Source organism: Mesoplodon mirus (assembly GCF_964341445.2).
Source record: "Mesoplodon mirus genome assembly, chromosome: 1".
NCBI classification, from domain to species: domain Eukaryota; kingdom Metazoa; phylum Chordata; class Mammalia; order Artiodactyla; family Ziphiidae; genus Mesoplodon; species Mesoplodon mirus.
This window is the reverse complement of record NC_138976.1, coordinates 62,853,336-62,925,424: the sequence shown is the minus strand read 5'-3', so window position 1 is coordinate 62,925,424 and position 72,089 is coordinate 62,853,336. Positions and strand designations below refer to the sequence as shown.

General features: G+C 39.1%; 2 protein-coding genes across 2 annotated transcripts in view; both read right to left on the bottom strand.

Annotated features, from left to right (window-relative positions):
- CER1 (cerberus 1, DAN family BMP antagonist) overlaps positions 1-1,525 on the bottom strand; it is a gene marked incomplete at both ends in the record, with an annotated part of 2,843 nt that extends 1,318 nt beyond the window's left edge. The window contains one exon of the mRNA XM_082619022.1: positions 863-1,525. Within this exon, the coding sequence (XP_082475148.1) occupies positions 863-1,525 (663 nt within the window). The remainder of the gene's footprint in view (positions 1-862) is intronic.
- Positions 1,526-20,772: 19,247 nt separating this feature from the next.
- On the bottom strand, positions 20,773-68,598 carry FREM1 (FRAS1 related extracellular matrix 1; the record flags this gene model as incomplete). Its single annotated transcript, XM_082619015.1, has 14 exons — positions 68,551-68,598; positions 60,557-61,021; positions 54,713-54,914; positions 53,852-53,996; positions 45,024-45,153; positions 42,400-42,472; positions 35,208-35,357; positions 33,501-33,739; positions 32,762-32,809; positions 32,321-32,488; positions 32,013-32,141; positions 31,463-31,575; positions 22,788-22,873; positions 20,773-20,972 (listed from the first exon to the last, which is right to left on the bottom strand). Exons 2-14 carry the CDS (start codon positions 61,019-61,021, stop codon positions 20,773-20,775), a joined length of 2,148 nt encoding a protein of 715 aa, XP_082475141.1. The 5' UTR covers positions 68,551-68,598.
- Between the last annotated feature and the right edge of the window lie 3,491 nt (positions 68,599-72,089).

Sequence of the window (72,089 nt, the reverse complement as noted above, 5' to 3'; positions counted from 1 at the left end):
TGCACTGCTTTTGGTTAAGTATCTTTGTGTTTAAGGACCTGATGCAATTTCTCAGTTTTAATTTAACGTTTGGAGTGTGGGCTTTGCCAGGACTGACTGGAGGCAGTAGATAGTAGAACGCTCCTTTGTCTTAATAGTGTGGAATCAATCATAATAACTGCAAATCAGCCAACACAACGTGAACTGGGAAACAGGCGTTTCTAAGAGGAGGAAATGTGATTTCACATCAAGATTACTTTTTGAAAGCTTACGAGAAAATACATTAAATTAAATCATTTTTGTGATAGTAATGCTAGAAGTAATATGGCAACTTCTGCCTGACAACCTCAACATATTTTATAGACCTATGAAGTAGTTAGGTGTGAAATATAGGGGTTAAGACCATCATACATGCATGTTTGGGGAGGGGTCCAACGTATCCCATCTTACCTACAGATGGAATCCACCTGCTCATCCATATCCTAATAGAGTGTAGAGATGTAGCTAGAGAGAAGTTCTAGTGATTGCTCTAAATTCCCAATTTCCTAACTGGGGGTACAGTCAATTATCTCTCCAGATAAGACCACCCCGATGTAAAAATAAGTAAATAAAACCCCATAAAACAAAGCTCTATGCCATCAATATGAATGATTACTATTATTAGCAGTACCATCATACCATTCTTGTAGCATTTCCAAGGTTGGAAGGAAATTTAGGGAGTATGATCATACTTTTCAAAATCCACTGATGAAGGCCCAAGGACCAAATCTGGGAATGAGGTGAGACTCAGGCTCCTGGCACATTCGTCCCCTACTTTCCACCTGTCCCAGCTGTCCACCCCCTCCTGAAAACCTGGATCCCCTTCCCCACCCAGAGCAAATACCTGGCTGAAGGGCACTGTCCTACAGGTCTCCCGATGCACTTCATGGCTTTTGATGGGCAGGATGATCCCCTGAGAAGCTGGACTCATTCTGAACATGAAATGGTGCCAGAATTTCTTGGCTTCTTCCCGAAGAGGAGATTTCTCCATTGGCATCCCCTCCTTTGGCTGAGTGAGACCCTGGGTCCCAGGGAAGAATTGCTCACTGACTGAGCCCTGGGGTGGGTGCAGCTCTCTCTCAGGCTTCTTCCAGAATCTCCCAAACCTGGACAGCATCTTTTCTCTCTGCCTCTGGCCTTCCCCTGCAGTGCTGTCACCTATTAAGTGTGGCACTGCCACAAACAGATCTGGCTTCTCCTCAGCTTCCTCATGGTTGCCCAAGGAGAGCTCTCTGCGATGCCTTTCTAGGAGCAAGAGAGAAACAGAATTCTGACTCTGGCAGCCATCCCCATGCCTTGCAGCTTTCCCTAGAGTCAGGAGCAACAGCAGCTGAAGGAAGAGAAGATGCATGTTGTCCGGGCCGAAGCTTCTTGCAGATTCACAGATGGTGAGGCCCCAAAAGAGGTTCACTCTCTGCAGGACTGTGAACAAGGAGATGCTATATATAGATACCTGCCTTGTGGGATGGGAAGGCAGGTGGTCAGTAGCCAGGCAGAGTAAACACATTCCTTGTTTGCTTGAATTATGTAGTGCTAATGGTGTCCTGCCTTCATTTTGGTTTTGTGTATTTTAGAAGGCCTCAGTGAAAGCCAAGGACCCAGGGGGTAATTAGCTGACACTTTATCGTCTGAGATTTAAAGAGCAGTATTAGTGAAAACAACACATTCTTTGCCCGGATTTCCCATCACTGTTGTTAGAAGGACCAGAGTAAGGTGACATTTGTGGTGCATCTGCTTTGTGCTGGGATAGAACAGACATGTTTTAAAGAGAGAAGTATATCAGATAAAAATTCACGTATACATTTAGCCAAAGATCAGGCTGTTAGGCTCTACACACACACACACACACACACACACACACACACACACAGAGAGAGAGAGAGAGAGAGAGAGAGAGAGAGAGAGAGAGAAGCAGCCAAAGAAGTATATAAAAGTTGTAAGAAAGGGAAAGGAAGAAGTAGAGGGATGTGGAGTTCGTGAAGCAGAGGACACGCCCTGTTACTGAGATGTGGTTAGGGTTGTTGATTTTTTGCATGGTAACAGTAAAGGGAGTATATTCTCCTTTTCCACACATGGAAACTCACAATTCCCAAGTAATCCCCTCACCTTAAGAATCAAATACTTGGTGCTAAATTTCACAACTGGTCAATCATCAGATAAGCTTTTTCAATTGTTCACAAATTTCTCAACAGGATCCTAAGTAATAGACTGACAGCTCATTAGCCCTCACTGAGGATGGGGAAGTATCTTTCCCTCAAGTCACCGTATTGACTTTTTTTTTTTTTTTTAATTTCTCTAAACAAAGAGCCAGACTTGAGAACGTGGATTCTAAGAACCAGGTTTGATAGCTCTAGGCATGAAGCTGGCTGGTCCATTCTTTACCTTACAGAATCCACATCGTCTTTATTCTGCAGTAATTGATGACCAGGTTAAATAAAGATGAAGGCAAACATGACTCTTCAGGGATCAAAGGAAAATTTGTTAGATGACTATCATTCAAAAATATTATAAATCAGATGAGGGTATGAGAAAGGAACATATCCACAAAAATGGAACCCCAGAATTGAGTTCAATCTACCCTCTACACTAACAGTATTTCCATTGGGAATTGACTCAGTACTTGCTTGTATTTCTCCCCTTTTAATTTAATCATCATATTGTTTGCTTTCAGTAACACACATAAGCCTGGAACATGCCCCTCTCTTTTTCAGTACCAATTAATCTTTCTTTCCAAGAAGTGATCCATTTGAATATTTTTTTCAGACACTAGTGTTCTTCTTAATAGTCAGGCATGATTTCTGTGAGACAAAGCATCAAGTCCTTTTACCTACAATAATGAATTATTTTTAAATGAACCATCATTTTTCCAGAAATCTATCAGAAGAGATATATTTTACTTGTACCAAGTACCCATAGAACCTGTGCTAGTTTTACTTAAGGTACAGTTGATTCATACTAAATGAACATTAGTATTTGCCATTTCTCTTAAAGTGTTTTTTAAAAATTGCCTGCTGTTTGAGTTTCTTAATTTCCCTCAGCCATCCAATGCAATAGGCCTTCCAGAGCTAGCCACTCTAAATATAAATTACATAATTTATATTAGCTGACCACTTAATTATAAATATGGTGTGGGAGCTAACTATGATATGTTTCCTGATTCCTTTTAGACTTTACTTTTTCATGCCTGAAGTTCCATTGTCATCAATCACAGTTTTTCCCCCGACTGAAAACTATTCCAGAAATTCTACTTGGGGTCTCAGGTTGCTTGTCTCTGAACATAGGGTACAATTCAAATAATTTCTTTTGAATTAAAATTGGTAGAAGACTTACTTTGTGAGCCAAGCATCATATTAGATACTAGAATATGATAGAAAATGATGAAAACTTACTTCCTGCCCTCAACTAGCCTAGTGGTATCACACATTTTATAACTTTATTAAATTAGCTGCAGGGATGTCAGTTATGCATATTTATCCTTTCCTTAGTCCTAAAACCCTCTTCTTCTGTTACTAATTTTGGTCTTTATAAATGTCATTTAAAAATTACTCATGGAGCATTTCCTTTTGCTGTTCTGTCATTCCTGTTGAGAAAATGTGCAAATATCTTGAAGGGTAAATCTAGCAAAGTAAAGCCTTCTGTGATGAGTACTATGGTACAGAAGTCTATCTTCAACCCCTGCCTTTTACAGTTAAGGGCAGACGACATTCTCCTTTCACCACTGTGTCCTTACATCAGTTCTAAAGCTGTGTATGTGGTACATTATAGTTTACTCTTAAAAACATAAACATTTTGGTGTGGGTCTTCAGTCATACAAGCATACCGTGACCTCCCAATTTGGATGAAGCCAAATGGAGATATAGGTGTGGAGGGGGTCTCCAGACACAGCAGGGAGCTGCTGTGTGGAGAGAGCACCACAAATTGCTGGTGTCCTTAGTACCAAATGCCATAGCGGAAGGCAGGCCTGAGCTTTCATGAGCCCAAGCCTGCCTAAATCTGCTTTCTGGGACCATCTCAAGCCTTCGTGCGAGCCAGAGGGTCCAATCTCATCCTTCATTCTTTCCGATTTACAACTCATGCTCAGCATGATCTAAACTCTGAGTTCAACTTGACCTGGCTTCCTAGGCACTAGGATGTCTTCAGGACTGGGTGGAGCTCCCAGTGTGCCTGTGAGAGAACAGTAACAGCTATGTTTTCCTGTCCCTCTTACAGACTCTCAGAAAGGAGCTAAAAGCAGTCCAGTGCTCTCTAAGGGGAAATGGAGAAGCTCAATTCTTTTGTAAAAACCCCAGACCTAAATCAACAAAAGGTGAGAGGCAGCGTTGGGGTAGGAGATAGGCATTAGAGTTAAAACTGAGAGACAGAAAGGGGAATTTGGGCTATGGCTTTGTGGAAGAAATCTGTCTAGGGTACATGCCATTGCCTCAAAACTCTCTCTCTTTTCAAAATAGAGAATAGCCACAGGACCATGGGAGTTTAGATTATTTAAAAAGAACTCAAAAGAAGGCAAAATCTTTCTCTTCTTTTCCAAAGGACAAGGAAGACAGCAAATTAGGGTACGCGCTTTCCCCTTAAACCCTTTATCATGATTTAGTTTAGTAATTATTTAAAACATAGTTCTCTCTCCCTCTCCACTCCCCTCCTTTCCACTTTCTATGGAAAGAAAACATTAGGAAGGCCTCCTTCCCCAAAGCTACTTAACTTATTGAACTCATGGATACACTCACTCATACAGCATATATTTGAGTGCCAACTCTGTGCTAGGTCCTGAGGATAAAATAGTGAGGGTGTCCTTGTCCAGGCCTAATGAAGTTTGCGATCTAGAGGGAGAGTATAGTTTATTCAAAATGAGTTACACAAGGAAAACCTAGGCACACAATATTCCTAGTACTAATCAGGGACTTTCAGGTAGATCCAAATCCCAAAGGCATGGTGGACTGTCACACTGTGTTTCTGCTAATTTTATTCAATAAACATTTGCAAATAAATATTGCACCAGGTAGTGCAATAGATGTCATGCAAAATTTTTCTTTTATTTTTGATTAGGTAATAAATAGGTGTAGCAACAAAATTGAGATTATACAAAAAAATTGTATGGTAAAAAGTAAGTCTTCCTCTGAACTCCCAGGCTTCTTGTCCTGCTGTGGAGGCCATCAGTATTGTCAACTTATTTATATTCAATTGTTTAAAATTGTTACCGCTTATGGGCTGAATTGTGTCTTCCCCCTAATTTACATGTTGATGTCATAACCCCCAGTACCTCAGGATGTGACTGTATTTGAAGATAAGGCCTTTAGAGAGGTAATTAAATTTAAATGAGGCCGTTAGGGTGGGGCTTCATCCAATAAGGTTGATGTCCTCATAAGAAAAAGAGATTGAGGGCTTCCCTGGTGGCGCAGTGGTTGGGAGTCCGCCTGCTGGTGCAGGGGACACGAGTTCGAGCTCTGGTCCAGGAGGATCCCGCATGTCGCGGAGCGGCTGGGCCCGTGAGCCGTGTCCAGAGCCTGTGCTCCGCAGCGGGAGAGGACACAAAGGTGGGAGCCCCGCGTACCACAAAAAAAAAAAAAAAAGAAAAGAAAAAGAGATTGAGACAAAGACACACACAGAGGAAAGACCATGTAAAGACATAAGGGGAAGACGGCTGTCTACATTCCCAGAAGAGAGCCCTCAGAAGGAAACAACCTTACCAACACCTTAACTTTGGACTTCCAGCCTCTAGAACTGTGAAAAAATAAATTTCTATTGTTTAAGCCACCAAGTCTGTAGTACTTTGTTATGGCAGCCGTAACAAACTAATACATCACTCAAAGAGAAAAAATATGTAGACAATAGAAAAGGACAAATACCAAATGGTGTACCATATTATAAAATTTCCCCATTTCCACTCTTCGGCACTGATCTCAGCATTACATTTTAAGGTCAGATTATTCTGTTAGCAGTTTCAGTGATCTTACTGCTCTCTGTCCAAAACACTCCCACACTGTAAAGAAGCATTTTACTTTTTGCACCTGGGGATGTATCTATTACTATGCACAAGTCATGGACAATACCTAAATTTGACAAATAAGCTACTTACCAAGATTGCATAGAGGGCTCCTACAAATCTGAGAAGTAGGCCAAGGCAGCCAAGGCGACTTCACTATGTGCCCCACCATCCACCATCCATCCATCCCCCACTGCCTACAGCCTCTATTTATAGCTAGTCCAGGATGCCTTCATTGATGCTAAGCATCTGTCATGCTCCTTCTTCCTAATCATTAAAATTTACCTGGATCATTTTTCATTATGCAGAAAGCTGCTCTCAGAAAGAGTAATGTAAGTGGAAGTAACTCCAGATTTGAAGCCAGAAAAACTTTATCTGGCCCGGCCTTACAGTTTATGAAGCCACATGATCTTAGGCACTTAACTTCATGTCCCTAAACCTTGCCAGAAAAAATACCACCTGCCATGCTTTCCTCATCTGGCTCATTGCCTTTCTTTTCACCCCAGATCCTGTTATTACCCTGGGAAATTTCAGGATCCACATGGATGGGTCTGACCAATAACATGCCATCAGTATTACATGATGTCCTATTCAGTACCCTGGCTGAAATCTGATGATTCCACTCCACCTGGCCTCTCCATCACCTTTACATTCTGACCCCTGTTACTCCCAGGAATTTCTCCACCTCTAAACTGTAAATTTCACATTCCGCTCTCTCAGGACAACCTTCTGTTGTTTCCGTTCTCTCAGTTGTTTCCACAGCATCTGTTTTCTGCTTTATCCTTATAATAGCGCTACCACAATTGCAGTTAAATAATTACTTATATGAACATTTGTTTAACATTTGTCTCCACTTTAGATTTTAAAGTCCATGACAGTAGGGGCTCTGCCTTTCTTAGTCACCATCTCAGGCCCTAAAATAGTTCCTTCTGTGTAATAGATGCTAAAAATATTTGTGAATGAATGAATATAAATCCTCCGGTCTTCACTTCCTTCCCTATCCAGCTCGTATCCATGGCCCATCACTTCAAATTTTTGCAATATTCCCAACTTCCTTGTCCCTTTTTCTTTCTCTTGCATGATCTAGTAAAATTCCAACCCTGGAAACACCCAGCTGTCCCTCTTTCCTGGACCACTTCTGGGCTATGGAATGCTGCAGAGACAATTACAAAATGGCGAAAATTCATTCCATATAAATTATTTCCCATCTTAACTGAACGCTCATTTCTGCCCAGCAGTCTTTTGTATGACTCTAGTCAACTCTCTCTTCATTTTCCAGGTAGATTATTGAAAAATCTTCTCTGATAATCTCAAACCTTTGACTGCTCTGCCTCTTTCAACATTTTCAGCAAATGAACCCACCCCTTCTTCCACAGAGGATAGAAGCCATCAGATGGGAGCGTTTCCTTTGACTTGATCGTCAAACCACAACAATTCATTCCTCTTTTCCACTCTGCTCTTGAAACCCACCCTTTCCAACCTACTTTATTAATAGTCTCGTCCCATATCATCAAACTCCCTTCACTCCACTGGCTGCCTCTTATTAGCATTTATATAGTGTGTGCTTGTTTTCAAGTTTTTAAAATGTCTCTTTGATTTCATAAAGGTTTCCAGGTTCTTTTCTTCAGTATTGTCTTCTGCCTTCCCAGGCAAACTTTGGAAAGAATTGTCCAAACCCAAACTCTACTTTCTGACCTCCACTGACGTATCAACCCACCGAAGTCTAGCTTTTTGCTGCAGCCCTTCTTTAAATCTTTCTTCCCAGGACCACCCATGCCTCTGTGTAGCTATTGGAACTCTCTTCAACATTAAACTCACTTCTCATGAATTTGGTCCTAAATACAATGGAGAAAGATAGGGAGGTCAGAGTAGGCAAAAGAGCTATGAGAAACCTGAAATTTTAACCTCCAAGAGCAGACCTGCCATCCAGCCAGCTTTCTGGGGAGTAGAGGATTTACAGGGAGTCACCTCTCCCATAACACCAGGATTTATTTGGGGCTCCAGAAGCCAAGTCCCTTCTTTACTCTGCCATTTAGCAATTCCTCAGCATTGACTTAATTTGGATGCATGTGTGTCTTCCCAACCGGGGGAGAAGGCTCCTTGGAGGCAAGGTCTGTGTTTGCTGGAGACTGCATTGACAGCAGTCTGACACAGACTTTGAGAACAGGGATTTTGCTTAATGTATTTTTGTTTCTTTCCTGTTCCTGGCTCCTTGCTCTACACTTAAGTTAATGAATGTTTGCTTTTTTTTTTTTTAATGAATGTTTGCTTTAACATACCAAATCCAGTAAAAATTTTGGACAGCAACTTCTGACATGGGTCCTTGTTGTGCTTTACTTTCTAAGAGGTATCTCTTTGTCCTGGAGAACTTATCTTTAATTCTCTGTGTTTAGACCCTATTTTAAAATCAAATTTCCACTGAATCTCGGAAGACTCAGAATAAAACTTTATTTCCCAGCCTGGCCACAGTCTCAGAGTAGGTCTTTGAACTTTGTCATACCAGCCACGGTTCCCAGGCAAATCTCTTCTGAAAGATAATTATACTTTGAACAAAGGCAGCTCAGGCCAATGGACTCTGTGTTAGTTAACTTTATGCAGCTTGTAAATTGTTTCCCTCCAGTTGGAAGATGGGGATGGTGTATCACCAACAGAAATGAATGTAGGGGGCAACTTCTGAAAACTGTTCCCCCACTGGCCACCTTGCCAGTTTCTGCTTATACAATGCAGGCAGATTGGGGGAAACATATTGTCCCTATAAGCTCATAACACATGGACAAATGATTAAAAACACATGGAAAACAGTTCCACGGCTAAGCTAAAATTCAGATGGGAATGGAAAATCAACTTGCAAAGCTTTCAACTGTCTCGGGGCCAAATGTAGGACAGAATGTGAGGAGAAGTTGCCAAAAGAGAGGGAAGTTGGGGAAAAAAGCAAGTCGTGGATAGGAAACCTAAAACAATGGCACACTGTATTGACAACTCTTCTCTAAGCCTCTCCAAGAGTAGGCACCAAAATCAACTCTGGAAATATTAAGACCTTTATTTCACGAAAGATTTTAGACAGATTTATATTTTCTACCCTCTATAAATAAAGGTTGGCTTTGCTATCTTGGCAACACCTATGCAGAAACATAATGCTAAGTATCTGTAACATAAATATTAAAATATTACACATTTTCCCCTCCAAGGTGTGGGAATTAAGTAACAAGGTGGTATAAGACAAACTGAAAAATTATGACAATAAAATGCAAAAGCAAAGCAGAACCTTCCAGTAAGTCTTGCCTTCTATTGTGTACCTGACCCTGGGTCCAAGTTTGCTATAAAATTGGGCACACCTTAGTCACATTTGCAAAAGTTCAAATGTGACTCTTGATTCTAATCTGAAACTCTTAGAAGCCTGTTATTCACAGCTAGTCACCAAAATGACCTAAGGATTCTGCTGGGTGGGAAATCTGTAGGCAAGGTGATTTACTGGGAGCCAGTCTCAGCTGGCTTTCTCTGTCCTTCAGCTTCCAGTCTGAATCTTCCCTGACTCCTGTACACCCCAAACCACCTTCTTCTCCATCTAGCACCATTTACATGTTCATTTGGAGGCCTGATGAACACTCAGTATATGCAGCAAGTTTGTTACTTCTGTATGTAAAAGGGAATTTTGAAAATATGGGCGCACTGCAGAGCCATTCTTAGAAAATAACTATCATCCAAGTCCTTAGCAACAAACAATCCTTTAGCAAAATAAACAATCCTTTCTGTCAGGGGAAAAACTATCCCCTAACTTGTCTCTCTTTACAAGGAGATTAGTGTATCATAAATCATGCCTGAAAGCAAAGCATATTGAGGTTTTAAAAATAAAGAAATCAGTCTTCTGGATTTTTCCAACAAATGGAAACATTTCTACATTCAACAAAATATCCTAATACATGGGAAAGTTCTTACCGGTAATATGCAACATTAAAACCCCAACTGTCTTACTCCCCAGCTCCTCCTTCCCTGCTTACTGGTGAGGACAAAACTGCTTGAAGTTGTCACTCTCTTCCAAGTGCTGTGCATTACCCACACACACACACACCCTTTATAGAGATTTGTCTATGTCTCCTTACACCTCTATTTTTAAATTTTGTTATTACCTGCATGGCTATTTAGGATTATTATGTTTTGTTGATGTACTGGCTCCTTTAAATTATAAAATAACCTTATTTATCCTTGGTAAATACTCTTTGCTCTAAAATTTTCTGATAACATAGCCACTGCAGCTTCCTTTTTGACTAGTTTTAGGACAGTGTATCGTTTTCCATTTTTCTTCTGTAGGATAAGTTGGCAGTGGTTACCTGTAGGAAGCAAAAATACAGATGGGGATAGAAGTGAAAGGTGAACTCATACTTCATTGCTTGGAAAAAGTATTGCAGGTTACCATAAGGTCTTTAATGGAAGTGTTGGTTGATTTTTGTTCCTTTCTGTCTTAGGATAAACTAAATTTTATTGCCTAGCAGAATATAAGACCCATAAAAACTGTTCAAAATGAACAGTTGTATGTGTAGGTTATGAGGATAGTCTATTCATTTCCTGCACAATCCTTTCTGAAGACTTATAAAATTAATTTTAAGAAAATCATGGCATTCTGGATATTACAGACATCCAGACACACTCCGCCATCAGTAACTGTTGTCCCATGATTAATAGCGGGAAAGAGGAGGAAGATCAATAAAGCAGTACCTTAAATTTTAAAATATGTCAAATCAGTATCTTCTTTCCCTTAACCAACTGTATTAGCAAATAAAAAACCTGAGAGAGACTTGGGACAAAGACTGGAAGAAGTATCTTGGATGAATTAGGTAAACACACAGCTATAATACATCAACACACTTATAGCTTTCTAAAATACATTTTTATGTGGTGATTTTTACTAGCGTTTTTTATTCAGAAATATTTCCTATAACATACAACTTACCGTTTTTTAAACATCTTTATTGGAGTATAACTGCTTTACAATGGTGGGTTACTTTCTGTTGTATAACAAAGTGAATCAGGTATATGTATACATATATCCCGATATTCCCTCCCTGTTGCGTCTCCCTCCCACCCTCCGAATCCCACCCCTCTAGGTGGTCAAAAAGCACCGAGCTGATCTCCCTGTGTGATGCAGCTGCTTCCCACTAGCTATCTATTTTACATTTGGTAGTGTATATATGTCAGTGCCATTCCCTCACCTCGTCCCAGCTTACCCTTCCCCCTCCCCGTGTCCTCAAGTCCATTCTCTGCGTCTGCGTCTTTATTCCTGTCCTGCTGCTAGGGTTGTCAGAACCTTTTTTTTTTTTTAGATTCCATATATATGTGTTAGCATACGGTATTTGTTTTAATCTTTCTGACTTGCTTCACTCTGTATGACAGACTCTAGGTCCATTCACCTCACTACAAATAACTCAATTTCGTTTCCTTTTATGGCTGAGTAATATTCCATTGTATATATGTGCCACATCTTCTTTACTCATTCATCTATTAATGGACACTAAGGTTGCTTCCATGTCCTGGCTATTGTAAATAGTGGTGCAATGAACATTGTGGTACATGACTTTTTCTGAATTATGGTTTTCTCAGGGTATATGCCTAGTAGTGGGATTGCTGGGTCGTATGGTAGCTCTATTTTTAGGGTTTTTTTTGTTTTTTTGTTTTTTTTTTGCGGTACACGGGCCTCTCACTGTTGTGGCCTCTCCCATTGCGGAGCACAGGCTCCGGACACGCAGGCTCAGCGGCCATGGCTCACGCGCCCAGGCGCTCTGCGGCATGTGGGATCCTCCCAGACCGGGGCACGAACCCATATCCCCTGCATCAGCAGGCAGACTCTCAACCACTGTGCCACCAGGGAAGCCCTATTTTTAGTTTTTTAAGGAACCTCTATACTGTTCTCCATAGTGGTTGTATCAAATTACATTCCCACCAACAGTGCAAGAGGGTTCCCTTTTCTCCACACCCTCTCCACCATTTATTGTTTGTACATTTTTGGATCATGGCCATTCTGACTGGTGTGAGGTGATATCTCATTGTAGTTTTGATTTGCATTTCTCTAATGATTAGTGATGTTGAGCATTCTTTCATGTGTTTGTTAGTCATCTGTATATTTTCTTTGGAGAAATGTCTAGATCTTCTACTCATTTTTGGATTGGGTTGTTTGTTTTTTGATATTGAGCTGCATGAGCTGCTTGTATATTTTGGAGATTAACCCTTTGTCAGTTGCTTCATTTGCAAATATTTTCTCCCATTCTGAGGGTTGTCTTTTCGTCTTGCTTGTGGTTTTCTTTGTTATGCAAAAGCTTTGAAGTTTCATTAGGTCCCATTTGTTTTTTGTTTTTATTTCCATTTCTCTAGGAGGTGTGTCAAAAAGGATGTTGCTGTGATTTATGTAAAAGAGTGTTCCTCCTATGTTTCCCTCTAAGAGTCTTAGAGTGTCTGACCTTACATTTAGGTCTTTAACCCATTTTGAGTTTATTTTTGTGTATGGTGTTAGGGAATGTTCTAATTTCATTCTTTTACATGTAGCTGTCCAGTTTTCCCAGCACCACTTATTGAAGAGGCTGTTTTCTCTCCATTGTATATTCTTGCCTCCTTTATCAAAGATAAGGTGACCATATGTGTGTGTGGGTTTACCTCTGGGCTTTCTATCCTGTTCCATTGATCTATATTTCTGTTTCTGTGCCAGTACCGTACTGTCTTGATTACTGTAGCTTTGTAGTATAGTCTGAAGTCAGGAAGCCTGATTCCTCCAGCTCCGTTTTTCTTTCTCAAGATTGCTTTGGCTATTCAGGGTCTTTTGTATTTCCATACAAATAGTGAATTTTTTTGTTCTAGTTCTGTGGAAAATGCCACTGGTAGTTTGATAGGGAATACATTGAATCTGTAGACTGCTTTGGGTTATAGTCATTTTCACAATGTTGTTTCTTCCAATCTAAGAACATGGTATATCTCTCCATCTGTTGGTATAATCTTTCTTCCACCAGTGTCTTATAGTTTTCTGCATTCAGGTCTTTTTTCTCCTTAGATAGGTTTATTCCTAGGTATTTTATTCTTTTTGTTGCAGTGGTAAAGGGGAGTGATTCCTAATTTCCCTTTCAGATTTTTCATCATTAGTTTATAGGAATGCAAGAGATTTCTGTGCATTAATTTTGTATCCTGCTACTTTACCAAATTCATTGATTAGCTCTAGTAGTTTTCTGGTAGCATCTTTAGGATCCTATATATATAGTATCATGTCATCTGCAAACAGTGACAGCTTTACTTCTTTTCCAATTTGTATTCCTTTTATTTCTTTTTCTTCTCTGATTGCTGTGGCTAAAACTTCCAAAACTGTGTTGAAAAACAGAGGTGAGAGTGGGCATCCTGGACTTGTTCCTGATTTTAGAGGAAATGGTTTCAGTTTTTCACCATTGAGAAGGATGTTGGCTGTGGGTTTGTCATATATAGCCTTTATTATGTTGAGGTAAGTTCCCTCTATGCCTACTTTCTGGAGAATTTTTTATCATAAATTGGTGTTGAATTTTGTTAAAAGCTTTTTCTGCATCTATTGAGATGATCATATGGTTTTTATCCTTCAATTTGTTAATATGGTATATCACATTGATTGATTTGCATATGCTGAAGAATCCTTGCATTCCTGGGATAAACCCCACTTGATCATGGTGTATGATCTTTTTAATGTGCTGTTGGGTTCTGTTTGCTAGTATTTTGTTGAGAAATTTTGCATCTATGTTCATCAGTGATATTGGTCTGTAGTTTTCTTTGTGACATCTTTGTCTGGTTTTGGTATCAGCATCATGGTGGCCTCAGAGAATGAGTTTGGGAGTGTTCCTCCCTCTGCTATATTTTGGAAGAGTTTGAGAAGGATAGGTGTTAGCTCTTCTCTAAATGTTTGATAGAATTCGCCTGTGAAGCCATCTGGTCCTGGGCTTTTGTTGGAAGATTTTTAATCACAGTTTCAATTTCAGTGCTTGTGGTTGGTCTGTTTATATTTTATATTTCTTCCTGGTTCGGTCTTGGGAACATTGTGCTTTTCTAAGAATTTGTCCATTTCTTCCAGGTTGTCCATTTTATTGGCATATAGTTGCTTGTAGTAATCCCTCATGATTCTTTGTACTTCTGCAGTGTCAGTTGTCACTTCTCCTTTTTCATTTCTAATTCTGTTGTCTTTTCCCTTTTTTTCCTTGATGAGTCTGGCTAGTGGTTTATCTATTTTGTTTATCTTCTCAAAGAACCAGCTTTTAGTTTTACTGTTCTTTGCTACTGTTTCTTTCATTTCTTTTTCATTTATTTTTGATCTGATCTTTATGATTTCTTTCCTTCTGCTAACTTTCAGGTTTTTTTGTTCTTCTTTCTCCAATTGCCCTAAGTGTAAGGTTAGGTTGTTTATTTGAGATGTTTCTTGTGTTTTGAGGTAGGATTGTACTGCTATAAACTTCCCTCTTAGAACTGCTGATATCATTTCAATTTTCTTAAATTTACCAAGGCTTGATTTGTGACCCAAGATATGATCTATCCTGGAGAATGTTCCATGAGCACTTGAGAAGAAAGTTTATTCTGTTGTTTTTGGATGGAATGTCCTATAAATATCAATTAAGTCCACCTTGTTTAATGTATCATTTAAAGCTTGTGTTTCCTTATTTATTTTCATTTTGGATAATCTGTCCATTGGTAAACTGGGGTGTTAAAGTCCCCTACTATGATTTTGTTAGTGTCGATTTCCCCTTTTATGGCTGTTAGCATATGCTTTATGTATTGAGGTGCTCCTATGTTGGGTGCATAAATATTTACGATTGTTATATCTTCTTCTTGGATTGATCCCTTGACATTATGTAGTGTCCTTCTTTGTGTCTTGTAAGAGTCTTTAAAGTCTATTTTGTCTGATATGAAAATTGCTATTCCAGCTTTCTTTTGATTTCCATTTGAATGGGATATACTTTTCCACCCCCTCACTTTCAGTCTTTCTGTGTCCCTAGGTCTGAAGTGGGTACCTTGTAGACAGCATATATGTGGGTCTTGTTTTTGTATCCATTCAGCTAATCTATGTCTTTTGGTTGGAGCATTTAATCCATTTACATTTAAGGTATTTATCGATATGTATGTTCCTATTGTCATTTTCTTAATCGTTTTGGGTTTGTTATTGTGGGTCTTTTCCTTCTCTTGTGTTTCCTGTCTAGAGAAGTTCCTTTAGCATTTGCTGTAAAGCTGGTTTGGTGGTGCTGAATTCTCTTAGCTTTTGCTTGTCTGTAAAGGTTTTAATTTCTCCATCAAATCTGAATGAGATCCTTGCTGGGTAATCTTGGTTGTTGGTTTTTCCCTTTCATCACTTTAAATATGTCCTGTCACTCCCTTCTGGCTTGCAGAATTTCTGCTGAAAGATCAGCTGTTAACCTTATGGGGATTCCCTTGTATGTTATTTGTTGCTTCTCCCTTGCTGCTTTTAATATTTTTCCTTTGTATTTAATTTTTGATAGTTTGATTAATATGTATCTTGGCATATTTATCCTTGGATTTATGCTGTATGGGACTCTCTGTGCTTCCTGGACTTGACTGTTTTCTTTCCCATATTAGGGAAGTCTTCAACTATAATCTGTTCAAATATTTTCTCAGACCCTTTCTTTTTCTATTCTTCTTCTGGGACCCCTATAATTCGAATGTTGGTGCATTTAGTGTTGTCCCAGAGGTCTCTGAGACTGCCCTCAATTCTTTTCATTCTTTTTCCTTTATTCTGCTCTGCAGTAGTTGTTTCCACTATTTTATCTTCCAGGTCACTTATCCGTTCTTCTGCCTCAGTTATTCTGCTTTTGATTCCTTCTAGAGAATTTTTAAGTTCATTTATTGTGTTGTTCATCATTGTTTGTTTGCTCTTTCGTTCTTCTAGGTTCTCATTAAATGTTTCTTGTATTTTTTCCATTCTACTTCCAAGATTTTGGACCTTTACTATCATTACTCTGAATTCTTTTTCATGTAGACTGCCTATTTCCTCTTCATTTGTTTGGTCTGGTGGATTTTTACCTTGCTCCTTCATCTGCTGTGTGTTTCTCTGTCTTCTCATTTTGCTTAACTTACTGTGTTTGGGATCTCCATTTTGTAGGCTGCAGGTGCGTAGTTTCCATTGTTTTTGGTGTCTGTTTCCAGTGGGTAGGGTTGCTTCAGTGGTTGTGTAGGCTTCCTGGTGGAGAAGACTGGTGCCTGTGTTCTAGTGGGTGGGGCTGGATCTTGTTTTTGTGGTGGGCAGGGCCACGTCCAATGGTGTGTTTTGAGGTATCTGTGAACTTAGTATGATTTTAGGCAGCCTCCCTGCTAATGTGTGGTGCTGTGTTCCTGTCTTGCTAGTTGTTTGGCATGGGGCATCCAACACTGGAGCTTGCTGGCTGTTGGGTGGAGCTGGGTCTTAGTGTTGAGATAGAGATCTCTGGGAGAGCTTTCACTATTTGATATTACGTGGGGATGGGAGGTCTCTGGTGGTCCAACATCCTGAACTCAGCTCTCCCACCTCAGAGGGACACCAGGCCAGAGCACCAAGACCCTGTCAGCCACATGTCTTTTGGGAAGTCTGAAGTCTTCTGCCAGCATTCAGTAGGTGTTCTGTAGGAGTTGTTCCACATGTAGATGTATTTCTGATGTATTTGTGGTAAGGAAGATGATCTCCACGTCTTAGTTCTCTGCCATCTTGAAGGTCCACCTACTGTGATAATGGGCTGATAACATGGTTTCTCCAATTCCAAGAGAGAGGCATACTGTACAGTACTGTAATTCTTTGAAAGTGACAAATAGGTGGTAGTGACGGTAGTTCCTGCAGTTGCTGTGAGCTGCGGGTGGCTCTGCGGACAGCAAGGGCATCTCTGGATGTGTGGCTCACACAGTGGTCACCCTTTGGATACAGCCCAGCTGTGCAGTGGCCTAGACCTTGGTGTGGCTGAGGGCTCTGTGCGAGCCTTTACTATTTTAAAGTGTGCACTTCAGTGATGGTTGTGCAACCATCACCACTATTTAATTCCAGAACATTTCCATTCCCTCAAAAAGGAACCCTGTACCTATAAGCAGTTAGTTCCAATTTCCCCTTCCACTAACTGTCTGGCAACCACTAATCTACTTTCTGACTTTATATATTTGCCTAATGTGGACATTTCATATAAGCAGAATCACTCTGTATGCAGCCTTGTGTCCATCTTCTTTCACTTACAATAATGTTTTCAAGTATATGGTGGACTTCATCATAATCATCATTGAAAGATATCTTACTTGAATATAATAAAACCATTTGCTCAGAGTGGTAATAAATACATGGAAAAATTAGAAGAGATCCAGCCTACGATTTGGAAGACTGTAGCTTTAGTGCTGATCTCTTCCTACTTTAACTTCTGAGGACTTCAGTCTCCTCTGCTATACAAAAGGGATATTAGATGAGATGACATCAAAGGTCTCTCATTTTTATTCCTGATACTCCAGGAATCTCAAAGACACACAGACACACACTGCTTGTCTTCTTGGAAAAAATAATTGTTACAAAATTAATTACCTAGATTTGAAAACTTTAGTTCCTAACTTGATCTGGAGACAGAAAATCTGAGACAGCTGCTATCAATAACACTTTGACCTGATTATATATTCAGGAAGTTAATACCAGCTTCTTAATCAGTTGAGAAATAAAACAAAAGACAGCCTGAGCTGTTTGTATCAGTGTGGCTTTCCCTCCAGTTCTGAAAAGGGATAGTGTAATCAATGATTTCCATCATGACTTCCTCCCTGATTAAGAAAAAAAGCTCCATGCTTTAAAAAACTATTAGAAATTTGCATATTTTCACTATGCTTTTATACTTTTACCTTCCTATCTCATTCACTCCACATCTCCAGTATCTAGAACACTATCAGGTACAGGGTTAGCACTTCATATTCAATATTTGTTGAATGGATGGTGGATGGATGGATGGATGGATGGATGGATGGATGGATGGATGGATGGAAGCTGTATAATGAAAGGCTGATCCAAACAGTAAGGATGAAAAATACATGTTGACTTTTCTTCTCCGTTTCTTCTTACAATGGGTAGAATAAATAAAAAATGTTAAACACTAAAGGGACAGTGATTCAGAACTAGAAATAAGTTTGTTTTATTAATTTTTATACAACACTAGATACAGTATATTTAGTATGCTGCTTTGTCGCAGAAATTAATCAGCACCAGCTTATGGTTTAAATTACACAGAACCACAGTGTTAATGAAAATATGTGCATATTCTTTTTGGCTGTCTTAAAAATAAACACAAACAAAAATGTAAGTAAATGTCACCTAGTTCATTTTTACCACTCCTTGGAAGGAGATGAAGTGATTGTCATATGTTTTTTAAGTTTATGCTTAGCAAATATATACTATATATATATGTATGTTTTTGTTGAAGACCAATGGTACAAGATTCTGAAAAGCTACACGCTATTGAGCTGAGTTAATGCCCTTGGATTAACTGGGACTTTTCCTGAGTCGGTATTCAAGTCTGGGGAGAAGAGTTGGGTGGCATTCAGGTCTTTCTTTCTGATGCTCTCTTTCACAGCTACACATCAACCCTCATCTCTTCCTCCACTCTCCCCTTTCTTCCCCTTTCCTATAACCTCCCATCGCCATTCTACCATCACTCTATTTCCTTCCTTCCCATTCCCACCAGAACCTAAAGGATGACAGTAACCAATCAAGGTGGAAAGAACCATGACCGTCATTTACTTCTATTCCCCCATCAGTCAAAGCCCAATCATGAGAAGGAGATGAAGGTCTTGATGAATATTGCCCAGCACCTACACTTGCCTGAATTAATGTTTTCATGATCAAGAATATTTTAAATATTCTTCTAGTATTTCTAGTTGCTATAAAAATCAAAGCAGTCTCTCTTTGTACTAACATTTGCAATTACATTTAAATATCACTGTCATGGCAGGAATGTAAAATAAAATCTACCATGCTGATCAGGTTCTACACAGTTGCCATGGTTCTGGATTTCCAGTTTTAAATAGTTAATATAGTTCTATAGTTCTAATATATTCCTCATTCCTTGAACTTTTACTTTCCCTCCTAGGATATAGCCCTTTAGGTAAACAACTCTTCATTTCTTTATTCGGCATCCCACCTTTCCACATTGCGGAAGCCAGTGGATCAGAAGGGATTTGAACTGATACAGAGAATGGGTTTTACATCTTTTGGTTAAACACCAGAAACTACTTGTGTCATACAGAAAACCTGTGTATCACAGCAGTCCAGAGCCTACTTGTGATATCTAAGGTAAGGAGCCTCCCAACTCCACAAAGATGCTGGAATTTAATAAGATGTAGAATGTCTAAATCTTATTCCAACCTCTTTTTGTAAATATTTCTATTAACCAAAATCTTGATAAATGAGCACAAATAAAACAAGCTTGTCATGTTTTATAACCAGAAACGGGACTGAATTTCTTCAGTCACTTTTAGTTCCTCTCGGGGTATTTTTATAATAAAACCTGCACCAAAACTTTGGTCCACTTAATAACTCCATTTTGATTCTGAAGTGACCCTGGTGCTCATATAGCAAGTCACATGTGGCGTAACCATATTTTTCAGGGATTATGAAAAGAGGAAAATTTTGAGTAAATGGTTTAGAAATTAATTTTTAATTTCCTGTAATTAAACCTTGATTTCAGAATGGAGTCCTTGAAAGGCTGCAACATGCATCACTGCTACAAAATGTTTCACTCAGCAGCCATTATAAATTAATAAGGTACCTTTTCATTAGAGAATCAGGTTAACATGGCATTTCTACAAATATTAAATATTTAAGGGCTCAAAATTGTATCAAAATCCTTTCTGAGAAGATAGGCTTTCAAGAGCTCTGTTTTCAGTATTACTTTTCTTTGTTCATCAGCATAGTTCATTGGGACACTTTTGAGAGTCATATTTTTCTTCCATATGTTAATCATCATTCATATATGCTTTTTATTCCAAATGTCCTTGAGAAATGCCTGTCAGTACTATAAACATGAATGAAGAGAAAGGCTCATGTTACTTCAAATTTATCATGACCCTGTAAAGCTGGGGAAACCCAATCATTTGCTTTGGAATGGTGCACCATTCTTATTGGAAAAGGAGATCTGTCTTGTGAGTAGTGATGGGTAGACCTCTGACGGACAGGTAGACCCTGAATTCTTACCTGAACTAGAGCTTTGCAGATGAGTTTCCATCTGCCAGATTCTTCCATCTAAAGCCTTCCTTTTTCACCACAGGGAAGTCTCCTTTTTATCCACAGCCTCTCAGCTTTCACATTTGAAAGGGCTCCAAAGGGACAAAGCAACCCTTTGCAGTTCAACCTTGATTTAATGAACTGGCAGGGTGAGCTTCCCTCAGATTGAAGTGGTAGAAGCACCTGCAATATAGATTTCAGAATGGACTCATTTGAGGTATTGGGACCAAAAACATCCAAGGACCATGAAATTCATGTTGACTGAAATATGGGGTGAGGTCTCCAGAATAATCAAATCTTGTGCCATATAATACTTGGGGTTTTATTTTGGAAGGTATTGAGATGCAAAAATTTTATCTATTCCTATAAGAAACATTCATTTATCAATCTTCCTGGAACTATTTAACTGTGTTTCTTCTTTACTAGATAGAATCCTTCAAACATTATGATAAAAAAAAACATACCAGTCAGTCATGACACCCTGTTTTCTATTGAGCCATGTGCACAAATCCTGGAAATAAATAGGTAAGAAATCCCAAGTGGGCACCTGTAGGGCCAGTTACATTTAGAGTTTCCTGGAGCACATATAATTGTGAGATTTGCCCTTCTTACAGTTCTTTGTTTGCCATTTTCCTTGTCTTTGAACCAAAACACAGTTCTTGCCAGGCTTTGAACGTTGAGGAGGCCCTCTCCTCCAGTTGGTGAAGGTCACAGGTTCACCGCCGATCCACTCCCAGTGGCCAGCATGCACTTGGTCATTCAAACCTAATGTGAACCAAAGAAGTGTGCCATAGGATTTTATTCCATTTACAATTGGACATCATATCAACCTGTTATTCAAAGTTACGTAATCACATATAAATGTAGGCCTACGTTCTAAAACAAGGACTAGGACCTGGGAATCCTGTAAGACACAAGTGAGAACATAAGGCTTTGGGGTCAGGCAGATTGGAATCCAAATCCTAGCTCCACCACTTGCTAGTTGAACATCCTTGGGCAGGTTATTTAACCTCCCTGAGTTCTCTGAGTTTTAGTTTTCTCATCTCAGAAGTGTATATCTAAATATATCTAAGCCTGTTTTGAGGATTAAAACGATAACACATATAAAGCTCAGACATATAAGTGTTTAATAAATGGCAATTATTATTCATAGTATCCTATAGGCAGAACTCCTATCACACTCTTGTCTATTCTTCTTCCTCACGATTTAAATGTCTCGGTTTTCATATTTGAAAGTAGCTTACTAAGTATTATTTTTAGTCTGGAGCTTAAGGTTTTTTCAATCTGCTACAGTTCTAATAAAAAGCAGCTTTTCTCAACTTGTCTCTCTACTCCCACTGGCAGTTTTTTGAAAATTACACTTCAATGTTGTAAAGCTCTTGTAATTTTTCTTAAAGAAGCATTCCTCCTCCTGTCTTTCAGAATAGAAATAAAAATAATAGAATGAGAAAAGAATCCTCTGCAATAGGATGGCCTGGCAGCTCCCAAACCAAATTTGACCATGAAAACAGTCTTTGTTACATAGCATGTAACCCTCTCCCCGCTGGTTCTCATTCTATATTTTGGGGTAGAATAAAATGAAGTATTTTTGGTTGGGAATGACTGTCTCCTCTGGACTGTTTGTTTGAATTATTGATCAGATGATGCTATGCCCAAGAACTTTTTGGGGATAGAGCCTTGACATCAGTCATTGTGGACATAGAGAAAATTTATCTTCCAGCCTTAATTTAATACTCTCAGATGATTTCAGAATTAGACACTCACTGAGTATTACAGAGATTTTGAGAAGCCAAGAGTGTATTTATTATAATTCCCTGAAATACAATACCTTTAAGGAGAGATGGTGAGAATAGTGACTTCAGTGCACCCTAAGAATTCTATTTCTAAACTGGCTTGAAAAGATTTGTATTACTGTCAAAACTGTAGAAAATATTAAAACTTCAGAAAACAAAGGATAAAATTAAGATCATCTATAATTCTTAACTGGAGATACAAAAAAATTTCTAACTTTTTGGCTTATTTCTTTTTATGTCTATACATATAAGTATATATGTATGTATATCACACATATATACACTTCTTTTTTATTCTAAATTATTTCATGCTTCATATGGCTGTAGACAGTGCTTTTTCACTTAGCACCTTGCCACAAATGCAGTGCATTACATATTTTATATACAATATGCATTCAACATTGAATGAACTCATAAATATAAGGCATTTTGTCATGTCTTTAATATTTGATGCCTTACAAAAGCATTCAATATTAAATACTCTTTCATATGGCTATACTATAATTTATTTCACCATCCCCTATTTACAACTGTTTCTAATTTTTTACCTTTAGAAATAACATTTTAAAAATTCTCTTACTTATAAATTGAATCACATTCCACATTATTTCTTGGAGATAGATGCCTATAAATGAAAGTATTATGTAATTAAGATGAGTTTTAAAAGACAGGCTGTCCAACTGTCTAACCATTGCTTATTATTGTAAACCACAATTATTTGGACTATGGAAGGCAGATGTTCTCTTCGCGTTCTTGCCTTCCCCCTCAGGGCAGTGCGGATACTTGCCTATCCAAAAGGGCTTTCTTCCACTGATGTCCCAAAGCCATTGCATATGCTGCCTGGAGAGGACAGTTACAAGGCTGCCCAGGTGACTAGGTGCAAACACACGAAAATGAGAGTGTCAGTGACAAGGAGTTCAACATTTCTGCTGATGTGAAATGCATAATGGAAATCAAAGATAGTTTAAAATAGAAAAAAAGCTATGTATGTAGAAAGAACTTTCTAAGATTTTAATACTCTATTTTTTTATATTAATGAGTATCTGCAGGGTGGGGTAGGTGACAGAAAAGAAAGTGATATTGTATTATAATATCTGGGCTTTAAAGCACAAATTCAATGGGTTTTAAACATCTTCTGAGAAAATCAGCAACTGCTTACTTATATAGATTAATTACTTAATGCCAAAAAATGACTCTTCTCATGGGAAGTTTATCTCTAAATGGCATAAATTTGGCAATTTCCCAGTTAATTTGACCAGTAAGGTAACCCAAACTATTTGGATAAAATTACTTGAAGCCGACATTTTGAGCTTTGTGTGTCTAGTCAAATACCCCAATATTTGTGACTCTTTCTTCCCACCCAGAGAAACAGGCTCAGCCGCACTGTCAAACCTTCGTATGTTGTGCAAAAGTTAAAGCACCTGTTCTTACAAATATATATAAACATTTTCCCCAAAATATAATTCTATTTTTTAATACGTTTAAGGTATACAGCATAATGACTTGACTTACATATATAGTGAACTTTGATTACCACGATATGTTAACACCCATCATTTCATACAGTTACAAAAAAGAAAATAAAAGAAAAAAAATGCTTTTCTCCTTGTGATGAGAACTCTTGGAATTCACTCTCTAAACAACTTTCAAATCTACCACACAGCAGTGTTAACAATAGTCATCATGTTATACATTACATCCCCTGTATTTACTTATAACTGGAAGTTTATGTCTTTTGATTACCGTCATCTAACTCTCCTACCTCACATCCCTCACCTCTGGTAACCACAAATCTGATCTCTTTTTCTGACTTTTTGTTTTTAGATTCCACATGTAAGTGAGATCATATATTATTTGTCTTTCTCTGTCTGACTTATTTCACTTAGCATAATGCCCTCAAGGTCCACTCGTGTTGTCCCAATTGGCAGGATTTCCTTATTTTTATGGCTGAATAATATTCCTGTGTGTGTGTGTGTGTGTGCGCGCGTGTGTACCACAATTTCTTTATCTGTTCATCTGTTGATGGACACCTGGGTCATTTCCATGTCTTGGCTGTTGTAAAAAATGCTGTTATAAACATGGGGGTGCAGATACATTTTGACATAGTATTTTCATTCCCTTCAGACATATTCCCAGAAGAGGAATTGCTGGGTCATATGGCAGTTCAATTTTTAACTTCTGAGGGGCCTCAATACTGTTTTCCATAGTGGCTGCACCATTTTACAATCCTACCAACAGTTTACACAGGTTTCCTTTTCTCCACATCCTTGCCAGTGTTTGTTATCTCTTGTCTTTTTGATGACAGACACTCTTAACAGGCATAAGAATTCCTTATGAATTGTTTTCGCAGCTAGCTGAATTATTCCTATAAGCAATATTTGATTCTATCTAATTCCCCAACAGTGTTCATTAAAAGCTCTTTAAAATGCTTTAAGTAAAAAGCCAATAAATAATTTTTTTTTCTTTTCTTCTTTTTCTAATACAGAAAGTCTCAAAAAAAAAAAAAAAAGAAACAAACAAAATCACCTTGATCTTCTTGCCTGGTTAATATTACTGATATTTTAAAAAGCAGGAAACATCATTAGTAATACATACTTGTCACAAGTTTAGACTGTTTAATTTTTTTTCATTTTGCCTGTATCTTTCCAAACTTTAGATTCATTTCTCTGCTTTTCCAGATCACGTAGAGTGAACATAATCTAACCTGTCTCTTAATGATTTTTTTCCTACTAATACAGTAGTTTAGTTTTGTATGATGCAGTGGTGACTTCTGGGCCTTCTGAGATATGTAGGCTCTTTCCCACTTCTCTGAATGTCCTTGGGCTGCCGGATTTGGGTTGTGTGACTTGGTTCTGACTTTACTACTTACTGTCAGCTCCTGTCTGACAGTTACAGCAGATATGATAGCCAATTTTTCTCCCCTCTCTCTCACATCCAATATGGTAATTCTGATGTGCTGCGGGTTTAGAACATGGAATATGAAATGTGTATAAAATATAGACTGAGGGAGGGCTTGAGGGGCTGCTTCAGTCAATGTGGTGTATTAGACAGAATGTGGGACACTTGGGTTCCACTTCCTGCTCTGTCCCCAATTTCCTTATGGATGTAATTTCCGCCTCAATGTCTTTATCAGGAAGGAACAGGTTTTATTCAAGGATATTTAACATCTCCTCCTGCTTTAAGATCCTTGAAACTATCTTTAAAAGATACTTTGTAAAATCCATTTTAGCTGGTCAAGTACAAGTTTGATTTCCTTTTTGATGCTATGAGAAGCAAAAAGTCCCAAAAGAGCAAAGAGGGGAAAACAGCTGTGTTTAGGCTAGGTAAAATGTTAGACCATAGTTATTTACAAAAAGAAATATTTAGGCATTTGTATGATGATTATTTTATAAAAATACCATTCATTTTCTTTTATACCCATATACAAATAAAATAGAGAATATTAACTATATAGATATGTATATATTATAGAGATATAAAAATAAAATATAGAGACACACACAAATAAAAATCTTTTGACAGCTCTGAAAGTTGAAGGCATTCAAAGTGTAGTATTAAGAACAGAAACCTTAATTTTTTCAGCTACAGAAATAAACATCTACTTCTTTGAAACTTTTTGATTAAATATAGATGTATTTTAGACTAAATCTTTAAGGAGAGGTCAGCAGGGGTTCCAGACACTCCTGTGGGAAAGCAAAATGGTTTCATAGATAATGATCTATAATAATAGAATTACCAAATGTACAATGACTGCCTAAGGAAATGAGCAGATGAGATTACAGTATGTAAATTCAAGAAATACCTAATCTAGGAGTCTGGCTCCTCTGGGCTAGAAAAATAATAAAACACCAATGGGGAGCAAAGGAGATTGGAGATAAAGATTGAGTTGAGTTAGCAATCTGATTAAGGACAAAGGATAGAGTAAAATTTGCTGTTCTTCTTGAAACACGGGTGTTGTAAATGACCATATGTAAAGGACCATCAGGTAGCAAGGGAGCCTGAGGAAACATAACCTAGAAATGAAAAATGGTCCCTGAGACGAAATAAAAACACTCTAGATGCATATTAATTCTAATTATAGAATCTAAAACCATCTCCTAAAAATATTCATGAGAAGGTAAATAGCCAGATTACAAAATGTTGAAACTATTAATTTTACATCACAGAAGGAATCGATAATTCCCAGAGGAATATTTATTTTTCAAGGGAAAGAGGTTGGAGAAGAGGACTAAATGAACCTGAAAAGTAATGGGTGAAGGGAAGCAGAGAGGCCCATAGAATGAATGAAAACATGTTGAATGACAGGGGAGGTCTTGGGGTTCAGAGAAAAATTATACTGAGGAGGTGGCCTTGTCATCCAAAAGTGTTTCTCTTAAAATGACTGATCCAAAAGAATGTGCAGATCTTTTATTTTTGTTTTAGTTTGCTTTTAATCTGCTGCTAGGCATTTGCTGGAATGCCTGTAACTAGTATTAACTGTTCTTGGGATAATCATTCTTATTGTCCTTTTGAAATAAAATGCATATTGAAGTATCATACAAAAGCCATCAGGTCAAATATTCATAGCCTTTTTTCACCTAAAATTTGAAAATTAGAAGCTTTTTATGATATTTTTAAAATCTCGGGCTTCCCTGGTGGCGCAGTGGTTGAGAATCTGCCTGCCAATGCAGGGGACACGGGTTCGAGCCCTGGTCTGGGAAGATCTCACATGCCGTGGAGCAACTGGGCCCGTGAGCCACAACTACTGAGCCTGCACGTCTGGAGCCTGTGCTCCGCAACAAGAGAGGCCGCAACAGTGAGAGGCCCGCGTACCACAATGAAGAGTGGCCCCCGCACCACGATGAAGAGTAGTCCACGCTTGCCACAACTAGAGAAAGCCCTCGCACAGAAACGAAGACCCAACACAGCCAAAAATAAATAAATAAATTTATTTTAAAAAAAAATAGAACAATCTGCCTAACAATAAACTGATTAATTTAGAAAAAAAAATCTCACACCAAATATATTTTACCTCTTAAACACCCTGGAATACCGTCAGAAATGGTGTTTGATAAATGCTTTAATTTCTGGATCAATATGGTAAATACATAACATGTAAGTCAAAATAGTTTATATTACTGATAGATACATAATATCACTCTCTAAAATATGATGGAAAAACTCCAGTTGCCCCCTGAAAACTTTCTCTTGTTCTGAAAGCTTTCTCAGTTTTACATCTAAAAAAACGTCTCAGTACTACAGTTAAAACAATTCCCTGAAACCAGAGGTTTATAAAATTAACTTCACAATGATACGAAAAAATTAGTTCTGAAGCTGCTTATAACATAATGTTTGATCTGCTATATATGATCACTAATCCTCTTGAATTAATAGGGGAGATAGAAAATTTCCATCACTATTATACTGGATTTTATAATAGTTTACTGCAGAACAAAATACCTATTTATGTATTTCTTAATACCATTATTCTGAGATTATGATCTTCTAGGTTTTTGGTGTCAAAAAACATTTCTTATGAAATAATGGCAATTTAAGGTAATATTGTTGATGTCTTCATTTTGACAACCCTGTATTAGTCGCCCAATATCTTTTTTTTTTTTTTTTTTTTGTGGTACGTGGGCCTCTCACTGTTGTGGCCTCTCCCGTTGCGGAGCGCAGGCTCAGCGGCCATGGCTCACGGACCCAGCTGCTCTGCGGCATGTGGGATCTTCCTGGACCGGGGCACGAACCCGTGTCCCCTGCATTGGCAGGCGGACTCTCAACCACTGCGCCACCAGGGAAGCCCCCAATATCTTTTTTATTTTACTGATCCATCTAATTACCCAAATCTGTTGTATTTCTATACACTAACAACAAAATAACAGAAAGAGAAACTAAGGCAATAATCCCATTTATTATTGCATCAAAAAGAATAAAATACTTAGGAATACCTAATGAGGCAAAAGACCTGTACTTAGAGAACTATGAGATGGTGATGAAAGAAACTGAAGATGACAAACAGATGGAAACTTATACTGTGTTCTTGGATTGGAAGAATCAATATTGTTAAAATGACCATACTACCCAAGACAATCTACAGATTCAGTGCAATCCCTATCAAATTACCGATGGTATCTTTCACAGAACTGGAACAACAACAACAAAATTTAATTTGTATGGAAACAAAAAACACTCTGAATAGCCAAAACAATCTTGAGAAAGAAGAATGGAGCTCGAGGAATCACGATCCCTAACTTCAGACTATACTGCAAAGCTATAGTAATCAAAAGACTATGGTACTGGCACAAAAACAGACACATAGATCAATGCAACAGGATAGAAAGCCCAGAAATAAACCCACGCACTTATGGTCAATTAATCTATGACAAATGAGACAAGAATATACAGTGGAGAAAAGACAGTCTCTTCAATAAGTGGTGCTGGGAAAATCAGACAGCTACCTGTAAAAGAATGAAATTAGAACATTCTCTAACACCATATACAAAAATAAACTCAAAATGGATTAAATATCTAAATGTAAGACTGGATACTATAAAACTCCTAGAGAAAAACATAGGCAGAACACTCTTTCACATAAATCGCAGCAATATATTTGGATTTGTCTCCTAGAATAATGGAAACAAAAGCAAAAATAAACAAATGGGACCTAATTAAACTTAAAAGCTTTTGCATGGCAAAGGAAACCATAACAAAATGAAAAGACAACCTACAGAATGGGAGAAAATATTTGCAAATAATGCTACTGACAGGGATTAATTCCCAAAATATATAAAGAGCTTATACAGATCAGTATCAAAAAAAGCCAAACAACCCAATTGAAAAATGGGCAGAAACCTAAATAGACATTTCTCCAAAGAAGACATACAGATGGCCAACAGACACATGAAAAGATGCTCAAGATTGCTAATTATTAGAGAAATGCAAATCAAAACTACAATAAGGTATCACCTCACACTGGTTAGAATGACCATCACCAAAAAGCTCACAAATAATAAATGCTGGAGAGGGTGGGGAAAAAAGGAACCCTCTTATACTGTTAATGGAAATGTAAATTGGTGCAGCCACTATGGAGGTTCCTTAAAAAACTAAAAATAGAGTTACCATATAACCCAGCAGTCCCATTACTGGGCATATATCTGGAAAAGACGAAAACTCTAAGGTGAAAAGATTCATGAACCATGGTGTTCATAGCAGCACTATTTACAATAGCAAAGACATGGAAGCATCCTAAATGTGCATCAATAGATGAATGGATAAAGAAGAAATGGTATATATATACAATGGAATATTACTCAGCCACATGGTATATATATACAATGGAATATTACTCAGCCATAAAAAGGAATGAAATAGTGCCATTTGTAGCAACATGGATGCAACTAGAGATTATCATACTAAGTGAAGTAAGACAAAGACAAATATCATATGATATCACTTATGTACAGAATCTGAAAAAAATGATACAAATGAACTTATTTACAAAACAGAAATAGACTCACAGACATAGAAAACAAACTCATGGTTACCAAAGGGGAAAAGAGGGGGGGAGGGATAAATCAGGAATTTGGGATTAACAGCTACACACTATTATATATAAAACTGATAAACAATAAGAACCTACTGTATAGCACAGGGAACTATATTCAATATTTTATAATAACGGATAATGGACAAGAATCTGAAAAAAGAATATAAATATATATACATATATATATGTAACTTGCTGTATACCTGAAACATTGTAAATCAACTATACTTCCATAAAAAATAAATTTGTAAAATAATGTTTCTATATTCTAAAGAAAAAATTAATTTATCAAGAAAATTTGTCTATTCCCTTTTTGATGGAGAGAATATACGCAATTCCTATAAATGACCCAAATGACCCAAACTACTGTTATTAAAAAGGTTACTAATGAAATTCTTGTAAGTGCTTTTTTTTAAACATATATTATTATTTCTCTTGGGTAAATACCTAGGAGTAGAATTGCTAGGTCACAGGGCAGATGCATGTAACTTTATAGGAAACTGCAAGACAGTTCTACAAAGGGGTTGTACCATTTTACAATTCCACCAACAATAAATGAGAATTCCATTTGCTCTACAACATAGTCTTTGTGATTTTAACTATTCTAGTGGGTGTGAAGTGGTATTTTATTGTGGTTTTAATTTGCATTTCTCTGACATCTAATGGTGGTGGGCACCTTTTCATGTCTTTATTGACCAGCTGTCTCTCTTTACTTGTGAAATCTCTAAGTCAATTGTTATTTTTTTAAACATCTTTATTGGAGTATAATTGCTTTACAATGGTGTGTTAGTTTCTGCTTTATAACAAAGTGAATCAGCTATACATATACATATATCCCCATATCTCTTCCCTCTTGCGTCTCCCTCCCTTCCACCCTCCCTATCCCACCCCTCTAGGTGGTCACAAAGCACGGAGCTGATCTCCCTGTGCTATGTGGCTGCTTCCCACTAGCTATCGGTTTTACATTTGGTAGTGTATATGCTATTTTTTTAAAATCTGGTTGTCTTTTTGTCATTGATTTGTAGGAGATGTTTATATTTTCTGGATTTGACACCTTTATCAGATACATGATTTGAGATGAGCTTTTCCCAAATGTGGTCTAACCTTTCATTTTCTTAATAGTGTCTTTAGGTGAACATAACTTTCAAAATTTGATGAAGTGCAAAATCTGACTGATATCCACCAGCGATTTACCTAGTCTCAATTTCTAGCCGTGGAACATATTAGTCTAATTGCATTGCTTTGGATAATATCCAGGGAGGCAAAAAGGAGGGTCAGGGATAGTTACATATGCATTTTTAAAGTCCGCCTCAGCTAGATAAATTTTGTTGTCATTATCTGACCACGAGTCATCTTTCATTGAGTGTTCTGTTATCCAATCACCCTTTGTCCAACTCGTCTGGTTTCATAATCATCAATGCCTCTTACATTGTTATAGGCCTGATGCTGTAAGACTTTTCATTGCTATGTATTTTCAAATCAGTGGGCAGGAATTACTATTTAATAAATATAGAATCTGCAACACTGCTGACTCAGAGAATCTCCTTCTGACTTTCCCCAAAAGTTTAAGATAGAGAGTCTAAAAAATAGAACTGTGATATGCGGATATATGTATACATATAGCTGATTCATTTTGTTATACAGCAGAAACTAACACAACATTGAAAAGCAATTATACTCCAATAAAGATGTTAAAAAATATAGAACTGTGGCAATGGCACAGTTTTATCATAAAAGAGCTAAGTCAAAATACATTATTAAGGTCAGCCCAAATCCATTCTGAACTACAGAGCTCCCTCCAAGCTCCTAAAACAAAGCCAGGTAGACATCAGACACTCAACACTTGAATGAATGAAGCAACATTACAGTTCCATGAGAAAACAGAGAAACATCAGCAAAGAAACATCAATCAAATGTGAAACAGGGTTTCTTACTGTTCCCTGCAAGCTTGGGCGGCTATGATCCAGGTGCCCTTCTGCTCTGTGATCAAGGAGTGGCAGTAGCCTAAGTGATGGTGCCACCCAGCTGGGCATGATTTATCTTCCACCTGAAAAATAGTTGTCCATGTTCACATTATAATGGTCTTTACAATCTAGAGTCTGTTCTCAGCATAGAGAGTCCTATGAGTCCCCTAATGTGAGTAATTTTGTCACCAGAAAGGAGGTCAGCCTTAATCCCAATCCTCCACTTTGAGAAATGCAATGGCTTTTTATGGAACACACTGGTAAAGTCAGCAGTGTTTTAATTTTACACTTTGACATTATGATAATTGAATAAAATAAGTAAACATCTTTTCAAATTGTATTGCTTAACTAATGTGTTTTGTGATTTTTAAAACACCAACTGGCCATCTTTTCCTCTTCACCTTCGAAGTGTAACAGAGCAGGCCGAGGTAGCAGGAGTGGACAGGGCACTCCCTCTCTCTCAGCTTATTATGGGACATGCTGCAAGTAAAGGTACTTGGCTGCTCGGCCTGTGTCCCACCTTGGTGTGAGGGCTCCAAGATTTCCAGGCAATTCCATTGCACTTATACAGCTTTTGGAGGCTTTCTTCAAAGTGGAAGAGTCCCTTTAATTCCAGTGTGCAGTTCTTTGGAAATGAGGGCAAACGGTCCTATGGCAAGGAAAGGTGATTTAGACTTGATGTAAGTTGATCACACTTGTACCTCTTTTAGGTCATCATTTGTTGAGTAGCATTTGTGTTGTGTCAACTATCCCCAAGCTTGAAGGCTGTTTTATGACCCAGAACACAGCTTGTTGTAAAGTGAATAGGAAGTGAAGAGATTTTCATACCTGTTGGGGGAAGTGTGAGCCAGTTGTGGATTCCTCCTTATCTGCTTGAGGCAGTTCTGCCACTTTGATTGTCTTCTGTGGCTGACTAACAATGGATAATACTTTGGCCTTACTTTTGTGAGTTGAGGAACTGTCATCCTCCAGTTTCAGGGAAATCATTCCATGATACTTGAGGAAATCAACAAACAACAATAAAGAAAAAATAAACACCAAGAGAGCAAACAGAAACATTTGTTGCAAAAATGAGCAATCCAAAAATTGGATCAAAACAAAAACATAAAAGGTGTATTTTTTTTTCTGACCACCCAAGCCTCTAAAACAAATTTCAAAACATGTTTTTAAGAGAAATACATAAATATAATAGTTATGAAAGGTAGTTTCACTGAATATTTTGTATCCATAAATATAAGAAATTTAGCAATTCTCTCAGACTATGCTTACATTGTAGATGATGTCTGTTCCATTTCTATAAACAGAGGATGGATGGACCTGAAATCAAGAGAGAACAAAATATGAAAAAAATTGACTTGAATAATAATTAGCAGTAGGGTAAAACCCTTCCAATAAGATATTTTTAATGATTGAAAAATTTTAAAACATATGTTTTTCTTAAGATTTTCCATGCCTAAATCATTGGAATTTTTATAAAATCACTGGACCAAATGGCACTTTATCAATATTGACTCATCTATTCTTAGTCCCAGTTAGAGAGAAAAAACACCCTTATTTTCTTGGTACATCTACAGTACACAGAGGTCCAAGAAAACACACACACACACACACGCACACCCATGAGTGTGTGCCTGGTTAGAAAACTATGCTGATAATGTCAAAGCCATTGTTTCCACACCCAAGTAGATCATTTAATCTCATTCTATTTCAGCGTCACTGGTCATTCCCTATCTGTCTTGATCACAAAAGGAACCAAAGCAGAAATCATATGGATGAGTCAGAATATCTATCACCTCAGTCAGTACAGTAAATGAAGTAGGGCAGCATTATGATATTTGTATACAAAAGGCACTTCATGATGGTATAAGGAACCGTGAAAATCACCATGGCCCTCAGTCACTGTGAGAACCAGAACAGCTTCCACAGTGTTTCAGAATACTTATTAAGATCTTTTGATCCTTTCAGTATGCACTCCACACATCAAAACCAAAGAGGTCCCCATCCTTACTCTTTTGCCATTCGCTTGGGTCCTAAGCTTCATTAGAGAAAGATCTTCAGAATCAAAGTCCCGCAGGGTGTCTCCCCTGGTGACTGCTAGCTGCTTGGAAGATGGAAGGGGTCTTCTTTCCGGATGAAAGGAACCAGAAGTGGTGCGTGAGGAAGCCCCTGGGGAGAGCAGGCTCCAAATGCCCTTCTCCCATGCATTGGGCATGTTTGCATTGAAGGCATATGAAGGATGGCACTGTCCTGGAGGCACACAACATGGCAGGTCAGTTCATTTTACACAAACAGATAACTGATCACATGGAGAAAGTCCCTGGAGCAGCTTGTCATTAAACTCAGATGGATGATTTTCCCACCAGATGTTGCCTTTCTGCCATTTGCCAGAAACCCCTTTACTCTTCATCAGTGTCCATCCAAAAAAGCTGTGCCCTTCTGCACATCTACAGGGTGACTATAAGTCATGAAACTGATTTCACGAACCACAGATGAAAATCACTGTCATGATTTTATAATCATCCCATCTACTTGGGCAATAGCCTCCCTTCATATTATACAACTCCTCCATATTATCAAGTTTACTCCCTGATCAAGTATCATTGCACAAACACTTTAAAGTGTTCATCCTTTCCCCAATCTCCCAGAGGTAGAAACTGGAATTGTTTGAAGATGTCAGCGAAATCAAGTAACAAGTTATAAAAATGAGCATTTAACTGTTACAGAACAAAGATCCAGTAAATCTTAATGGAGCTCCTTTGATTAGAAATATTGCCAATTAGTATGAAAAAATTCTAAACCTAGCAGCCTCGTCTGGATACTTTACACTTCATGTGTAAAGTGTGTATTTTATGTATTTATGTACTTAATGTGACCAGAAAATTCTACTGAAAAAGAAATGAATTTGGTAAGGTAAGGGGGTATGGGAGAGATGCTATGGTAAAGGAAAGAGGATAGTGTCTATTTTTATTATAGGATGAGAAAGAGGAGATAATAAATTTCAGGTAAGAAAAACATGCGGCCTGTAGGGCATGACGTGTAAAAATAGGAAGGTGAGACCAAGCATAGTAACTAGACACTTGTCAACTGCTAAATAGACAAATAAGTAGAAGGTATTTGGCAGGAAAAATGTCAGAGCACCAAAGCTTTGGGCTGCTCTTTATTTTATTTAGTTCACACGTTGTTCTTTAGCATATACTATCCAGGGCCTATTTGGCTCTGCAACCCAAGGTTATTCATTATTATTCTCCAGCTGCTCCTGAATCCCCAAGCCAGCTGCAACCTTCACATCTATTTTTCTCCAATTCCTTCCTGTCAGAATTTTCGGGGTCACACTACAGTGGGGACTCAGAATTTAGGCCTTAAGAGCTCTCTTTAACCGAGGAAGATAATTACAGCCCTATAAACTCTGGGGGAAAATAATTGTGGATAGATTCTCACCAACATTGTTTCCCCCTTGGTGAGAACAACAAACGGGTGAGGAAAAAAACAACGAAGCACTGACTTGTTGCTTTTCTCAAATGGGCATTCTTAGCAGGAGGAAAACCGCAGGAAGCAGAAACCAGAATAAAGGGCCTACATCACGACTGAGGTTGCTTTCTTGACAAGAAATTAAGCATTTTGATTTGAAGGTGTTATCAAGCACGCTGGCTGTTGAAAGCAAGCAGCTACAGTGCCAGGACTGCTCCTGATTTCAAGATGAGGATCAAAAGAATACCTCCTTTTGAGTCCAAAATTTTCACTGCAGTTTTTGTCTTTGTGCCAAGAACCGCATTCACGGGGGAGTTCAGAATTACTTCAAAGACCTCATCATCTTCCTCTAATCCGTCATAGGTAATTGCTATATTCCACATCTTAGTTGACATTCCTACAAGAAGGAAACATTTTAATTACTCTTTAATTGCTATTTCAATCACCTAGGTGTCAGAGAAATATATTAATTAACATGTCTACAGCTAGACTGCAGTAGCCTGAGTGAGCTATTGTACTGCTACCAACTCGCTGAAGTCGTGCTGTTCTCCTAAATAATATTAAAAGACCACATTTGTTCCTGGACAATGATGATTCCCTTTAAATGCAAACACTGTAACGAAAAAGGCAAGCTGCATTAGGAAAGGGATGAACAAAAAATGGTGAGCAGTTGAGATCTAAGACAATTTTTTCCTGACCTGTCCCTTCTCTCCTTAAGAATAAACAAGTACTGCAATCTTTAAATCTTAATAGTTTGAAAAACCTTAAGATGTTGATGCAGACAGTCAGAAGTGATTATTGGATGGTACTTCATGCTATTCACAGAAATGATTGATTTCTAACGACAGCTGCTTCCATCGGCTGCCCTACTTCCTGAGATCCTTCTAGCCCACAAATGCTTTTTCTGATCATGTAATACTCAGGAGTTTGATAACCTCCTACAGAGAATTTATAGGCTGGGGGGTTCTTGAAATAGACGGAGCCAATTTTTTTTTTCTCTTTCTGTCTGCCTCTGTTCATCGAGTTACAATCAAGCTTGGTTCACGGTAACTTTGCGAACTTAATGCAAAACAGTTTTGATGTTACAAACATATCCCCAGCTCTCCTGTCACCACTAAGATGGGACGCAAAGCAACCCCAGAAACACAAAATATTAAAGGTGGAAAAAACTTCTGAGATTGTCAAATCTTGACCAGTTTCCATGACGTGGATAGCGGGGCATCCCCCATGGGTTTATTTAGAAGAAAAAGAGTTGGCAGGAAAGAAAGTACTGTTTAGTGAAGAAAGATGGCTCAGTTTTAAGGGGAAAAAGATAAACTTATGGTTTAACCTTTGAGGACTAAGTTCTGAAACTTTATTCTGTGTCATTTACTCATTGGCTATTTGAGTGCTTTTATTCCCATAAACCCATCTATATAAGCAGTTAAACATTTTTTTCTAGTCTTCTCATCTGAAAATCGGATTCTTTTCTCCTTGCAGGTTGCTTTCTACAGATTTATGCCTCTCAGTTGTGCTAGCTAGATGATGGCCTCCTTCTTGAAGGTATGTTGCTTATAGAGTTCATCATGGAATCAAAGTCTCATCAATCCCCAACAGAATCCAATGGAAAGAGGAAACTGTTCACTTATCCTACTCTTGCCTGCACTTAGAGAGAAAAATTAAGGGTCTTTGAAATAATTTTATTAAAAAAAATAGGCTGACAGGTAATTTGTTAAGCTTTCAGTATCCACTGAGTTCTTTTTTTTTTTTCTGAACTTTTTTTTTTTTAATGTTTTCAAGTCTCATCCATGTTGTAACATGTATTAAGTCCTTCACTGATTTTTTTTTTGGCCGTGTTGGGTCTTTGTTGCTGTGCGCGGGCTATCTCTGGTTGCGGCGAGCAGGGGCTGCTCTTCGTTGCAGTGCGTAGGCTTCTCATTGTGGTGGCTTCTCTTATTGCGGAGCATGGGTTCTAGGCACACAGGCTTCAGTAGTTGTGGCTAGCAGGCTCTATAGCACAGGCTCAGTAGTGTGGCACACTTAGCTGCTCCGTGGCATGTGGGATCTTCCCAGACCAGGGATCGAAACCGTGTCCCCTGCATTGGCAGGCGGATTCTTAACCACTGCGCCACCAGGGAAGTCCCTCCACTGAGTTCTTAAATCAATTACTTACATAGCCTTTACAAAGACAAAATTTGAAGCATTTAATATAAACTACATAACTCCCACCTCATGGCTGGATGAATCAGTCCATCAAAATATATATTTTGTATTGATTATGTGCTTGCCTTTGGTGGATGCTAGGGAGAATACTAGAGGTATAACATAAGGAAGCCCTGACATAAAGGAATTTAAAACCTTCTTGAAGAGACAAGATGTAAATACCAGAAAAGTCAATTATTCCAGGTTGTGTATAATTAGCTGCCAAAAGATACAGAATAGATGGTAAATACTACATGTATGTGAGCTCCAGAGTTGGAAGGACCTGGGAGGAAATGGGAAAACAACAGAAGCAAAGTCAGTTAGATAGCAAAGCAGAGACCTTGATCAGGAGGGCTGAGCAGATTACCTGGCTGGAGTAGAGAGGTCATGCCAGGGAAGAGAGGTGGTAGGTAGCGCTGGCATTTTGTAGCCAGACTGCAGAGAGTCCTCGACACTAGGTGGTCAGACTCAGACTTTAAACCACAGGCAACAGGGAAGGCTCTTGAAAATGGATGTCTTAAAAACATGAACCTGAAAGTGTTATGTGGGAAGATTTAGGGGCCCAGGCAGACAAGCAGAGAGCCTAGAAGTTGGGAATCCACGTAGGCAGCTGTTGTAATAAATTGGCATGAAGAGAAAAGAGACTTGACAATGAAGAAGGCATATGAATACTAAGGTTTTAATATTCAGAGAGCTGTTTTGACTCTCAAAGCCCATAAAGTTAAGTGTTATTCAAATAAAAATCCAATACAAAAAAAATTTTTTCCCAAGCCCCAACCATTTGCCTTCTTATTTTAAGAACTGTTTAATAAATTATAGTAACCCTTCCCCCTCACTGCCCCACCCACCCCCAAAAAACCTTAAAGTTTTTGTAAAACCTTATGAAGTAGAACCAGATGGTTAGAGAAGATCTATTCCACATTTCATTTAAGTACTTTTGATTTGTTTGCCTGCATTTCAACTTTGTTTATATGTCTACCAGGTATGCACATAGGACCTCCTTTTTTAGGTTAATGAGATTAGAAATCAGAACTTTCTTAGTTTTTCTTTTTCCTTCCTCTCCAGCCTTCAAGGTGCAAAGTATTTGTGAAATCACGGTGATTATAAACAATTTCAGAAGGCATGAACTGGCTCCCTGTTCCCATGAAACAAAAGGTGCTGAAGAGGAGAGAGAGGTGTCAGGTTATGCAGACATAGCCCACTTTACAGAGTGGATATTTTCCTGCAAAACACATTTCACTATTGAAAGACATATTCTCAATGTTTTTCAGCAAATGCCATGTGAGAGAGCTGTTCTTTGGAAAACATTTTGACTCAGGCACAATGAACTCTCAATTAAGAATGCAGCAGACCTTTGAAGAACACTTATTTTAAAGGAAAACAATCATTTTCTTAAGAATATTTGCACTTTGACTCCAGATTATTCACAATAGCAGAAGGCAAAGTAGTCAGGGTTAGCTTTTGGTTTGGTACAAAGCTGCAAGGCAAGCTTGAGTGTAGCTCACTAGACTGAAAAGTCCCCCAGTTTCTCTTCAGCTCACTCCAAGAGCTCTCAAACCCTATGATATTCCACTGTCTTTGATTTCTCACTCTCTGTTTCCTCACCAATCATGGAAGCTGCTGTTTTTAAAGAAATGAACAGATTGCTTTGGATGAAAGGGGTGGGAATGGGGATGAAGACACCAGATCTGAAAGAGGCAAAGATGAACAAGATGGGAGTAAATAAGTATTTACAGGACCTGTGGACACGGGGAATTCTAACATTCTCTAAAGGAAGACATCAGCTTATAAAACAGTTTCTGGCTAATAAGTTCCAAAGCAACGAACAGCCAAGTGTTGTTTCTTTTTCATTTATAAGCTATATTTATTTATTTTCTTAAAATGTCTAAATAGGGCTCCCCTGGTGGCGCAGTGGTTGAGAGTCCGCCTGCCGATGCAGGGGACACGGGTTCGTGCCTCGGTCCGGGAAGATCCCACATGCCGCGGAGCGGCTGGGCCCGTGAGCCATGGCCGCTGAGCCTGCGCGTCCGGAGCCTGTGCTTCGCAGCGGGAGAGGCCACAACAGTGAGAGGCCCGCGTACCACCAAAAAAAAAAAAAAAAAAAGTCTAAATAGGGACTTCCCTGGTGGTCCAGTGGTTAAGACTTTGCGCTTCCATTGCAGGGGGCACAGGTTCAATCCTTGGTCGGGGAATTAAGATCCCGCATGCCGCATGGCGTGGCCAAAAAAAAAGTCTAAATAATCTCTAAAATTATGACTATTTAGACCCTCAGAAGTCTTTAGTATCTACTGGAAGCAGCATGTAAACTCTTGAAAGCAAATGGGCATTCCCTCACCCAGTGGGGCTTGCAAGAGTTAGCTTCCCGGAGCTCCTCCAGTGTGATATCTTCTGGTTCCTATCAATCCAAACAGAGAACCTGGTGGGCTGCTCAAAATCCACCAAAAGCCAAAATCACTCCTGATCTGTGACAAACAGACCTCAAATAATAAAGATGATATATGACAAGGACTCTTGCCTCTTGAAGAGAGGAAAGGCTGGACCTGCCTTAACATGAAGTACATAAAGAGCACAGAGCCAATGCATCAAATCCTTTCATCTTAGGGTTGATCAGAACCAGAGCCTGCAGCAACCCGAGGGTAAACTTCAAATATGTAACAGGAATAGCTCTTCTCATCAAGGGTGGTCAGTCTGAGGAACAAAATTATGCAAGTCAGAAACTTAAATATCACAGGAAGGAGGCCAATAACAATATTGGGATTGTTGCATGTCAAATGTAAGGCTCTCTGTTATAGGTTGAGTTGTGTCACTCAAAAATCCCTATGTTTAAGTCCTAACTCTCAGTACCTCAGACTGTGACCTTATTTGGAAATAAGGGCATTACAGATGTAATTCAGATGGAGTCACACTAGAGTAGAGTGGACCCCTAGTCTATTATGACTGGTGTCAGTATACAAAGGGGAAATTTGGACACAGACACAAACAAGGAGAACATCCTATGGAGACAAAGGCAGAGATCCAGTGATGCAACAGAAGCCAAGGAAGGCCAGAGATTCCAGCAAAGCACCAGAGCATGGAAGAGAGGAATGGAACAGATTCCCTCTCAGCCCTTAGAAGGAATCAACCCTGCCCACATCATGATCTTGAACTTCTAGTGTCCAGAACTATTAGAAAAATAATTCTTGTTTTTAAGCTACCAGGTTTGTGATACTTTATTAGGGTAGCCCCAGCAAACGAATACAGTCACTAAACATCGTACAACTTGTGGTGAACTGCAGAAAGGCATTTCTTTTCTACGTTTATTTTTATTTATTTTTTATTTTTTTGGTTGTGCTGGGTCTTAGTTGTGGCAGGTGGGCTCCTTAGTTGCGGCTCACTGGCTCCTTAGTTGTGGCATGCAGGCTACTTAGGTGTGGCACGTGAACTCTTTGTCATGGCATGCATGTAGGATCTAGTTCCCCAATGCGGGATTGAATCCAGGCCCCGCACATTGGAAGCGTGGAGTGCTAACCACTGTGCCAGCAGGGAAGTCTCCTCTACGTTTAATATTAAGGTTGTCAGTTTTGGAGTGGTAACGGTATTCAGGCCATTTTGTTTTGCCTTTGCCCAAAACTTCATGCGTCAGTGGCAGACAATGGCTAAAGTCTTGATCGGATGGCCTGTTCTCAGAATGCAGAACACCTCCTCTGCAGGGGAGCAGAAAGCCACATGCCCTGGATGCTTCTCAAGGCCTTTTCCTTTTTTTTTTTTTCCTGCGATACGCGGGCCTGTCACTGTTATGGCCTCTTCTGTTGCGGAGCACAGGCTCCGGACGCGCAGGCTCAGCAGCCATGGCTCACGGGCCCAGCCACTCCGCGGCATGTGGGATCTTCCCAGACCGGGGCACGAACCCGTGTCCCCTGCATCGGCAGGCGGACTCTCAACCACTGTGCCACCAGGGAAGCCCAAGGCCTTTTCCTTTTGTTCCTGGACAGGTGATCTAGGTCCATTCCATGCCAGAGGGAAAGAGAGACAACCATGCAGTGCAGTGAGGGAGAGCTACTGGTTCCCATCTACAGAAACCAGGGAAAGGGGGCATGACTCCTGCCTTGGTGCTTAAGGCACAGTTAGCCAAATGTCTGTCTGTCCTGCAGTTTAAGTCCCCTTCTTCTGCTACCAAGTTCCCTAGGAAGTCTTTCAGGATTTTCCTTAGCCAGAACAATGGCACATCCTTGGGGTCACAATGTACTCTATCAGTGAGTTGTTTTTTTTTTTTTTTTTTTTTTTTGCGGTATGCGGGCCTCTCACTGTTGTGGCCTCTCCCGTTGCGGAGCACAGGCTCCGGATGCGCAGGCCCAGCGGCCATGGCTCACGGGCCCAGCCGCTCCGCGGCATATGGGATCCTCCCAGACCGGGGCACGAACCCGTATCCCCTGCATCAGCAGGCGGACTCTCAACCACTGCGCCACCAGGGAGGCCCCAGTGAGTTGTTTTCATGTCTGTATTTCTCACAGGATAGAACATCCTTGAGAACAGGCCCCATGTTTTTGTATTCCCTTTTGCACCTAGCAAAATTTTTCAAAATGCTTAAAACAAAACAGGTGTTATCGGGGACTTCCCTGGTGGTCCAGAGGTTGAGACTTCGCCTTCCAATGTAGGGGGTGTGGGTTCGATCCCTGGTCAGGGAGCTAGGATCCCACATGCCTCGGGGCCAAAGAACCAAAACAAAACAGAGGCGGTGTTGTAAGAAGTTCAATAAAGACTTTAAAAATGGTCTGCATTAAAAAAAAAAAATCTTAGAAACAAAAAAAAAAAAAAAAAAAAAAACAGGTGTTATCTAATTAAATAATAATTTCCCCTGGAATCTGTTCATATCAGCCTATTCTAAGAGAGATAATTTAGAAATGACCCTTTAGGAATCCACAAGACTATAACATTCAAAAAATTTCCATTAAAATATGAGGCAATTACATTATTTCAGCTTTGTGTCAGACCTCTGAATAATTTTTTTAAATGGCATTTTTTCTGGATTTTTGGATGTTTGCTTTAATATTTTATATATTTTGTTATGATCTCTCTTCTCATTTTAAATAAATACTCACTAGTAATAACATAAAATATGAGGGGCAAAACCTCAAGTACAAACTCGTCTCTCTGGGAGAGGGGTGATCCCGTTCCCTGAGGAGTTCCTAGCTGGCTGAAGCTGCATAATAGTCTGTCTTTTCCACAATCTCCAGACTTTCTTACAAAAACATGAAACAGAGTGTAGACACAAAACGTACCTGGGTCAAACTGAATCAGCTTAGATGGAGTCACGGTGAAATCCTTTCCAGCTGCAGCTGACACTTGGTTGACCTTAAGAGGAAAAAAAAATCTTTTTTTTAAATAAAAATAAATATTCTGTAATAAAAAACATCTAGTCTAATCTCATACTAGACTAAACTCATGCTCTTAAATCTGTTTTTAACATTTTTTTTATTATAATACATCATTTTTGACCCATCTTCCTTAAAGTTAACTTTTTCCTAGACTAATATCAATGGAAGTAAACATAAAACTTTAGTTTTATTTTTTTCTTCTCCTTTATAAATGATTTGGTTATTGGAGAAAGTAATGTGAATTTTAAACACTGTATTTCTCTTTGTTACAAATATTTTATTTCATGGCCTTCCCTCTACCCCAACCAGGCCCTAAAATAATGCCTTGGAGGAAAGGGAGAAGGGCAGTGAAGCGAAGGAAAAGCGGGTACTGCTGACAGCCGGGGTGCTGATCTGTCAGCCAGCTTGGAGCTATCCTGCGAGCTCAGGACACTGAAAGCCTTTAGACCAGATGAACTAAAACAAGTCTGGTCCATTTTCGCATCTGGATGAAACCATTCCTCTTCACAGACATGAATGAGGGCTCTGTGGGGATGACAGTCCTGGGGAACAGCCACACAAAGGCCATCCACACCCAGAACCAAGGGCTTCAGAAGCTCCTTCAAGTAAGTTGTAAAAAAAAAAAAAAAAAATTGGTCCAATCTAAAGAGACAATTGGCTGACCCCTTTTTCCCGTCCCCCAGGGCTGAAGAACAGAGGTGATTTAAGGGCTCTGACATCTCGTGCCCTTAACTTCCCCCAGAGGAGCGTAAATATGTGTGAAGAACACATATTTAGTTTGAAATATGGTTGAAAAGGAGTTTGAAAAAGAAGCTTCAGCTGGTTAGAAAAAGAGGTCCTTGAATGAGATGTTCGGGAAAGTGAGTTACTCTATTCCTTCACTTTCTTACAAAGGGACGAAGGGTACAAGTAAAAACTTACAAATTCCTATTTCTTTGGCCTCAGACATTATCTGCATTTCTAACCAAAGGCCCTGACATCTGCCCGTGGTCTGCAGTGGAAACATTTTGCTCAAGAAGACTACTGCCTCCTAAGCTCCCATTTGTTCTTTCTCCGCAATGCCAAGGCTCCTTCCCAACAACCTTTCACTGCGGAAAGGCAGTCCATTGCACACCTGTACCCATCATATGCAGGGAGTTACATTTCCCCATGTGGTTCTTGCACGTGCAATTACCTAGTATTTACCACCACTGAGCTTACAGAATCCTACGTGGGAAAAGGAATGGGTTGAGTCAAGGTGGCTGCAGAAATCAGTCCGGTGCAGGTGTGCGATTCAAACCAGGGCAAACAACGTAGGGTAAGAGTGCTTTCTTTTCCTTCCTCCCAGCCAAGCAGCCAGTAAGCTCCAGTCTAAAGCAGCAGGCTGTGCTGTAAGCAGAGTGGTCCCTGAAGGACTCGGGCTGTTTGCGAAAGGCCTGCAGACTCAGCTGGCAGCTTCACTGTGTGCACTCAGCTTAAGCAGACAAAAGGTTCCGTCACACTACGTCTGTTGTTTCTACCTGGCAAGGTGAATGGTTCTGTGGCCCAAAACTCCAGACTAGAGCATATGGTGCTTTTTATGGAGGACCAGAAGAATATTAGAAAACCATCCAGGCGGGTTCTTTCTTTTTCCATAAACTATCTACTGGGAAGGTAGAGGGGATACTCAGTTGTCTGATGATTTAACAATAATAAAACATCCCAGATCAGGGGAAAAGACCCTATGCCCACTAGAAAGATAAATACTGAGTCTGGATATAGTAGAATTTATGTGCACAAGGTTGTGAGGGTGATTTGAACTTATTATTGTAATTGAGACTTAACTGAGATGGCATTTTTTCCCAGAAGCTAGTATCACTGCTTTTTTCCTTAGATTGAGGAGGGGAGTCTTTCAGGCTCATTCACCAGCATTCGTATGTACAGGATTTTCATGCTCTCATTCACCTGAAGTGCAATTTTTATAGTGACTCCTAAAAAAATCTTTCAATTCTAGAAGCCATAGGTTGTGCTCCACGGCCCATGGCAGTGTAAAGAAATAGCAGATGACTAGTCCAAAAATAATTATTGAAAATTCCTTGTATTTCAGGGTGCCTGTATTGATACATGGTCTCTTAATTTTGCATGACTTGGGTGACGCTTATGATAGGTGTGTTCCCTGATTTTTTCATCCACTGAGACCACAGGAAATGGTCCTGGTGCATACCAAGAGAAAGCCATTTGGGGACTTACACTTGCCTACAACTTTCCTTTCCAAAGCAGAGTTTGGCCCAAGTTCACTAGGTTGGATAGATCTCCCTTGTGAAATCAAACTTCAAGAGTTAAAGACAAGATTTAAAAACTAAAAATGGGTTAGAAATATCCTATCTAGGAGCTAATGCACCTAGATAAGTGATGGAGGGACAAGGAGATTTTGTACTTAGACTCTCGGGAATAGTACAACACTCGTGCAGTTTGAAATTTCCTTACTCACTCTGAATTTTTCTAAGGAAATAATCAAAGGCACCAACTAGCAACCGAGGTTTTAGCTTGAAAATTGACAGAGTTGTTACCTTTACACTCACAAAGGCCGAGTCCATGGAATATCCCTTTCTGGTAATTTCCAAGGGCAATACGCCCACATTCTCACAGACCTCATATTCAGTCTGTGACCACTCGATACGAGACCACTTCAGTTCCAAGCTATGCATGTAAGGAAAAGAAGAAAGAAAATCATGAGAAATGCATAATGCATGCCTGAGGGGCTCCTCTGCTGGGTAGGAGGCTGAACCACTGGTCCACACTGGGAGACAGAAGTGGTTCATCAACCTACACCAGTGCTATAAGCTCCTTACACTGGTTTGGGACATTTTAGTTCACAAAGAACTTTTACTATCACTGTCTCATTTATTGCTCTCAACAATGCTGTGATGTAGAGCACGGATTAGAATTCCATTTTACAAATGCAGAAATAAGGTTAAAAGTCTATCAGAGGGCTTACAATTATTAGTGATAGAAAAGGGACTCCTACTTGCATCTTCAGAAGGGAAAGGAGCAGGTGTTAAGTTCAAGGAGACGTTCATTTTTGGAAAGGACATTGATATGAAATCTTCTCTCCTATCTTTTGGCCTCCTTCATCGATACAACAAGATCATTTCCAGGCACAGGTCTTCTCTGAACTTGGGTTCAGTTTAATAACAAGATATCTTTGAGGATGTGCCTAGGAGTTAGAATGTGCATGTGTTTTAAAGCATTATCTGTCCCTTCCTCTGTGCATATAAAAGGGCTATGCTAATATGTACCTTGGATGCAGCTATACAACTGAATAAACTTGCTAAATACAGGGTGGTCTTTTTTCCCATGCTATATTTAGTAAGCCCGACATTTGATGGAAACTGACTTCTTTAATCCTCATGGCATGGAGAGGGACTTTTTTTTTTCTTTTCTTCAGAAAAGAACACTGAGCTTAGAGAGGTTAAATAACTACCTCGAAGGCAAAAAGCTATGACAAAGGTAACAGACAGCAGAGATGGAATCCCCAGTATAAATCTGAAACCAAACGTCCTATTCCTTCTCTACCATTCTTCTTCCCAACGGAAGTTCTTCATGACTCTTGCAGTCTGAGCTCAAGCAGGGGACTACAATTTTGTCTTTACCCTGAAGTGTTTCCCTTTCTGAGGTGAGAAAACTTGAAATGTTTCACCTGAACATTTCTCTTCAAATATGTTCTTACATTCTTTACCCCCTATAACCTTTCAGCAATAAAGACATGAGCAATCTTCACTATGATCATTTAACCCACTTCCGTTGCTTGTGTTTTATTCATTTCCCTTTCATTCTCCATTCACAAAACCTTCAGTGGTTGCCTTGCTATATTCCCAAACTTTCATTTAGATTCAGGCTCTTTCCTCTAGACTTTTAAAGTTACTTTACAATTTTCTTTTCCTTTCAGAACTAGAAATTCTGGGTGCTACTATGTAGAGCACAGAATTCACAAATTTCACAGGGCTCTCCAGACTTTCCTGTAGATCATTCATATTAGAAAGTAAGTTTATCCTCTAATAATCACTGTATGTCCTTGTACCAGTCACGTGTCACAGTCACATCCTATAGATTAAGGTCACGAGCGAAACAAACTCAATAGCACTGTCTCCTACTCCACCAACCCTGGGCCAGTGGGACAAGGGGAGTGTGGGAGTGTGGAATGAATTTGTATGAATGTTTATTCAATCAATACATATGAAATTTATTATTATTGGCATGCTGGGCTTCACAAAATTTTGACATGAAAATAGGATCTTTATATTCAATAGTATTCAAAGACCCCTCATGGGTCTTTGATGCAACTGATTTCAAATCTGGCATGAAACAGATCAAGAAATAAAGAAATAAGTGACTATGCTTAAAGAATCACAAGATAACAAGTGACAAGGATGTTATAAATGCTAATAGAAATAACACATTGCAAAGAATTCCTAAAGGATCCAGATAAATGAGAAAGGAGAACAAAATCAGCAAGAGAGATTGGGGGAAAAGACAGAAAGATAAAAGAGGAGGAAAGGGGAACAACGGGAAGGAGTGAAGTAGATACACAGGGATGGATTTCAGCTAAGTCTCAGTAAGGTTCAAATGAGTTTCAATGTTCAACCTTCTAAGAATCCATTCATTCTAATGCTAACCATGACCAGCAAAAATTCATCAGTGTCACTCTGCAGGTCCAGGTGACCGCAAGGCCTAAAGTGAAGTGTGATTTGATTGCTGATCTAGATCCATAAGGGGACCATGCAGAGTGTTGTTCAGCTTCAAAGCATTAAGGGTCTTGGTGTTTGGGAAAGTGCATGCATAACCCTGATGCACCGTTAGAATGCTTCATAATGCTTAGAGGTTAAGATCGTCACTACACAATGTTCTACTTTATTTTCTTAAAACTACCCCCTACAAATAATAAAGATCTATTGAAAAGCCATGAAATTTAAGCCGGGCTATATATTTTCCAGAAAAATACTTAAGTCAGGAAGCACTTGCATACCTAGAGGATATGTGTGACACATGTTTTGAATGTGTTTTTTGTTTTCTGCAGTATTGTATTTAAGAAGATCTTTCTACACTGAGACTGCAGTTGCTAAAACTCTACACAAACACCTGAAAGAAAAGTAAGAGATGTAGTCAATCACTTGGGAATTCTCCCTGAAAGAAGCCACACAGACGTATGCTTGGCATCATGTAGGTAACCAGGTGCAGGACCCCATGAAAGAAATGTGGGAAGCTCTGGATTGCGAGGTGTCATGCAGACAAGAGTTGGTTCAAATCTTCACATTTTAATGATCCCTCCCTTCTATTAGCACAAAGTAAAGCTCCCTCTAAAGTCAGAAATTAAGTTTATAGATACACTTTCTGTGAAGCCCACAAGGCAATCATTTCAAGTCACTTAGCAGGACATGAGAACTCCTTAAGGCCCTAGGTCATGGCTTCTCAAACTTGGCACTACCGACATCTGGAACCAGATGATTCTTTGTGGTGGGAGGCTGTCCTGTGCATTGCAAGAAGTTTAGCAGCATCCCTGGCCTCTACTCATGAGATCCACCAGATTTAGCCACACCACTCCCCTCTGGTTACAACAATCAAAACTGTTTCCAGAACTTTCCAAATGTCCCTCATGGGGAAAGTCATCCCCAGGGGGAGAAACCTTCCCTAAGTGATTGTGGGGACTCAAAACAATAGAACATTTTATTTAATGTATAAGCTAAATTTTGGTTCCCAACAACTATCGTGAATGAAAGACACGGGATGGGGGAGTAGAAATTAAACGGGATGGGACTTCTGGTCCCTCTCTAACTCTAAGTCAAGCATGAGAAAATCTGTTTAATCACTCAATTTAAAATCGCAATCCATCCCCAAAATCCAGTGTCTGTGATCCCCCTTAATCTGACCAACTTTCATTTTCCAAAGTACGTATCGTGTATACCATACTATTTAATCTACTTAGGTACCAAGGAACTTAGCTAAGTGCTAAGTAAACAGGGGTCTTTGGTTCACTGATGTATCACCAAGTCCCTTCTAGAGTGACTGAGACATAGGAAGAGCTCAATAAGTATTTGTTAAAGGAAATAATAAACCTTGTTTGGCTTCCTGTTTGAAAAGCTAAGTTGACCATTGAAACTTCTTTTCTCCCCAGCCTTATTAACGTATTTCACACAGTCTGAAAAAAAATGCTAGACTAGATGATCCTCACGTTTTTTCCTAGCCCTGACTTACTCTGGATTCTTTAGCTCCTATTGGACTAGAGAGAAAGGTGGCATTGGTAAAAGAGCATTCTGTCATCAAGCATGATTTCTTGTTTTCTAAGGCCTGTGCATGCCTCTCAACATTAGACAATGTCTAGAGACAGCTTTGTTTTTCACAATGGGAGGAGGGTGATACTGGATATTTAGTGGGTAGAGGCCAGGGACGCTGCTAAGCATCTTTCAATGCACAGGACACCCAACTCACCCTCCACCACTGCCCCACAGCAAAGAATTGTCTGGACCAAGTAGTCAATAGTGTTGAAGTAGAGTCAAAAATTTATACTTTCTGATATTTTATTTTGTGGCTACTTGGTTCATTTATATGAAGGAACAATGGACCAAAAGAACCAGTTGGGATTAAAACTCTACTTTGGGATATGGGACATTAATCCAGGTTAACAAGAGTGTGTAAAAAAAGGTACTTGGCTGCTCTATGCCTCAGTTTCCTCACTTCCCAAAGTGCAATAATAATGAGTCTGGACTTCAAAGAGGTTAAATGAACCTTAATGAATACTCATTAAGTACTTTGAGCTTCTCAGTGAAAGGTTTCATAGTAGCTAAAATTGTGATTAAATTATTCTTATAACTAGATCTTCACTTATAATCAAGTAGCACATGACTTAAGAAAATCGAAATGGTAAAAAATATTTTTCCAAGTGTTCAATCTAAGACATCAACTCAAAGAGGATGCTATTAAGCTCAGTAAAAATGCTATGAACACCTGCGTTTTCACATTTGTCTTTCTCTCATGATAATGGGGAAACAGTGTTTAGCCAGGAAGCAGCACAGCTAGTACCCCAAACAAGTGCTTTGGAGTCAGACACATCTCACAACCACTTATTAGTGTGTGATTATGGTCAGTTAGTCTCTCTGGACCTCAGTTTTCATTATCTTTAAAATGAGGGGAATTATATTCACGTCAAATGATGCAAATTCAAATTTGTTAATATGTATAAAGCACCTGTACACAGTGGGTGCTTAATAAGGGCTATTTCCCCTCCCTTCCTCTTTTAACTTCTGGCTTGCAGGTAACATGAAAGCCGAATCTAACTAAGAGTTTCAAACTCTTCCCCTACAATGTGTTTCATAAAAGCTGCTAAAGCATTGCCAAGTTCACCTGCTAGAAATTCCTTTTCTTTTTTGATTTCTTTGGCTCTTCTCTTTTAAGGCCAAGGATGAATAAAAGAACAGCTAGAATGAGGGTAGCCAAAGGGAGGAGAAGACTCAAAGTGCTTAGAATCATGAAGCAGCTGGAGAAGCAGCTACTGAGTTATGCAGAACTTCAGCAAGGGTCAACTTTTTTTTTGAAGTTCACCTTTTTGCAGTGGGCACAAGAAAGGTCAACCCTGAATGCATGTTAACAAACTGGCTTGGTCAGAAGTCAGCTATATTCTGTGGTCTGCAGAGGTGTTTTTGATGAATGATGTGGTCCCGTGTAACTGAGTCTGGGCGGTATGCAGACCATCTTGGGATTCACGTCAGACTAGAGAACTGTCGTGAGCGTATGAGTGAATCACGCCAAGGCGTGAGCCAGTAAGATGAGCACTCACATTGAGGTCAGGGTGCACTGTGGCCTCTGCCATTCATTCACTTAGTGACTTCTGGCCAATTACTTAAATGCTTTGAGCCTGATTTTCTTATCACCCTCGGAGGATTGTGTTTTGTAGATTAAATTGGACAACATATGTAAAAGCGCCTAGCACAGTGCCTGAAATTTTGGCACTTAACCAAATCTAAATCTTGATGCAAATTTCCATGGATTTCAGTGTTCTAAAATAACTTCTATTTACAATAAAATGCCTCCCAAATGTATCCCATGAAAAACTTGTTTCATGAGCTATTCTGGGGCAGGGTGGTCTTGGTTCTATAGTCAAATCAGGTTGAGATATGTTGCATACTATACCCCTCTCTCGAAGATCCCCAGTGCATACAAGCATCTTCGTGACTCTGGCATTTGATGCATTAAGCAGCACGCAAGCTAGCTAGCAATAACTTGATTACATTAAGATTTGCAAACACTATTTCTAAGGGAATATCTATTGACCCTTCAGGAATGATATTCTATAGAAATGCTGCCATGGCAAAAACTTACTAGCAATCAAGATTCTGGGACAATTCCCACTGAACATGGGTCCTTCTTGTTCCTTAAAGAGCCTCCATTTTGCTCCAGATTGCACCCACCTGTCTCTTCAGCTGTGTTATAGAAGGTGCCACCCCTTTAAACATGCAGAATATTAATCTATTAATCCCGTCTAAGCCAGAAAAGAACACAAACTTCCACAGCATTTAGCTGATTGATTAACAAGCATATGGATTATTCACTTTGTGAATCAAGGCAGAGTCAATTTCTAACTAGAGACAGGCTTGAACTGGCCACCAAATGTCTCTGGGATCTTTCTTCAATCAACTGTTGCCCCCATGTGAATGAACAACAATAGTAATCACCACCACAGGTCACTTTTGTTAATGACTTTAAATATAGAAGATGCTTACATATGTTTTATCTCATTTGTTCCACTGAAGAAACTGTAGTACTGTCCCCACTTTACAGATGAGATAACTAAGATAAGTAAGCCTTGACCCAGGTCAGTGGGAGAGCCAAAGCTCAAACCCTGTTCTTTGGCTCTCAGTCCAGTGGTTTACTATTATCTATCCCATAACCCCCAGTGCCTTAGCCAGGGAGTACACACTCGTATTGAAATGTAATTTACATTTAAGGTCTTGAGGAGTAAGTATTCCCCCTTTCTTGCTGCTTTGGTGGCCGAAGACTGGAGAGAAAGAAAGGAGCTGAGTCTGTTGCTTCTTTTCCTATAGATCGTTTCTGCACACTCATTAAAAGTGGGCAAAAAGTCCTTTAGCGCAGTGAGGAAACCCATGGACTCAAGAACCATACTTTCTGGACCTAAATCTTAGCTCCTTCACTAGCTACGTGTATGAGCTTGGAAAAGTCACTTCCTATCTCCTTGCCTCAGACCTGTAAATTCTGGATTATGATAGTACCTAACTTAAAGGTGGTTTTGACGATTAAACGAAGAGCAATGAACTAGAGCAGAAACCTATATCGTAAATGCCTGTGATTTATAATGTATGTGTAAGTAGCTTCCTGCTGGCTGTCATGGGAAGACAGACCACTATTCATAACATTTGTTTCCTGCTGGGAAAAAAAAGTTCTTCTTGTTCCAAAAAACATCTACTTAAAAATGAGGTTAGGGCCAACTATATCCTTCAAAATTTATAAAGATAAGCGCTGAGTAGTTTCCACCTCCCCCCACCCACTCTAGAGGAGACAACTTAATATATGTCAGATCAAATCAAAGTTATTTGGGATTAACCAACAGTAGGCATATTTTACATTATATTCCACTGGTTCCAATCATTACAAGCTGAATTAGAAACAACTTCAGCGTTAAGTACCTGAAAAGAGGTATCCAGTACAAGTTAAGAGCCTATTTTAAAAGCCTCAATTAAGGTTATAAATTCTGTGATTCTGCAATAAATTTGAGAATTATTTAAAATCATAAATTATCTTCAAAACCAATGCCCTTGGTAACAATGAGGACTGAAAAGGGTATGTAGGTGAAGCAGTATCAATCTAGCTCTATTTTGGGAAAAAAATTCTCTGGCACCTATGCTGTGTTCTCATGTGGAAGACCAGCAGTCCGCATTTGATGAGTAGCAAGTCTGATCAATATTCTTAGGTTTTTTAGTTGAACTATTAAAAAGCAAGTGAAATCAATTTATTAATATTTTTGGAGCAGGATTTTAAAAAAACATTTCCTTGAAAATTGGAAGATGTTTGTCTGAATTGCAAGTAGGTAATATATTTTCTATAAAGATTGTAATCCCGAGGCAAGAACATTTTAATGGTAGGTGGGCAGCTGTTTTACTTTTATAGCGCCATGATTGTATTTTAATGTCAGGGGACAGGACTTCCTTGCTTATACCTATTTCCCAGCTTCTTGTACTGCGCACCTGGCCTATAGTAGCCACTCGGTAAAAATGTGGACCAGGTACTGCAGGCAATAGAGGTGGGACCCTGGGAACATGTTTTGTTAAAGACGTGTTTTTCTAACAATGACTACAGAGACCTCTGCTGGCAGATATTGGGACTACAATTCAGGATTAGAAAGAAAAAGCAAGAATGAAGGGAGCAGAGGTGAATTTCTCAATTTTTCTTTTCTTCCTTTGTCCATATTCTGTCATAAAAGCCCCGTAAAGGAGCTGTCCTCACTTATGGTACGTAGTTTGACTAGGATAAGTTAAATACTAAAACTAGGATAAATGAACAACTTTCCTTTGAGGTGACTGGGAAGGGTATCAAACTTAAAAAGAAAGAAAAAACACTGCAGGTGGAGAACTGGGCTATGATTAACCTTTCTGTGATCATCTGACAGCTGGTAAGTTATTCAAGGTATACCTTCCAAAAAAGTTTAGAAAAGGGACCTGGTGAGTGAAATTACTATGGTCTGTTAATATTGTTAATTTTGAGGGTTTGTTACTCTGGTTATTCTGAAAGTCATACACTTTATACAAATTCTAAGTATCAATATCTCCCCAAGTCTGTTTTCCTCTTTGTACTGTCTTCACCTTACCTATGGTAGGTTTACTGACTTACAAAAGCAGTCACTAGCTATTGCTTGGGTTTTGGGGAAGAGAAGATGTTTTGCTAGCATTTCCCGACTTCCTCATTCTTCCCAGTTCTAGCTATTTTAGAGATTTAGATTTAGGAGACTGTGGTTACTAACACGGTCCTAGAGTGACCTCTTGCTGCATGGTTTGTACATGAGCCTACAAGCTCAGTCCTGGATGCCAGTGAATTGTCAAGACAGAAACCTCTGTGGGTGTGAAAGGATATGCATTTGTAAATGCATGCATAAAATGAATGACCCAGTTAATGAACTTAACTTTTTAACGTTTCCATATTCTGTGAAGCTACTGGCTTTCCCCGTTATCAAGAAGTAATAGAAGTTTCCCTCTCCAAAATCAATTCTATGAGCTTGTGAAATAATCTATCAATTTGTCCTCTTAGATTCTGATTAAAAAATAAATTTTGATTTCCTAATCAGATACATTCTGGACATTATATGCAGGACTATTGAATAAGCAAAAGAATTTACATTTGAGGAGAGGCAGAGTTCCCTGTGGGGTCCATGACTTGAAATTCCACGGTATCTGAATTTACTTCCAAAGATGGGTTTATGATGTAAAGAATGGTCTTACTGTTTAAGTCCTTTTGGCTAAATTTCTCATGGATAAATTCACCTACAAAAAAGAAGTAAATGAGTTTCACTGGTAATCAAACAAAATATTAGGTAAGAGCTGATACAATTTTATGGCTATATTGTTTCAAACTCCTCTTTAAAAATAGCCAAAGTATATTTTTTAAAGAAATTAATAAAATGTAACTATCTTAAAATTCAAATTCAATGAACTTAAATTAGGCTTCCAAATTACTTTGTCTCAGAAATATTGTACCTTAAATATGAAAATAGAGAGGGAGTAGGAAGATATAGTAATAAAATCTAAAATTCTGTGCCATCCTGTTTAGTGACATATTGTGATCATTGTCTTCATAAAGCAGAAATAAGATACAATCCAGCGAAAACTTTCACCAAAAAAGTTGTTTTTAATGAACTTAAATCACCTTGGAATTCATGATAGAAAAAAATGAGTCACAAATATGAATTTGGTCCTGACAATGTGTGTTCCTGTCAATATATTATGATCTGGTTATTGAAAAAAAATTGTAGACAATAAACAACTATGTATCAGTATTTAGTTCTCCCACTCAAGATGAATTTAGGAAAACTCAGCTTCAAACCCTCTTTAGCACCGATATTGATTTATAAACTGCATCTATCAGGAAGCCCTGGGGAGTGTTTACCAAATGGGCCTGCACTTAATTAAATTACTGTCTAGCATTGCCAGCCACTGGGTATTTTAAAATGAGCAATTACAAGGAGGAAGGAAGGCAGTACCTGTTGTTGTATTCTCCAGATGTCCATGTTGGGGGCCTCGTAAAATCTTAAAGATGATCTGATTGTCATCAGTGTCAGGGTCCGATGCCTTCAACACATGGGAAGTGATGTAAATCCCATAACAACCATTTTTCAGGAGCCCCACTTGAGAAGGGGAATGCAAATGTGTGATGTGGGGGGCTGCTTTGTCCACCTGGTCCACCTACATGATCAATAATTACACACAGTGTTATACAAAGGCTTCTCATCCCCAAGCCACACAGGGCTTTAATGGTTCAACAATGACAAATGCTCCTGAATTTCAGATTCCTTATCTTCCTTATTGGTTAATTTCTGCTGAAAACTATCTCATTCACAATATTCTCAGCAAACATCATAGTGCCAGGAAGAGAGGCCAACTTTCTACTGTAAACTTTGACCCAGCTTAATTTATTTGTCCACAGTCTCACTACCCCATTAGGACCTAAACTCCCTGAGGGCAGATACATGTCTTTTTCTCCCCAACTATTCCCTGCACCTGGCACAGTGCCCAGCTATAACAAGCTCAAGAAATACTTGTTGAATGAATACATTAAAACTGACCCAAGAATTGTATTGCAAACTTAATATTAGTTCTACAGAAGGATTTCCCCTTTTTCCCAGTGTTTGGTGACTTACAGAAAAAAACATGTAAGGTTTTACAAATGCATTGAACATTTTTTTTTTGTCGTGTCTTTGTTAAGATAGCAAAAACGTTGAGTAGAAATAAAAATACCTCAGTAAAAAAAAGTGAAAGGTGCTTATCTATAGGCACTTGCATACTTGTTTTATTGACAGTGAGAACCGGGTAACTAAACAGGTAGACTCAATCTGTGAAGATTGTGATGGGCAACTACTCATGACGGGAAAGAGATATATAGTTTCAAACACTACAAAGGGCCTCATTCAGGTATTGTATGGAGCTCAGTCCCTCTTCAAAATGACTCTTATAGGTTAGGGAGGGAACATTTTAGGATGAATTAGCACAATCCATCACTGATACCACAAAAGAGGTACAAGGACACTTGTACTACCCTTCACTCCTAATCATTCAAATTTTAACTTTATTTACCCCAATGATCCTGTTGTAATTCTACCAAAGAGTGTCAATGATAAGACTATATATATTTTTGTGTATGATCATGTGATAAACTGCTATTCAGCTATTAGTAAGAAGAGGAGGCAGGATAAACTAGTAATGAAAAATTCCCACAATTCAACGTTAACTGGTAAAAAAAAAAACCCAGCAAGTTGCGGAATAGGAGACAACTACACTACCATTTTTGATCAAAACAAATACGTATATATGTTCATACAGACATAGACAAAATTCTGGGAGCATTTGCACAAACCTGTTCATTTGTCTTGGGATGAGGAAAAATTACCGCTTCTCCTTTGAGTATTTCTGTATGGAATTTTGTAACAACCAAATATTTTTTTTCCTTTTAAGTTGGCAAGCTGCTTTTTGATTAAAGAACTTAATCATACCTCATGTTGGTAAATGTTTGGAAAAACAGACATTTTTATATTTTGCTGGTAGAAATGCAAATTAGTGAAAATTTTCTGGAGATAAATTAGATGTATATGTATATTAAAAATGCACACATACTGTGATCCAAAATTTTCAGTTTTTGAATGTCTCCTACAGAAATACATATGTACACAAATATATATATATATGGATGTTGACTAAAATATAATTTGTAATAGCAATTAACAAAAAATTCCATAAAACATAAAAGTCCAACAGGGGATTTATAAACCATCTCTGCCTGAGATTGAGTGCCATGCAGCCTTTAAAAATTGTGTTTTCAAGGAAGATTTAATGACATGAGGAAATTTTTATGAGTGGAAACAGGCAATATGCATAATAGTACATATAATATCATCCCTTTTTTATTGCAATGAAAGAATGCAAGGAAGCCACTGACAGCAGTAGGATGATGAAGGGTTATTTTTTTGTTCTTTTCTGTAGTTTATGAATTCTTTACAACAATTATTTTATAAGCTGAAACAGCAACAAACATTTTCAAAAGTTAGTCATTCTCTTCTCCTAAAAAAGTGTGGATGGCACCCTCAGAGCTGTGAGGTTGGGTGGGAAGTGGAGGGTCAAACACTTATCATGGCCATTGGGGGAGAAGCTCCAAGGTGACTAGTAGGAAGGATGGTCAATGTCAAGAGAGGAAAAATACAAATACTTCAAGCCATGTAAGTAATCCTCAAAGTTGGTAAATACTTGAGTATAGGGATTTTTTTAATGTTATATTTTCCTTAAAAATAAAAGTATTACAAAATGAATAAATGTCTGTTGTGTTCATTTGTTTTTAAAAAATTGTTAATATCTACACTCCGGTTACATGGTCCCCTGTTGTGTCTTCAGTCCTACTTTGTGTTAAAATCTATTCCAGTCTTATTAAATTTCTAGTTTCTTCAAAAGCAGGTCTTTTGGATCAGTATAACAGAAGCATTTTAAAATATTGGAGTATAAGACTTTTTTTAAAAAGGCTACATCCTTATGATCACTTGTGTTGGATTTACTAAAAATCATCTCACAGTTGCCTAAACCTTAGAAAGCAGTGATGCTGGTCCTTTCTCCCTCACCCCCACTCCCATTGTCTCCTTTTAAGAAAGATTACAGGAATCATTACACCAAGACTGCAGCATCTTAGTCAGATATCTGGACAAAACTATATTCAAAAAGAAACATGCATCACTATGTTCATAGCAGCACTATTCACAACAGCCAAGACATGGAAACAACCTAAATGTCCATTGACAGATGAATAAAGAAGATGTGGTATATATACACATATACACACGCAGACACACACACACACACAATGGAATACTACTCAATCACAAAGAAGGACGAAATAATGCCATTTGCAGCAACATGGATGCAACTAGAGATTATCATACTAAGTGAAGTAAGTCAGAAAGAGAAAGACAAATACCATATGACATCACTTATATGTGGAATCTAAAATACGACACAAATGAACCTATCTATGAAACAGAACGAGACTCACGGACATAGAGCACAGACTGGTGGTTCCCTAAGGGAGAGGGGTTGGGGGAAGGATGGAGTGGGAGGTTGGGATTAGCAGATGTAAGCTATTATATACAGAATGGATAAACAACAAGGTTCTACTGTATAGCACAGAGAACTATATTCAATATTCCATGATAAACTGTAATGGAAAAGAATATTTTAAAAAAGAAGGAATGTAAATATATGTATAACTGAATCACTTTGCTGTACAGCAGTAATTAATACAACATTGTAAATCAACTATACTTCAGTTAAAAAAAAAGACTGCAGAATCTTGGTCAGATAGACATGATTTCCTACAAAATGGACGTCAGATTAGTGCCTGCTGGTATCAGTTTCGTGTTTAAATCCAGTAGCTGTGCCCTCAGTTACCCAGGTTGGGACCATAAGAGTAGTGCACCCATGCTTAGTAGACCTATTTGGACCAATTCATCACTCAGGGGTGGTTGACGTCTTATTGTCTTGCCAGAAAAAGCTCTTAAAAGCAAGAGACTGAGGAGGTCACTCTCCTGCACTGCTGGAGGGGTGAGTCATTTCCTAAATTGTTTGACTTCTTGGCTCAGAGACACCAGGAAGTTCAGGGGAATTATGGGAGAAAGTTTGAGGCCTTCCTTGTGAGGTTTTTTGTTTGCTTGCTTGCTTGCTTTTTAACACACAAGGCAAGGAAACCCTTGTACTTTTAATGACAAACCTTTACAACATGTATTGAATATTTCCCTATCAGTAAACTCTACAACTTCCAAGAGATAACTCTCCTATGATAACCATGTTCTTTAAGATATTTTTGGTGTTGGGAGAAACCTGATTTAAGTTCTGGTACTCTCTTCCAACTGTACCCCCTTTTCCCTCTCTGTTCTGGAGTGTAGTGCGGAACTCTTATGCCTGCACTCAGAATTAATAACTCCTACAAATTTGCAACCAAATAGACCAGAACATTATTCCAGGTGGGGCAGTACAGTGACATTCCTTACATTGTGTGGGGGGTCAGGGGTCAAGAAAAAGATATTAACAGACTGAAGAGTGGGATGAAACTAACAACAAGTAAAACATAATTTAAAAAGAAACAGAGTAATTTTACTATGTACAAAGTACTTCTTACATACTGTACCAATATTATCAACACCTTCTCTTTTCTCCCAGTACATCATAATTTCATTCCACTTTCTGGACCTCCCTCATGCCAAAGATTCATCTTGTATCCACTCCATGTTATCATAACTCCCCACCTTCCTCCTCAGATCCCACCTTAAATAAAGACTGTGATGGTTAATTTGATATGTCACCTTAGCCGGGTTTGATGTCCAGTTGTTTGGTCAAACACCAGCTAGATGCTCCTGTGAAGGCATTTATTTTTTTAGATGGGACTAGTATTTCAATCAGTTGCCTTTGAGTCCAGCAGATTACCCTCTATAATGTGGGTGGGCCTCATGCAATCATTTAAAGGCCTTAAAAGAAGACTGAAGTCTCTTGAAGAGGAAGGAATTCTGCCTCCAAACTGCCTTTGGACTCAAGACTGTAACATCAACTCCTGCTGGAATTTTCAGGCTGCTGGCCTGCCTTGCAGATTTTGGATGTGTCAGACCCCACAATTGCATGAGCCAATTCCTGAACATAAATCAATTGAATCAGTCTTTCCCTTTCTCTTTTTCTCCCCCCACCCCATAATCTATATGTATATAAATTATATACATCCTCTTGGTTCTGTTTCTCTGGAGAACTCTAAGACAGAGATGAAAGAGCAAGGGAAAACTATTATTATTTTACATAATCAGAATGTATCCTGAATTAAGAGACAGATTTACATCTTTTTTTGATGTTGGTGGAAGTGTGTAGAACAGGGTGAACTATATCCAAGGAGACTGGATTCAAGGCTTTGAGAGCCAGAACAGACTTGATGTGTTTTGACTAAAAAAGAAACACACATTATGCCCTCCAAGAACCATCGTAACAGTCAACACAACTGTGGCAGCATAGTGCCATAGAAAGGACACAGCAATGGGGATCAAAAAGACTTGAGAACTTTATGTGTGTTTGACCAAATTATTTAACTTTTGAACTCCTGACCATCCATAAAATGGAGGTAATAAAACTTAGTTCATTGGATTTTTATGAAAATTAAATAAGATTTATGGAAAGAGGGTCCGACCTACAGTTAACACTCCAAAAATTGTAGCTGCTACCGTTATTATCCCCACCATAAATACATGTGTAATACTGATGTTGCTTCTTAAGTTTCCATGTGTTTACTTGAAAACCATTAAAATGCCAGTAGATAACACAGACCAAAAGGCATCAACATAACAGTGTAGTTAGATGTTGTAACAGTAATCACAAGAGATAGAATATCTGATGTATTTCAGGCAATATGCTAATATTGGATACCTAATCTTATTTAATTCTCACCATAATGCGTAAAGACTGTTTCTCAAAGAAGGCAAAGTAGAATCAGAAGAGTCAAAGAACTCTTTTAAGGTCACACAGCTATTAAAATGTTTAAAACAGAAATTCCAACCTAGGTGTGTCTGACTCCAAAGCCCATGTTCTGTGGTCCTTTCTGTACCACCACTGACTCCAAAGGCCAGTCATTAGCCCGTATACAGGGAGCACAACTATTTTATTCATATTAACATGACTGGTGCCTTCCTTAGTGCCTGGCACACTGTAGACACACGCTACACATTTGAATGAATGAAGGAAGGAAATAAGACAACAGTTCTCCTGGAAGTCGTTCTCTCCACATCTCTGGCCAAGGACCATGTATCTGTCATACTTGCCTGGATGGTGAACGAAACAGGTTCTTGCCACCTTCTTCCATCCACAAGAAAGCCTTGGTTTGTCCCATCCGTGGCCACAAAAGTAAAGCGGTCGGTAGGAGAGTGTCCTCCCAAGTGCCTGTAGGTCACATGCCCACCGTCCACGTCCAGCTGAGTGAAACTGTGTGGAAGCGGCACTGTCCCCCGCAGGTAGAGCTGGCCGTGTCGTGGAAGCTGGGCCAAAAGGAAGGTGAGGTTCTCCGCTGGAGTGTCAGGGTCGGTCAGCTGAAGGAGGTCAGGGGAGAGGAGGCCCGTGTCCCCTTCAGCCAATCTCAGCCCCTTGTTCCTGGTCACCACGGGTAATGCTGTGTCCACAGTCTCCAGTGTGATCTCAAACACCCCAGGCTTGGTCTGCAGTCCATTGCTCACGATGAATCTGGCAAAGAGAGGCAAGGCAGCCTTCAACATGGATTCTTGTGTCACCATCTACTGGAATGAAATGATAACAATACACACCTTTACTAAAGGATATGTCGTGTTGGGACGCAAATGAAAACTCAAGGGCAGATCTTTCAGGAGGACACTATTCTATCCATTAAACCAATCACTAGGTAATGCACAAATGGACCATTCTAACTCCCAAACTATTTTTTCATCAACATTGATGGTAACTCACATGATGGGGCAGAGTGTGCCAATGATATTTCTCAGGCTTGTCAGTACTTAGTGTAATTCCTTGCCCCAAATAGGAATTTCACATCCTTTCAGATCCACTGCACAAGTTCGAAGAGTACACTCATTTTATATATTTAGACTTTTGCAACTGTATTTTTTGGTGAGAATTTAATAAGCTAAACTTTTAAAAAACATCTTTATTAGAGTATAATTGCTTTACAATAGTATATTAGTTTCTGCTTTATAACAAAGTGAATCAGCTATACATATACATATACCCCATAACTCCTCCCTCTTGCGTCTCCCTCCCACCCTCCCTATCCCACCCCTCTAGGTGGTCACAAAGCACCAAGCTGATCTCCCTGTGCTATAATAAGCTAAACTCTTACGATGGATCATTGGAAGCTCATCCAATAAAATGCTGAGTGGGCTAAATTTGGCTAATTCACTCAATTCATATACTTTTCTTTGAGCTTCCACATTTGCCCCTGACAAAATATGGGGGAGAGCCATTAGACAATGATGATTCCGCTGCTTTAAAGAAAAGAAAATTAGAGCACAAGGGTTCAGAAACGTGGCAGGAGATCATAAGGCAGGTAGGAGACAGAGCTGGGACCAGAACCCAGGTTTTCTGACCTCACACCTTTTGCTCTTGCAGAGTTTTTAATAAGTGCTGGTTTAGCAGTCCACTAAGAAAGAGTTGTGGTGCCTGAGTACCACTGCAGACCTACAAAGAGAAAACTGAAATGATACAAATCCAAGGTGAGCAAAATCTTTCTTACAATCGCAGGTTCTGTGATACCATGATGTGCTTCTGATTATATTGATCACTAAATCACATTCCACCCAGCACTGCCAATCTCAAAATTAAACTAATTGAAATGATCTTTAGAACATTTCACCATGTAATTTCTATTTGAAGGACAATTGAGACCATCGTGAAATTAAGCCCACAGAATGCACTATTAAAACTCCAACAAGTTAGGAAATCACTACTCAAATGGAACTGACACATTCACCGTAGGCCAAAGAAGTGTACTTTGAAATAATCACAGAGTTGTGTTTATTCGTTTTTCTCCATGTACCAGGTGCTTGAAATATTCATGGGGGAGAGAGATACTCTTATATTCTATGGATGTAAACATGTCTATAACTGTTGCAGTGGCATATAACATTAAATTATATAATAATTTACTTTGGAGGTTCTTTTCCAAAACTAGAGAAGATATGGGGTTTATATTTACTTTACTAATCTGACAAATGTGACTACCAAGTTTTTCATTCTTTACAAAATGTGTCTTTTCCTTCAGGGTTGGAGGGTTGATGCTTTGCTTTTGAACATGAGGGAACGTGAAACCAGGTTGTGTAGGCGTCATGAATCAGCCAGCCTGCCTGAGGCGAAGGACTCAGGGAAAAGAGCAGCTGGACAAAAAGTAAAAGATGAGTTTGGCTGATACAGATTTTGCTTTGAAGGCTAGGCTAAAAATTTTGAGCTTTCTAATTATCTAGTTGATAAGACTGCCTACAAGGAAAATAGGATGTGATGCATAGAAATCCTTGTCTAAAAAGTTAAAACTGCTAAGTGAAATACTACAGATAAAGCACATTTTTGACATTTCACACACCTTGTCTTGTAAAGAATATAACCTGGTTTTGTCCACAGCATTATTTTTACAGTTTGGAAAAGAATACTGAATTAACTTTAGAATTGTAGATTGAGCAAAATCACATAGTTTCCTTAAAACAAAACAATACATTTGGATAAATATATTCTAAGCAAAGAGGGCAATTTCATTGCTGGATCATGAAGTGTTTGCAAAATTCATTATTTTTTAAAAAGGATAAAGAGCACACCTAGAAAAATATTTGTGTGTGTACTTCAACTTTTTACTTACTAGTCACCTTGACAGTTTCAAAGATCAAGCGATATACATTTTTTAGGTACAAAAATCATGGTCTGTTTCTCAGAGGAAGCTTTTCGTGGAATTATGCCTTTATTCCACTGTTTTCCTGTTAACTTTTTCATGTTTCCTCCCTGGAGCCTATCATCTGACCAGAGGTAAAATAAAGAGATTAGGCATTCCCTCAGGGCCTCCAATTTCTCCTTTTTTCACTTAACCCCTCCAGAAACACCCCTCCAGAAACTCTATTGCCAGGAAATGCAGAAAGCTTGAAAGCACCATGGTAATGGTGAAATCATGCTTCCAACTTTGCCCTCTTTCACAATAAAGTGGCTGTCTATTCCCTACCAGATCCCTATATCAACACACGCTCTTGTGGAGAGTTTTAAATTAGCCATTTAGAGTTGAGCAAAAATTTAAGCCAGAGGACATGTATTTCTAGTATTAGCATTAATTGTGGAATTAAAGTCTTTGTGCCCCATTAAAAGCAGGTCAAATACTGGTGGAGAAGGAAGAAGAAGGAAGGGGAGAGGCAGCCATCAGGGGCAAGGAGGTGAAGTGGGAGGCCCAGTGACTGCCAGGGGCTCATCAGAGGCAATCATTTTGAGTATCAGATTCTAACTTTCTTCTCTGGAGACTGAATTCCAAAAACGCCCAACAAGGTCCTCCAAGCTCAGTCTCGAGGTGGCCGCATTTATCCGTGTGTGTGTGACCCGTGTGGGGGGCACTGAAGTTTTCTCCTGATCCAGGCGGTCCACCGCAGACTCCTCCCTGCCTCTGACGGGCATTTGACCATGTCGGAAATCGGCAGCCTGCCATCAGACAGATGGGAATGAGGGCGAGCGGGAGAGGGACCATGTAAGGGTAAGAAATATGTTTACTGAGGCCAGCGTTCCCAGCTGGGACCCCAAGGCAGCTGTCTGCACTGACTGAAAGCTAAGAAGCCAGCGGTGAAAAGGACACAACGTCTCAACATGACTGGATCATCATTCCACCTTCACAAGTAACAATGCAAACTACTCACAGGCAGAGAACATTATCAGAGAGAGAGAGACAGGGAGGATGGTCATGGTTGGCTTCCCAGTAAAAAAAAAAAAAAAAAGCCTAGCAGAACCAGTGAGACAAGGTCAGTGCTTCGTGTCTGCAAAGGTTGACCAGATGATCTTACAAATGCTGCACTACCACCCCCCTCAAAAGAAACCTTCCAAACATATTTTCAAGTTCTAAAACAATAGTGCCATTGCTGTTATGGCATCCACTCCAAGCTTAAGAAGCTGGTGGTATCGAGGTAGCAGCTCCTTCTGTGGGTTCCATTTCCTTTATTACCCCCCCCTCCCATGAGAAAAGACATAGCCAAGATGACCACTGTCTCATGAAATTTGGGGAATGACTCTTAGATTTGTCTGGGGTGCCTGCCTGGTCTGATTTCACCATTACCATGGTGCTTTCAAGCTTTCTGCATTTCCTGGCAATAGAGTTGGCTGAAGAATCTGCCATCTGTCATGGCATTTAAAAGATAAAAATGGAATCATAAATAGAGCCAGTTCTTCAGAAAAAAAAAAAAAAAAAAGTCCAGCCGGCATGTCAAAATGGAGGACATTAGCATGTTCTTTTAGTCCCCGGCTGCCAGCAGCTGAAGTCAGCTTGCTAATCACTTGGTGTCATCTGTCCCAGAATGCGATGCCAAATCTTTCTTCCAGGCCAGCAGCACCAAACAATACAGGAGAAATTTATGATTCACAAAATAGTTTTGCAGAAGGTAAAATCTGACCATGAAACTCCCCCATTTAATTAATGCTGCCATAGCTTACATTAAAAAGAGAAGGGGGAAAATTCTCTGCCGCAGAATTTATCTCTTCTACCCAGCCAAATTCCTTGCCAGATTTAACAGCAAGCAACATAAATTTAGGTGATTAGATTGGTTGCATATATTTAATTTTTAAAAAGCACCATAATCACACTTTCATTAAAACAGGCTTTCAGCTTTGGTTGAGCGCCACTTGACAAACAACACAGCAGTCGATGATTGGGTTAGTGAAATGACAAGATTAAAAGGAGGGTCTTCAGCAGATGCTAGGCTCTTCCATCATAAATATGTAAAACTGCTGGCCAAACATCAGAATGACATATTGAGAAGGTTCCTTCCCACAAGCACAAATTGTCCACAAATTTTTGGTACAACCAGGTATAATGGAAAGACCTCTCCAAAATGAGATCTCAGCCCAAGTTCAGCTCTGATACTTAGTTACGTCAATTTAGGTGACTTTCTTTGTCTCTTGGAAACTCAGTTTTCTCATCCATAAAATGGGAGCAAGACATCTCTCTCAAGGTGGTGTAAGGCTTAAGGGAAATGATATACACACAAAAAAGGGTCTAGAACACTGCCTGATGCATTACAGGTGTTCAAGCAATACTAGCTTTCCTACATATAAATGAAGGGATTGGATTAAATCAATGCTTTTCAACCCTTGCTGTTTGTTTACTGTCTCTCTATGGGCCTGTTCCCTAATCTTAAGTCATTCAAACACCATCATCACAATTGTTGTCATTTTCTAGTACTACCTGTACTCTTATTACCTACTGTTTTGTTTTATATCAACTCACTTTTCTGCTTAAGTAAATGTACTTGAAAAGAAACCTTTTAAATACTAAAAGCTCAAAGTTTTCACTCATAAAAACTTAATCACTACAAATACTATAAAAATAAATACAGGAAAACAAACTGTTTTTCATTCTAGCTAGATATTGTTGGCCAATGGCTTGGAGCCTGAGGCCTGTACACTCTTTGCTAAAAAGGGAAAACAGTTAATACTGAAGAGGTGTTAAGGACATATGAGCACAGGCCTGAGACTTCCTTCTAGAAACAGAAGGATTGAGAGAATTAAAAGGGAGTAGTTTCCCACTCTTCAATCCCTATTATTTATTGTCTCCTTCCTGTACCAGCCCACATCATTTTGCATCTTTGTATCATTGGTGCTACTAATCACTCATTTTAGGAAACAGAACCACAGATTTTTTGCTAAAAGAAAACCTTGCCCAGAAGCTCAGTGTGCAAAACAAACTAAAAGTCAAACCACCAAAAAACTAAACCAAACAAAGTTACCTCAGAAAATTGGGATGTGAGCTGCAGAGTCCCACCAACTCAGCCCCTTCATTTCCTGTCTCTGGGAGGCCCTCAGAAGCCTCCTGTAAATCTTCAAACTCCTCAGAACACACTTGGAACAACGGACTGGACCAGACTGGAGATGGCTAGTCCCAACAGCATCAGAATCACCTGGAGAGCTTTTAAAAATACAGATTCCTGGGCCCGAAACTGGACTTACCAAAGTCGCCTCTCTGTGGTAAGGCCCAAGAATTTGAATTTTTTAAACCTCTCAGGTAAGTCTTTTCAGAATCTAGAAAGTTAGACATTCCTGGGATGAATGATTTCTAAAACACCATCTAGTATGATTCTCTATGCATGTGAATTAGGAAGCTGTTATGGTATCACCAATCCTCACATCAGGGATTTTGTTTTTCATTTTCAGCTCATCACTAACATCTGATTAAGACCTAATTGTTATTTCTCAACATCTTTACATGTTCATTCTTTGGCTTCACCAGTAGGATCTCTGGTTTCTCCAATACGGTCATTAATGTCTTCAACAGACTCTCCCATAGGCGTTGACGGGGGAAAGCAGGAATGGACAGGAACAAGAAGTCCCAGAAATGGGTGTCAAATGAAAAGCCCTGAATGTGATATACCTAGGTTAAGCCAAGAAGCATCCACCCTCCATTAACAAACAGGAAAAAAAGAATCATCATTGCACTTTATACCTTCTTTCCTCCAAGATTAATCTTAGTGTTGTAAAGATTGGAGAGAAAAAAATGGGGCCAAGGAAAGAATATAGTAAACAATGATAACAACGAGAATGACAATAACAATAGTAACAGTAAAAATAGAAACCAATATTTATCTTGTTCTTCCTGTGTGCCATGTATTGTTTTCAGTACTTTATGTACGCAAGCCCATTTAAACCTCTCAGCAACTCTCTGAGGCAGCTATTATGGGTATCATTCTTTTTCATGGAAGAGTTAATGCGCGCACAGGAGAATGTGTGACTTGAGGAAAACCAGAGATGTGATGTAATGAAGGCAGGAACTGACCCCAGGCCTATGCCTTCCCAAGCCAAAGAACCAGTGGGAAAAGTATTCCCCACTTCTGATGTTTCAGTTAATACTGAGCAACACTCAAGCACTGAATTGGTTATTGAGAGAGTGACCAACCAAATGATTATCTGCTTGTTAAGAACATTTGTCAAGGGAAAAAAGAAGATATTAGTTCAAACTCCCCTGGATTTTTTTGTTTAACAGTTGAACTATCCAAATCATCTTTTCAAATCATCATTCCAAATGCCAAAAAGGCAAGCAAAATCATCTTTACTGACATTTAAATACTGTCTATCATAGCAGACATATTGAATTTAGATAGGTAAGATATATGACAGAGGAGAGTGGTATTTGGACACGGGTATATCAGTGTAATTGATAGTTTATGGGAGCCCGTCAAATGACACAGGAGTCTGCGACATTTATGTTATTTTATAGCATTCTTTTGAAGGTTGTTTTCTGACATGGTAAAAATTATACTGGAGGCCAGAAGTCCTATGTGTATGGAAAATGAATCAATGCTCTCAGGGCCTCCTTCTTAATTGGTAAAATTCAGGGTTAGATGTGTACCATGGTCCCCCAAAGGCTAGTCCCAGATTTCCGGGTTCTCATCCCAGCCCTGAGGTCCCTGGGGAAACTCAAGTTCAGCCAGCTTTGAAAACTGCTAAATGATAGATCCTCTGCAGTTTTTCTTGCTTTCTGTGACTGGAAACAGATTTCAGTATTTTAAATGAATGTAGACTTTCATTAATGTTGTATCTTTGCCTTTTCAACAGATTGTTATTCCTTCCAGTGATTTATTTGATACAGAATCCTTGAACAGGTGCACAGCCCCCAATTATAACACGGTTTCTATGGGGAAATACGATCCACTTTATGGCAACATGATTTATGATGTAGTTACCAGAACACATTGTGTCAAAAGGCACTGTCTGCTTATGCCAAATGTTTACTAGCAAATTCCTTTTCCTCAGATAGAAAAACATACTCAAAAAGAGGTAAATTACTTTTCCACAGCTCTCATTAGCGGGGATCCTCAGGTCTTCACATGTCTCTTCATGGAACAGCTTGCATTGAGATCTGCTTAGGTGTTTATTTTTAAACAACGAGCCCTAATTTCTTGGCTGGCTGCTGTCATTTTAATTGTGCACCTTTCCCTTTCATCCATCGAGGGAGTGGATGAAGAGCATACTTACACCAGAGCTGGAAAAGGACCCATTTTTTCCCCTCCTTTGTCTTTCTAAGCACTAATCCAAAGAAGGAGTTCTGAAAAGTTTCCTCGGGGCTCACCTGAACGCGTCCCTGTGGGCAGCTGCCGTGCTCTTGTGTACATAGCAGACTATCTGTCCTGCTATGTCCATTTGGCTGAAGCTTGTAATGGGGACCCCAGGATAGTGCACGTATTCGACCTGGCCATATCGCGGTGGGGAGGTGATGACGTAGAGAAGTTCCTCAGGCTTGTCTGTTCCATCCACAGCAAGGAGGGTGGTGGTCATCAGGAAACCTCTGTCACCTTTAGACACCAAAAGTGGCTTTGCCCGGATGACAATATCACCTGCGTGGCAGAAGAGGTTGTGGTCAAGAACCAAATTTTTAAAAATAAAATGTCCAAGGTGAAGGTAAAAAGCAAAAGGCCAAACTGTGCAGAAGTCAAAACTAATATGACATAGCAAGATTTCTATAACAAGGATTAATAAAAGAATTCAGCCAAAGACATGAGCAGATATCACAGAGAAGGCGTAACAATATGGCCAATAAAGGCACAAAAGATGCTCAATCTCATGAATGGTCACAGAAATATAAATCAAGATCACAATAAGTTGCCATCTTGTAACCCTCTGATTGGCAAGGATGTAGGAGCCCGATGATACCAAGTGTTGAAGAGGATGTAGAATCTTGCATATGAGTCTGGTAGGAGTGTAAACTGGTACACAATCTGGAATTATTTTGTAAAGAGTTGGATACTCACCTATGCCTTGACCCAGTGATTCCACTCCAACTGCATGCTGGAGAGAAACACATACACTTGTACCCAGGAGATCTGTGCTAGAATGGTCATGGCAGCACTGTTTGTAACTGAGAACAACGGAGACAACCCAAATGCCTTCTCAAAAGGTGAACGTATAAACAAACTGTGGTCTATTCATACAACTGAATTTTGTACAGTAGCAAAACAGGTGCACTAGAGCTCTATGCAGCCACACAAGATGTAGCTTATTAACATTTATTAGCTGAGTGAGCAAGTCCCAGAAAACTATAAACAAAAGTAAGAAAATTAACACAAAATTCAGGATGGTGGTTCTCACTGGAGGTTGGAAAGAGCACATAGGTAGATGTTTGATACTGTTAACATTCCAGTCCTTGTATGTGTGATGGCTACATAGGTGTTCTTATGTGTGTTTAAAAGACTATGAATGAGTGTCTGAATGAGCAAAGGAGAAGAGGATCACACATAGACAAAGGATACAGTGTTTCACAAACTAACGATTATAATCCAATTTTGCTCACCTGAGGTTCATTAAAAAAATGATCACAACTAAAATACTATAGAGTTTCTACTTTGTACAGTTACAGGGTTAAGGTATTGTCATATTTCTCAGGCTATAAATGAGGAAACTAAGGTGTAGAAATGTTAACCAACTTGCTAATGATTACACAATTATGAAAGGTGGAGCTTGAATATCTGACCCAAGAGCACACACTCAAACATTTTATTATTTTGCTTCCTTTCTTTAATATATAAGGAATTCTTGAAAATTAACACCAAAACAGTGAATATCCAAAAGGAAATGTGTGTAAAATAAATGCCAAGTCATTTCTAAATTAAAAATACAGTCAATAAAATCTTGAAAAGATATTTAGTCCTATAAGGAAATAAAACATCAAGGACGTATAATTTTACCCCAGTGTTTCTCAATGAGGGACAATTTTGCCCCCCAGGGGACATTTAGCAATGTCTGGAGACATTTTGGTTATCCTATCTGAGAGGTGCTACTGGCTTCCAGTGGGTAGAGACCAGAGATGCTGCTAAAAATCTGATAATGCACAACAAAGACGTATGCTTTCCAAAATGTCAATATTGCCAAGACAGGGAAACCCTGTTTTAGATGATCAAATTAGTCTTTTTTGTATACTATGCTTTTAAGTCAAAATGCTATGCAACTTATGTCCAACCTAAGAATCAATGACCACCTTAATTTTAAATCAAAACCTGAGGGCTTCCCTGGTGGCGCAGTGGTTTAGAGTCCGCCTGCCGATGCAGGGCACACGGGTTCGTGCCCCGGTCTGGGAGGATCCCACATGCCGCGGAGCGGCTGGGCCCGTGAGCCATGGCCGCTGAGTCTGCGCGTCCGGAGCCTGTGCTCCGCAACGGGAGGGGCCACAACAGTGGGAGGCCCGTGTACCATAAAAAAAAAAAAAAAAAAAAAAAAAAACCTGAGCCCCAGATTCTTCAGAGGGAGTCAAGATGAATACATCAAGGAAGTAAGAAGAATGAACAAGGCTGGGGAAACAAAAATCACGCACAGGAGGCTTCACCAGGAGCAGAAGATAGAGCTGAGTGGAGGAAGAGCATCTAGGTTTTGCCTGAACCCAACTTTTCAGCACTGTAATGACAGAGTATGGATCAGGGTCAACTACAGACAATGTCCTTCTCAACTTCTCTCAAAGATGTCCATGTCATTTTTGCCACTGCACATACCAGAAGACACAGCACAATGGGAAGGCATAATGTTATTTATAATAGCTCCCAAATGGAAATAACCCAAGTGTTCAATATGCTAATATTAGTGTTGATTTAGTTTAACAATTCAGTATAGTTTCATTTAGAGATGAACAATTATGGCTATAAAGTTACACTGCAAAGTGAGAAAACTGATGCCAAGGAAGGGAGGAGGGAGCGAGAAGGGAGGGAGGGAGGAAGGAAAGAGAGAGAGAGAAAGAAAAGAAGGAAGGGAGGAAGGAAGGAAGGAAGGACAGCAACAGTGAAGGAGGAGGGGAAGGAGAGAACACTGTACAGAGATAAAACACCACTACGTTTAAAAAAAAAAAAAAGGAAATTATGAACTTCTGAAAATGTTAACAGGTTAATGTATCTACCTGATGTAAGTTTTCACAAATACTTTTAGAAAATAATCACGTGTCAGTTGTAGCAGAGACTAGTGAGGCACTCACCAGCCTCAATGCCTTTTCTTCCTGGATGCACTGCTCCAGTTTCTACTGCCCAGACTCCTTAATTTGGCCCGTGACTGCAGTTCAGCCACAGGTACCCTACCTCCAAGCCTAGCCCATGAAATTCTCTCATTATCCTCCATATTTCACTCTCAAAGTGACTCCAAGGACTTCTGAGACAAACGATCCCCTAGCTAGAAAGAATCCCTAGGTGGCTTCTTGGAACAGAACTCTCCTCCACCATGCTAGGGAATGCATCTCGGTAAGGCAATGACAGGATAACCTGCCCTAATACATTAGGTGCATTTTACTTGTATTACGTTTCACCTGGACAAATACTTATGATGAATGCAGTCTTACTTTTGCAGAGAGAAATAAATGTGTACAGTAACATGTAGCTTATCTGAGAGTCACTTATTAGACATCTTCAAGGAAACAAGCAAATAAAATATATTATTATACAGCCCCAAAATAAACATCTGAAGATCAATCAAGCTAGCTTAAAATTTGTCTTAAAAAAATTCAGAACAACTGTAATTTTACCATACATATGAAGTAAGACTTTTACTGTACCTAAGCATCTAATTTAATTTAGCTCTGAGCTTCCTGGCAGCCAAGGCAAAAAAGAAAGCACTCTGTCAATCAAGCACATACTGAGG